This window comes from Fundulus heteroclitus, chromosome 6 (genome assembly GCF_011125445.2).
Source record: "Fundulus heteroclitus isolate FHET01 chromosome 6, MU-UCD_Fhet_4.1, whole genome shotgun sequence".
NCBI classification, from domain to species: domain Eukaryota; kingdom Metazoa; phylum Chordata; class Actinopteri; order Cyprinodontiformes; family Fundulidae; genus Fundulus; species Fundulus heteroclitus.
The window spans coordinates 11867783-11939632 of NC_046366.1; the positions used below are offsets into that span (position 1 = coordinate 11867783).

General features: G+C 42.3%; 4 protein-coding genes across 4 annotated transcripts in view; 1 reads left to right on the forward strand and 3 right to left on the reverse strand.

The window, feature by feature from the left end:
• Positions 1–2961: 2961 nt before the first annotated feature.
• On the reverse strand, positions 2962–12230 carry LOC118563332 (G-protein coupled receptor 35-like). Its single transcript, XM_036137742.1, has 2 exons — positions 12216–12230; positions 2962–4376 (listed from the first exon to the last, which is right to left on the reverse strand). Exon 2 carries the CDS (start codon positions 4361–4363, stop codon positions 3467–3469), a length of 897 nt encoding a protein of 298 aa, XP_035993635.1. The 5' UTR covers positions 4364–4376; positions 12216–12230; the 3' UTR covers positions 2962–3466.
• A 4753-nt stretch (positions 12231–16983) lies between these two features.
• Positions 16984–20577, reverse strand: LOC118563425 (G-protein coupled receptor 35-like). The gene is made up of 2 exons (XM_036138050.1): positions 20563–20577; positions 16984–17872 (listed from the first exon to the last, which is right to left on the reverse strand). The coding sequence occupies exon 2, from the start codon at positions 17857–17859 to the stop codon at positions 17008–17010; it is 852 nt and encodes a 283-aa protein (XP_035993943.1). The 5' UTR covers positions 17860–17872; positions 20563–20577; the 3' UTR covers positions 16984–17007.
• Positions 20578–27863: 7286 nt separating this feature from the next.
• LOC118563356 (G-protein coupled receptor 35-like) lies at positions 27864–31564 on the reverse strand. The gene is made up of 3 exons (XM_036137764.1): positions 31557–31564; positions 29653–29782; positions 27864–29468 (listed from the first exon to the last, which is right to left on the reverse strand). Exons 1-3 carry the CDS (start codon positions 31562–31564, stop codon positions 28557–28559), a joined length of 1050 nt encoding a protein of 349 aa, XP_035993657.1. The 3' UTR covers positions 27864–28556.
• Positions 31565–52705: 21141 nt separating this feature from the next.
• The window catches only part of LOC105934568 (nuclear receptor ROR-beta), a 19748-nt gene continuing 603 nt past the window's right edge, over positions 52706–71850 (forward strand). The window contains exons 1-9 of the mRNA XM_036138053.1: positions 52706–53227; positions 65357–65442; positions 65548–65689; positions 65772–66278; positions 67582–67703; positions 68309–68441; positions 68985–69092; positions 69980–70090; positions 70597–70709. Of these exons, the coding sequence (XP_035993946.1) occupies positions 53221–53227; positions 65357–65442; positions 65548–65689; positions 65772–66278; positions 67582–67703; positions 68309–68441; positions 68985–69092; positions 69980–70090; positions 70597–70709 (1329 nt within the window). The 5' untranslated portion in view covers positions 52706–53220. The remainder of the gene's footprint in view (positions 53228–65356; positions 65443–65547; positions 65690–65771; positions 66279–67581; positions 67704–68308; positions 68442–68984; positions 69093–69979; positions 70091–70596; positions 70710–71850) is intronic.

Here is a 71850-nt window from a genome sequence, read left to right on the forward strand (position 1 = left end):
CAGATAAAGTAAAAATAAAAGAAATATGTCAAATTAATGTATTTTCAAAATGATTGCCAGAGGTACCAATATTTTTCTCTCTGGTGGTTTTAATAAAAACAGTTATTTTCTCCCACCGAATTAATGGTTGCGGTTTCTCAACATTTTGCTTGATATCACTCTACTTGCATAAAAGATTAATTCATTTAAATGCTTTAAACACATTTTTAGAGGTGCCAACAAAGGCTGGGAGCACTGTATGAAAAATGTGAGACTTGATGTTAAATAACATAATTTATGACTTACAAGAAGGCCTGATTCATCAGTCTCAGTCTGTTAATCGAACAATGAATGAAGGTTTGTGGGCAGCAATATATACTTTAAATGTAAATATGAAACTCCAGCTTAGGTTAAGTGATAACATAAGACTGTAGCTCATATATATATATATATATATATATATATATATATATATATATATATATATATATATATATATATATATATATATATATATATATATATATATATATATAAATGCAGGCGTTAAGCTTGCAGACAGAACAGTTTTCATGCCATTAATGCTTTTATATTCAAAGGTTTCATACCAACGGACTCTAAGATGGATCTCACCGAGTCACAAGTGTGTCTTTTTCACATTGCTGTGCCAAACCCAGCTGATGGAAGACTTACTGATGCCTGATTTTACAGAAGCAAAAAAAAACAAAAAACAAAAAAAAGCTGAAAGAAACATGTCTTTAAGTGCCATGATGAAGATCATTTCAGTCAGCAGTGCACCTTTCTCATGTACTGTGGTTTTGAAAGACCCTCTAATTGCAGTATACTTGTGATATGTATGCCTTTGACCTTACATGCTGAATGTTTTCTTCCTTTTATTTTTAGATTTCGGCTTGTACTGTTGAGATCATTTGTTCAGCTACCCTCCTTGTCGCTGAATGCTACTTTAACTCCTCATGCCATGCACTGTAAATATGTAAGATTGATTATGGACTACTCGTCATGCCCGCTACGGTTGCAGTGTTGCTGTGCTCTCCTAGGCCATGACTTGAACTGTGTGTTTGGCTCACCTTTTTCTATGACGATAGTTCCTGAATACATAAACAAGCCTTCAAATGGACTGAGATTTGTTGGGAGAACACTGTGTGACTCGTTTGTGAGGTTTTTGTTTGCAGTCTAGTGATTGTCTTTCTTTGCCGACCAAACTGCCATACTGAGGGATCTCCAGCCTGATTATCGAATGTGCTCATCCTGTTTTTGTTCGTGGTCATCATCCTGTGCGGTAATTACGAAAAGCACAAATTTGTCTTTGTTTTTTTTTTTTATGTTTTTTTTTTTTTTGAAGGAGCTGTTCTGTATCATTGTGAATAGTGTAAATAATAATCCTGAATGTATCGTGTATTGGGTATTTTGGGGGAGTTGGGAAGGGATTCTCCCTGTACTCTTTCTCTTTTAAGACAGGACTGTACGGGCTTTTCTTTTATTCTTTTTTTTTTTTTCTCGGTGATGATGCTGTGAATAAAACGTATGTAAAGTTACCTGATGGGACTTTCGCTGGACGCAGAGTTTAGCCGTCTCCTTACTGTTCTTAGATTAGGATCGAAGGCCTGACCTCATTTGACTGATGCCTGTAATGTCTTTTTTTGCAGTCACTATGCTGCAGCTGATAATAATCAGTACTGCTATTAAATGGCATTATGTAATTGACTGAATGTGTCATCCTGCGTGGTTCTGAATGAAATAACTGAAACGAATGCATATAGTTACATACACACAAGTACCTAACCTCATAAGTGTCGCTTAACTGCATTTAAAGGGAATCCTCTGAACAGATTGAGTCTGTGCCTTTGACGCACTCAGCTTTCATACCACTAGAGGGCGCTGGATGCTGAATGAAGTGAACGCTGTTGCTAGTCATGACACAGGCTGCTGCTTTGCTCAGAGGCAATGTCCAGAATAGCTCAATAGCTTTCCAATCATCAATGAAAGGCTACAAAAGAATATTATCACATTTCGAACCATATACACATTTCATATACACTGTACAAAAAGAGATCTGTTTTTCTGATTTTCTTTTCAATTTAAAGTATTTCCCTTATTGTAGTTGCACTACCTTTAAACTGTATGACTTGGACAAAACTTTTTGGGTGTCGTTCCACAAGTGCCTTGAGTGGTCAGTATGACTGGAAAAGCGGTGTATAAGTTCAATCCATTTACCATTTAAGTGTCTCACAGGATGACGTAACTAAGTTTGTCCTCTGTCCAGTTCACGCCTTCTCAGTTATGATCACAAATTTTCCAGAGCACTGAGATCAGGGCTTTGCGATGGCCACTCTAAAACATGGACCTTGTTGTCCGTAGCCACATTGTAACTAATTTAGAGGAACGGTTAGAGTAGTTATCTATTTTGGAAAATCTATGTGTGCCCAAGCTTCCTGGCTGATGTCACCGCTTAAATGTTTCCACAGAATGCTGTTTTTTCATGACTTAAACCACTCTCATCTGCAGCAGAGCAACCACAACAAGACGCTACCAACCACCCATGTACCGTATGGTTTGCAGTTTGTTTTTTTCCTCCGAATTTTGATGACAATCATCTTGGTTTCAGTTTTGTCAAACCACAGGACAGGTCTTCAAAAGTTGAGGTGTTTTCCCCCGATTACATCTGCAAACTCTATTCTGTCTCTTTTATGTTGAGCTTGCTGAAATGGCTTTCTCCTCTGAGGGGCTATTCAACACCCTGTCAGTCCAGGACCAGCTTCAATGTGGATAAAGATCATCTCAAGGTCGTTTGGTCTGGGGTTGGTAGGCACGTTTCACAGAACCTGTTTCCCTCACCAGCATGGGATGGTGTTTTTTTTATGTTTATATCACTCTTTGAACAAATGAACATGGCAACTTGGAAATTGTATCCAAGGATAAACCAGACTCTAGGAGGTCCACGATTCTCTTAATGATCTCTTAATGATCTCTTAATCTTGTTTAATTTTGCTTGAGTTTTCCATTATGCCAGACAAAGCAGCCACAAGTTTGCCCTAATATACATACATACATACATGATACATGAAATTTACTTAAACTTATCTTGCCAAAACATACAAGGAGCAGGATGGTAAAGCTCTAAAGAAAGAACAATAACAAAGAGTAGCATTTTGGGCTCACCAGGTCCCCGTAACAACCAACATACCAGTTACTTGTTTGGGATGAATGCCAGGAAAAAAAAACCTTTCCGTTTGACCATCCTGTGGTATACTTGCGACCTGACTAGTGTGGGCCTCCCATTATTCCTGAAGATGGGCACCAGCCCAATGATAGAAGTGGAAACTATCTTGCAGCAACTACACGAGACATCTAATTTATGCCTGAAAATATGCTGTTGAAATAGAAGATGAGTTTATGTTAAGCAAAGCTATGCATCAACACAGGGATACCAGCAGGTAGCCAGGGTGCTGTGCAGGATCGGAAAGTTTCAGTCAACCGTACATGCTGTTGTGACAGTATTTTTTGTACTGTCACTGTCTTGTGTGTAAAACCTTTTTAATAAAAAATAGTAGCTGATGGCATCAAAGCAACAGTTTGTGGAGGCGATCCACTCCGACACTTGTAAAAACACATGACTGGGTAAATGTACGGAATCACAGCTGGAGAAGAAACTGTCCAAAATTGCAATGTGGAATGGTGTGTAGCAGATAAGAAAGACGATCATGTTTGCTTTCACTATACCAACAATACTTTTCCTTTCCTCAGACTGGTTCTGCTCTTTCACCATAATACAAATGATCCCACTGGAACAGAACACAATTATCAACAGAGGAGCCAGGTAGCCAAGAGACAACACTAACACGCCAAGCTGTGGATGGAGACGACGATGGGCTTTGTGTCTTTCATAGCATGCCCAGAGGTTTTTGGGATAATAATCCTCACGAAAAGCAACAACGACTGACACCAGGAACAACCAGATGAGCAAGCAGACGGCGACCGCTGCCTCCTTCCTCCTCCTCCACGATCTGGCTTGCAGAGGGAACCTGATGCTCAGGTAGCGGTGGACGCTGATGGCTGTCATGGTCAGGATGCTGGCGTACATGTTGATGAAGTGAATAAAAATGAGGAAAGTGCAGAAGAAAGTTATAGGCAGGCAGAAGAAGGCGTCATAAACTCTGAAGGGAAGGAAAAGGACGAGGGCAAAGTCAGCCAGAACCAAGTTCAGCATGTAGATGTGGGAGTCGGTCCAGGAGGCCCGCTTTGCGATGAAGGCCCACAGAGCAGCACCACAGATGAGGAGGCCAAGGACAAACACAAGACTGTAACCCAAACCCTCAAGGTATCTGTAGGTTTCAAGGGTGTCATTGGTGGTATTTCGGCACATTCTTTACTTTTTTCTGTAAGCATAAAAAAAATCATACAAACAGCAGTTAGCAAGATGTGGGCCTATCATCACGATACAATATGTGTGGTAATCTGTCCAGTCTGTCTTAAACCTCAGTTAGCAGGCGAACTAGATATTTAGACACCCAGGCATAACCTGTTTTCTCACATTAAATCAGTCTAGATGTTTTATTTTTGCGAGATATCACAGAAAATTAGAAATAGATCAAGAAGTTTGCAATGCAAATTGTAATTGACAAATAAAATTTGATTGATTGATTGATTGATTGATTGATTGATTGATTGATTGATTGATTGATTGATTGATTGATTGATTGATTGATTGATTGATTGATTGAAGTCAAGAAAGGAAATTGAATCAAAGCCTGGGTTATACTTCGGTGCAAGCTGAAGATTTTTGAAGGGGTAACTTTTGTATCTTTTCAGACAGCTATGGGAATATCCAGCCATCAGGCCATCAAACTAAGGATTTTACGAAGATGTTGGCTGAAGTACGGACACACAGAGCAGTGAACATCTAGGGAACTGATATTGAGATAATGGACTCTTATGGGGTGTTAACCTGAACAATAAACTAGACTGGAGTCACAATACTGATTATCCTTATGGGAAGGGTCAGAGCTCTTTTGGAGGGCAAGGGGCGAACCTGAAGATCTTTGTTTTAAGACCGTGTCTAGCCATCTTCCATGGTGTAGTTAGTTGGAGCAGTGACTTATCAACAGCTAAGAGGAAACATTATGATAAGCTCATAAAGAAGATGCCCCCTGGACCCAGTGCACAAAGGAGCGTTATCACAGGACTTCATTACCATCACTGCTCTAAACAAACTGAGTGAGTTTTCATTATCTCTGCTGTTTTTGCCCAGCCTTTTTTTTATTCTTGTAAATAATCTGTTGGTGTTTTTCTGGCATAAATATGCCTACATTTTATCCACAGTACTTAAAATCCCCTACTTAGCTGCACATTTTTGCTTTGATTACGCAATTTTAACAACTAATTTCATATTCTATCCTATTCTACTCTCATTATTATTCTTTGTTCGACATTGTTACACACTTCCGTTTACGTTTAACCTTGTTGCTGGGCCATGTAAAATTCCCCTCACTGAGTGACTATAAAGGTCGTGTCTATTCTGATTTAAACTGCTGAGAGTACCAGTAACCACAGTGAAGCAAGTTCTGCAACCATACGGCCTGAAAAGCGAGAAAAATGCCATTGCTCTAAGAGCAACCTGGAAACTCAGATCAGAGTTTACAAATTCACTCAGTGACGTCCTGCATTCAAAGAAAAGTAAATCTGAAGTAATTGAGCTTGAATACCATCTTTACATGTGAACGAAAGGGGGGTTGCAAGCCTAAGAGCAACACCCCTTCTGCAAAGTAGGAAGGGATAGTATCATGTTTAGGTTATATAGCACAGTTAATTTGATGGTATCTTTCCTATCAGCCAGGAAGCTAATGCCTGGGTATTTTTTATTCTATTTTTTTTTTTCATTCAGGGCCAGCCTGGGCTTCTCTAGGCCCGTTGAAGAGCAGGGTCAAACCAAGCAGACTCGAGAGGAGTTTTGACTGAACTCACTGCTTTTCAGTGATTGGCAGAGGGGTGTGGAGAAATGAGAAAGTTTTTTCCAAAGATGTCCAGAAAAACTGAATAGCGACAACATTAATATCAAGGACCACCATGAACAGAGTGGGTCCAACCGAAATCAAATTTTATTATTCGCAAACCACGAACCACGCCTGAAGGGGAAAACAAGCTTTCTATACCCAGATGCGGCGTATCAGCTCTGTGGATTTATCAAGTCTTTATCTCATTTTACACTGAACGCTGCTAAGTTTTCTCTCTAAAGTGTCTATCTGTCCACCTCATGTGGTAGAAGGCAGCGGCTTTTTGACTTTCATATTATGAACTATGTCAGTGCGAGATCAAATCTATAAAATTAATTTCACTGCGCATAAAAATCTTTTAAGCTATTATCATGTTCTTCTTGCTCCCGCCATGCCTGAGGCAAAAGATCTCATATGACCAGCTGATAGCCGCTCCTTTGCTAGCGCGGAGCCGCATAGAGTAACTTCACATAGCGAACCTAAAGCAGTAGCACCTGACCAGCCGGGTAACCAGGCTGTCTGGGTGACGATTCGTAGGAAGCATAGCTCTAGATTACAGACCCCAGACCACCAATTTTTTCCCTCTCAGCAACAGTCTCGCTGAGGAGCCGACCTTAATTATTGGTAGCTCCATAATAAGAAATGTGGCACTAAAGAAACCAGGGACCATAGTTAAATGCCTACCAGGGGCCAGAATGGGCGACATAGAATCCTACCTAAAACTACTGGCTAAGGATAAACGTAAATACCGCAAAATTGTTATTCACGCTGGCGGTAATGACACCCAGTCACACCGATCAGAGGTCACCAAAGCTGGTGTTGCTTCGGTGTGTAAGTTTGCTAAAACTATGTCGGACTCTGTAATTTTCTCTGGTCCCCTGCCTGATCTGACCAGTTATGACATGTTTAGCCGCATGTCATCATTCAACCGCTGGTTGTCTAGGTGGTGTCCAGAAAACGACGTGGGCTATATTGATAACAAGCAAACTTTCTGGGGAAAACCTGGTCTGATCCGAAGAGACGGCATCCATCCCACTTTGGATGGTGCAGCTCTTCTTTCTAGGAATCTGGCCGGATTTATTAGTTCTCCTAAATGCTGACAACCCAGGGTCCAGAGCAGGAAGCAGAGCCGTAGTTTAACACACCTCTCTGCAGCTTCTGTACTGTTACCCACCCATTACCCTATTGAGACGGTGTCTTTCCCACGGCCAAAACTTAACAGATCAAAAACTGATCTAAAAGGAACAAATCATAAAAATCTAATACAAATCCATACGGATCACTTTGAACCAAAAAATAAAATAATTAAATGTGGTCTATTAAATATAAGGTCTCTCCCTCCAAGGACTTTATTAGTTAATGAATTGATTTGTGATAATCAGTGTCATGGTTTGGTTTTGATTCAGCTTTTGTTGCCATTGGTTTTCGGTTTTTCCACCTTGTTTTAGCTTTTAGTCAGGGTTTGACTTTATTTATTGTTTTTAGTTTCTCCTTCCCCTCACTTCAGCCTTCCCTTCCACTGCAGTTAGTCACACCTGCCAGCCACTAATTAGCCAGACTCACTTCACCTGCCAGCCTCCCTACTTAAGCCTCACTCTGCTGTCACTCCTTTGCCGGTCCGTCATCGTTCTACACCCTCTCCATGTCAGTCCTCGTTTTTTGCTTTGGAAGCTTTGATTTGCTTTCTCATTTAAGGTCAGTCCTGCCAGTCTCTCTGAAAGACTTTGTTTATGCTGCTAGTTCCTGGTGAAGCTCTGCCTTTTGTCCTGGTGTCTCCTGAGAACTGCTAACCTGACTAGCCACTCTGAGAAAGCTCTGCCCAGTGCCAAGCCTCTCAGCTTCGTTTGGACTCTCTCTCTCCAGGCTGTCAGCTCCTGCCTTCATCTGCACCCCTGTACCTGTGTATTCCTGGATTACTGGTTACATCACCCACCAACCCATCAAACCTGTCAATAAAACTCCTCAACTTTAGTCCTGTGTGTGTGGTTCTGGGTTCATCAAAGACAAATCCAGACAATCAGATTGATTTGTTAGAAACCTGGCTACAAGAGGACTACGTTAGTATAAATGAGTCAACCCCCTCCAGTTATTCAAATTTCCACATTCCCAGATCTGTGGGAAGAGGAGGAGAAGTGGCAACTATCTTTCAGTCTGATTTATTAATTAGTCCCAGGCCAACTAATAATTACAGTTCTTTTGAACATTTAACCCTCAGTTTCCCTCATCCAAACTGCAAAGCAATAAAACCTCTTCTGTTTGTTGTTTTGTATCGTCCACCAGGCCCTTACACTCAGTTTTTGGATCAGTTGTAAGATTTCTTATCTGATTTGGTGTTAAATACTGATAAGGCTATTATAGTGGGTGATTTTAACATCCATGTTGACACAGAATGTGATAACCTTAGTGTAGCCTTTAAAACTATCCTAGATTCAATTGGTTTTGCTCAAAATTTGCATAAACCGACGCACTCTCGTCTCCATACTTTAGACCTTGTTCTGACATATGGCATTGATTGTGAAGAATTAACAGTATTATCTCACAACCCTGTCCTGTCTGATCATTTTTTAATAACATTTGAGTTTAATCTAACTCAGTTCTCCACCCCCAAAAGAGGGTTCCATTATAGTAGATCTTTATCGGCTAATGCTGTATCAAAACTTAAAGAGTCTGTCCCCTTTTTAATATCCTCAGTTTTGCAGAAATGCCCTGTAGATGGCAGCAATGCTGTTTCTTCCCATTCACAAATCGATACCTTTGCTAACAATGTGACTTCCTCATTGCGTTCTGCATTAGACAATGTAGCTCCCTTGAAAAAGAAGGTGATTATTCACAGGAAGCTGGCTCCCTGGTTTAATTCAGAGCTGCGTTCCTTGAAGCACAATGTTAGGAAATTGGAGAGAAAATGGCACTCTACACAACAAGAGGAATCCTACCTAATCTGGAGGGACAGTCTATTGTTGTATAACAAGACCCTTCGCAGAGTTAGAGCAGCATATTTTTCATCATTAATTGAAGAGAATAAAAATAATCCTAGATTTCTCTTTAGTACAGTTGCCAAATTTACCCAGAGCCACAGCTCTGTTGATCCATCCATTCCCTTAGCTCTTAGCAGTAATGATTTTATGGGATTATTCATATATAAAACTGATGCCATTAAAAATAAAATAATTGGCATCCTCCCAAACATGATTACCTCGTCCTCAGTAAGTGAGGCAGCATTGGAGGAATCTTAAGAACCTGTGCAGTGGTTGAACTGTTTAGAAGCAGTAGAACTGTCTGAGCTATCTAAAATTTTAGCTTCATCTAAACCTTCTACCTGTATGTTAGACCCAATCCCAACCAAGTTGTTTAAGGACATATTCCCTTTGATCAGTGGCACTATTTTAGACATGATTAATCTATCCTTAGTAAATGGATATGTACCACAGGTTTTTAAAGTAGCTGTTATTAAACCTTTACTTTAGAAACCTTCTCTTGATCAAGATGAGTTAGTAAACTACAGACCTATATCTAATCTTCTTTTCTTATCTAAAATTCTTGAGAAAGTAGTTGCTAATCAACTTTGTGAACATTTACAAAGCAAGGCTTCAGAGCTCATCATAGCACTGAAACAGCTCTGGTGAAGGTCACTAATGATATTCTCATGGCCTCAGATAATGGACTTGTGTTTGTACTTGTACTGTTAGATCTCAGTGCTGCATTTGATACAGTTGATCACAATATTCTGCTACAAAGACTTGAACATACTGTTGGGATTAAGGGGAAAGCATTAGGCTGGTTTAAATCTTATCTGTCGGACATATTCCAGTTTGTTCATGTTAATAATAAATCTTCCTCAAACTCTAGGGTCACCTGTGGAGTACCACAGGGTTCAGTCCTTGGACCAATTCTATTTACTATATATATGCTTGCTATCGGCAAAATTATCAGACAGCATGGGATTAATTTCCACTGTTATGCTGATGATACTCAGCTATATTTATCCTTAAATCCTGATGAATCCAATCAATTACTTCGACTGCAGTCATGTCTTGATGGCATCAAAAGCTGGATGACTTTAAATTTCCTGCATCTAAATTCTGACAAGACTGAAGATGTAATCTTTGGGCCACAGTCCTCAAACAATAAACTACTTAACCAATCACTTAATCTGGGTGGCATTAACTTGGCCTCTGGTTATAAAGTAAAAAATCTTGGTGTTATTTTTGACCAAGACATGTCATTTAAATCCCATATTAAAAAGGTTTCCAGAGTTTCCTTTTTTCACCTCCGGAATATCACCAAAATTAGAAACATTTTGTCCAGGGGTGATGTGGAAAAACTAGTCAATGCATTTGTTACTTCAAGGCTGGGCTATTGTAATTCTTTACTATCAGGAAGTCCACAAAATGCAGTTCAAAACCTTCAGCTGATCCAAAATGCTGCAGCAACAGTTCTGATGAAAATCAACAAGCGAGATCATGTTTCTCCAATTTTAGCTTCCCTTCATTGGCTTCCTGTTAAATCAAGAATAGAATTTAAAATTCTTGTTCTAACGTATAAAGCCCTTAATAATCAAGCTCCATCATATATCAGAGCTCTGATTACCCCGTATGTTCCTAACAGAGCACTTCGCTCTCAGACTGCAGGTCTGCTGGTGGTTCCTAGAGTCTCTGAAAGTAGAATGGGAGGCAGATCCTTTAGCTATCAGGCTCCTCTCCTGTGGAACCAACTCCCAGTTTTGGTCCGTGAGACAGACACCCTGTCTACTTTTAAGACTAATCTTAAAACTTTCCTTTTTGACAAAACTTATAACTAGAGTGGCTCATGTTACCCTGAGCTACCGCTATAGTTATGCTGCTATAGGCTTAGGCTGCTGGAGGATATCAGGATCTAATTTTCTCACTTTATAGAGTTCTACTGTTCTTCAATTATGCATTAAGTGTTGTCATTTCTGCTTTAACTTTCTGTTCTCTCTCTTTTATCTTCATAGTAGGTACACCTGGTCTGGCATTCTGTTAACTGTGACATCATCCAGAGAAGACGGCTCACCCGCTACTACCATCTAATGTAGAACAGATTACTGGATCAGTGTGTGCTTCTGTGATATTTTGTCTCTCTTGTTGTGTCTCTGCTCTGTCTTCTGTAACCCCCAGTCGGTCGAGGCAGATGACCGTACTGAGCCCGGTTCTGCCGGAGGTTTTCCTTCCCGTTAATGGGGAGTTTTTCTTCCCACTGTCGCTTCATGCTTGCTCAGTATGAGGGATTGCAGCAAAGCCATGTACAATGCAGACGACTCTCCCTGTGGCTCTACGCTTCCCCAGGAGTGAATGCTGCTTGTCGGGACTTTGATGCAATTAACTGGTTTCCTTATATAGGAAATTTTTGACCAATCTGTATAATCTGACCCAATCTGTATAATATGATTGAACTTGACTTTGTAAAGTGCCTTGAGATGACATGTTTCATGATTTGGCGCTATATAAATAAAATTGAATTGATGTGAATATGAGGCTGTAAATTTTATCTCCATGACTGAAAACAGCCGAGCGAAGGTGGTGGCCGCTATAGAGAGCATGAGTAGAAGCTTGTTGAAAGATACCAAACATGTTTGACACAAAGTTCAACAAACAGCTCTGTTAAATATTAAGAAATGTGTGTACATTTCTGAATTTGAGGAAAGTTTTTAGAAATTCTCTCTTTGACGTCTGGCATATGATAAATAGAAATCATTTTTCTTATCCTAACTGACTCAAAAAAAGGAATGGTTTATTGTGATTTATATCAAATGGTGAGAAAAAAATTATCACATTTTAGTTTATAGTAAATATCTAGCATCAACTAAGTTAAAACACAGTACTGCATTTTGATCTTCCTTTTAGAAGGCCAACAAATTCAGTTCTGTTTAATTCAAGTTGTTTGTATAACACCAATTCACAATAAACAGCATCTTATGTAATGAAAGTTACAAGATTCAGGTCCCATTCAATCACAAGTATACAGAAATACACATTAAATCAAATTGATAAAGAAAAACCCACTCATATGGACCAATTTAACTGTAGTCAGTTGTGTGCTTCATTTAATCAACTTCTCCACAATCATCAAATCCAACTAACCCAGATTAGTTAACAAAAGTCACTTTTCATTGTAAACACCTGTTCAGCTGAAAATAAAGAGGTTACGGATATGAGCACTAACGTTTATCTTCAGAATGATCCAAATCAAACACTAAAATCGACTTACCAAGTGAGATGCACTCTGAGTTATGAAAGTTTCATTTCATTTGGTATCCGTCCACAATGTAGCAGATCTGCAACATGTCATCTGGGGTTGTTTAGTCTGTTCTTTTTAAATGTATGTGGTTTTTGGTTTCCTGAATGCGCGACATGTCACGTGTACCATTTCCAAAAGCACATATGCTTATTTAAAATATTTCTTCTACAACTGAACCTTTTGAAGAAATGTATAGCACATTCTGTTTATTGCTCTGGTTGCTTAAAAGAATAGCAAGTGGATTTAAAAGTGCAATAAACTTACTTATTTTTACTAATGGTAATTCATTTTCAGTGTTACTGACGATTGCATCTGACCCGAGACAAATATGCAGATGCCTTACTGAAAACGCTCGACACAGAAGGATCTCAGTACATGTAATGTCATCAAAAAGTTAATTTATTCTGTGAAATTAATAAAAATTTTGAAATGAAATATTATAGAGATTTATTATCAAAGGGTGGTGTTAAATAATATACCTATTTGCAGTCACCCCAGGTTCTTTTATCTGGTAATGTGGTGTTTCTATTGTCGACTTCTGCAGTAAAAAACAGACTCTTGAAACTGTAACTATATTTTCCAGCCATCCATTTTCTGACTCACTTATCCCTCATGGGGTTGTGAGGGGTGCTGGTGCCGATCTCCAGGCATTCACTGGGCGGTACACCCTGGACAGGTCGCCAGTCTGTCGCAGGGCAACACAGAGACAGACAGGACAAACAACCATTCACACCAGTGACGTGCTGTCAGGGGAGGCAAGTGAGGCCAGGCCTCACTTGTCATTCTGGAAAGAAAGATAATATATAATGATGATAACATAATATAAATTGTGATTCACTCAGTCATTTGTAATAAAAGCTATTTTTTTCATCTAATTCCCTCATTTTTATCAGATTCCCTTTAAAATCGCAGACTTTTCGCTATTTTTCATATAAATCCTTGGTGGCCTCATTTCAAGAGAGATGCGAATAACAAAAGGCAATTAAAAGCTGCAACTTGACTGAAATTTGTTTGGGAACTTTTTAAAAAACATGCATGCTGTCAAGGGCAGTCCTGATTAGATGACACATGCCTGTGTCTCTTGTATTACTTGTATTACCTATTCTTTTCACTTCCTGTTTTATTTTTGTACTCATTTCCTCACTCGTTTTAGGCAGCTTCACTTCCTGAGTTCCTCCCTGCAATCAGGATCTGCCACAGCCTGATGCCCTTCTCCTGGTGTTTGTGCTCCTCTTTTGTTTGTTAGACTATTTAGTTCTCACTCATGCAGCTTCCCTTTGCCAGTTCATCTTTGTTCTCAGAGCCTAGCGTTCCAGCCTTCTTTCCCTGTAATACTTAGCTTTCTAGTGTTGTTGACCCCAGCCTGAATTTGGACCTGTCTTTGCCTCCGTATTTGATACCTCTGCTTCCGCTGGATTTTTGGTGTTCGACCCTGAACTTAGTGATGGTGAGATGAAGCCTCATGAGGCATTGAACCATTTGAGCCAACTGGTTCGAGAAAGGGTTCATTTCTTGATGCTTCATGTGCACACGACACCACCTACTGGCCAGGTGTAAAATCACAGCCAGCTGTATCTTAACACGTGTGATGCATTGAATTTTTGTCTAGTATGGCTCTTGGGAATGACTTCACAAAAGGTGTAGGACGAAATCATTTGTCTACATGAATTTTGTATACACATGTGTATAATAAAATATTGTTTGAATGTATTCTCTGTGTGTAATTATTCCCAAAATAGTAGTGACATGTGATATGGCATGTTGTGTAATAATGTTTTTCTGTGACTCTAGAAAAATGGCATGGGCTTAATCAGGCAGAGGACAATGAAAGTGCTTGTGGAACAAGGGAAGGGGTAGTGAATAGGCTAATGCTTGTGTAACTTGGATGATTTCATGCATTTTTATTAAGAAACAACAATTTCACCACGGGTTTTGGTTTCAAATGATTTCTCTTTTTTGATAATACTTCTCCAGCCTTTGAAAAGACACGCTCACATGGCACAGATGATGCCGGGGTGCATAAATAAATAAGTGCAAGTATGTACAGATTGGGTTACTGTGACCAATGAAAAATGGCATGGGCCCAGTACTATACGGTCCCACATTTTACCCTCAGCAGCAACACTGAAGCACACAGAGGATCCCGCTGCGTCTTTACGCACGATCCAGCTGCTGATGTGTCCTCTCTTTTCAGGTCAATGCAATTCTAGACAGTAACAGTTTATAACCTATATCACCTTTCACAGCAACAGGTTTCTCATCTCAGTCGACCAGACAAATCTCTATTGCTCTCCTCAGTGCGCTCTGGGCGGTGAGGTGGGAGGATTTTACCCGATGGTCCGCTGCGTGCGAGGGATAAACAGGGTGGAAATGCATAAATAAAAACTGTAAAGGGCTCCTATACAGTGATCATAGGAGCTGACCGGTCTGAGATCAACCTCCTGATGTTACAAGTTCTTTAAAATGACTCTTAAAAGTGCGCACCCAAATTACAAGTAACGTAATTTTGCGCACCTGAATTAAAGCACAAGGCAGCAGCGCACTGAAGCGCCACGGTTCTGTTTTGTTTAAAACAAAAGATCATGAAACACAGCCATAAGTCTCCTAGTGACTTTAATTGGCACACTTTGCTACGGGCGTGAGAACATTAAACGTGGTGATTCACGTTTTGAATGGTGAACGGTGATAAAAGCCCCTGGGTTCGAGGGAAAGGAGGGGGAGAGGAGCAAGCGCTGAGGCACAGAAATACGGTGGATGTAGTAAAAAAATGCATAATTAATAAAAACAACTTATAAACAGAAGTAGCGTTTTAAACTGAATCTGGTGAGCAGAACTGTTTTATGATCCAGTGTGCAGCCATGACTGGTTCTGAATGAACCGGTCATCTGGCAAAATCATGAGCCACTTCCCGAAGCGTGGTACAGCCGGGCAGCGAGGCTTCGGACGTCATCGTTTTCGGCTCCTCCCCTAAATGAAGCAAGCCTCGATACGCGCATTGCGGAAACGCCCCCTCCATTATTCGACACACGCCTCGAAGCCTCGGCACATCACATAACATCACTACCCTGAACGATTAAAGGAACTTTGAATTTGAATCCTCTGTTCCAGAGCCATACGACACATGCAAGGTAAAAATAAACTTGCAGTTTATAAAAGCCCATCTAGGGACAGGTGCTGCGCATTATCTCACATTATAAGTGCCACCATGCACGCACGGTGGTGCTGCTTGCTCCGTGTGTCTGTTTTGTGAATCTGTCCCTGTTACAGTTTTTCTTGTTCGCTTTGACATGCTTAAAGAAACTGGGGCCCGCTCAGTTTTACTCATCACTATCTCAGAAGACACCACTTTCAATTGTGTTAAAACCCTCTTGCTTTGCATTGACACATCCGCCCCTTGTATGTACAAAACAGTTAACACAGATTTCGTTCAAGCAGTCAAACTCCATTGCTTTAGCTAAGGTAACCAAACAGAAATCACCTAATCCTAACTCTTAGAAGCTATATAGATCAGCATGAAATCACTGTTTGAGACTCCTTCACACAAATCGTCAATTAGCATCATCAGTCTGCAGAGAATAATGGATCTTGAAGTTTAAGGGGGCACATCAGGTCTTCATTTATGTTTATGAAGCCGGCTTCAGTCTCTGTAAAATGAGGAGGAACCTCATTGGGTACAATGTCATAGACCCAGGGACGGAGGGGTGCCAGCATAACCCTAATAGATACCAACAGAGCTGCTCTCACAAATCATCCTTACTGACTATATTTAACCATCATTTGCAATCTCCTCATCATGCCTTCAATATAAGGGCTTAACCATTTATGCAGTGGCTGTGGTCTAGGGTTTCCTGTGTGAAATGGTTTTATTAATTTATTTAGTTTCCTGAAAAGAATTGTAAAAATGAAGAAAACGAAGTTATGTTAGTGGAAAAATATATATATTCACAATTCCTGGCATCTGACCTCACAGCTAGCTCAAAGCCCTCAACAGCATCTTGAGAGGTTGGATTATGATTTAAAAGTACATTTACTTTTAAATTTCTGAATTTGAAACAATACTATACAGACTTTCCCATATAGATACATAAACAACTTTTATTTAAGCAAAATTATTGTGCAAGAACAGGATTTCTAAGGGGTAAGGTGCCCCAATATTATATATGCTATCCGTCTAAAAACTACTATAGAATATTAGGAATGGCAAAAATTACATTCATTACAATTACATATGACTATGACACGCTGGAGGGACTATGTCTCCCGGCTGGCCTGGGAACGCCTTGGGGTTCCACCTGAGGAGCTGGCCCAAGTGGCTGGGGAGAGGGACGTCTGGGCCTCCCTACTGAAGCTGCTACCCCCGCGACCCGACCCCGGATAAGCGGAAGACAACGGACGGACGGACGGACGGACAATTACATATTTAGAAGTATTTACAGAAATATATATGACTGCTTGGGATAGCATGGCCTCACAAACTTATTGAAAAAGTAGAACATTTAAATTAGAATCCAGAACCCCTTATCAGTAAACTGAAAATGGGTCGTCAACAGGATAACGATACAAAACACCAACCACAGACCCAAATAACTTTGTAAGAATAAAAGTTCTTACAAAGTTATTTCTGAACATAAGAACGTTTCCAGAACATAATAAATGTGGGTTGGATTTCTACGTCTTTCTCAGTGCTGCCACATTTTAAGCTCTTATACACATCGTATGCAGACAAAATTAAAAAAAATATACAATCCATATAGTCATTAATTTATGTGTAAAACCTTTTTAATAAGAAATAGTAGCTGATGGAATCAAAGCAACAGTTTGTGGAAGCGATCCACTCCGATGCTTGTAAGAAGGCATGACTGGGTAAATATTCAAACATCCAGTTTTGTGGCACAGGGAAGAACAAGCTCCACGCAATTGCAACGTGGTAAGGTGTGTAGCAGACAAGAAACACGATCATGTTTGCTGTTATTATACCAACAATGCTTTTTCTTTCCCCTGACTGGTTCTGGTCCTTCACCAAAATACAGATGATCCGACTTGAACAGAACACAATCACCAGCAGAAGAGCCAGGTAGCCGAGAGACAACAGCACGATGAAATGTTGACGGAGACGCCGGTTTTTGCATCTTTCATAGCATGTCCAGAGGTTTTCAGGATAGTTATCCTTTTGAAAAACAACAACGACTGAAATCAGGGACAACCAGATGAGCAAGCAGACGGCGACCGCTGCCTCCTTCCTCCTCCTCCACGATCTGGCCTGCAGAGGGAACCTGATGCTCAGGTAGCGGTGGACACTGATGGCTGTCATGGTCAGGATGCTGGCATACATGTTGATGAAGTGCATAAAAATGAGGAAAGTGCAGAGGAACGTTTTAGGCAGGCAGAAGAAGGCGTCATAAACTCTGAAGGGAAGGAAAAGGACGAGGGCAAAGTCAGCCAGAACCAAGTTCAGCATGTAGATGTGGGAGTCGGTCCAGGAGGCCCGCTTTGCGACAAAGGCCCACAGAGCAGCACCACAGATGAGGAGGCCAAGGACAAACACAAGACTGTAACCCAAACCCTCAAGGTATCTGTAGGTTTCAAGGGTGTCATTGGTGGTATTTCGGCACATTCTTTACTTTTTTCTGTAAGCATAAAAAAAACATACAAACAGCAGTTAGCAAGAGGTGAGCCTATCATCACGATACAATATCTGTTGTAATCTGTCCAGTCTGTCTTAAACCTCAGTTAGCAGGGGAAGTAGATATTTAGACACCCAGGCATAACCTGTTTTCTCACATTAAATCAGACTAGATGTTTTAATATTGCGAGATATCGCAGAAAATTAGAAATAGATCAAGATGTCAAGAAAGGAAATTGTATCCAACCCTGGTGTATCCTCCGGTCCAAGCTCAAGATTGTTGAAGGAGTAACTTTTGTATCTTTTCAGACAGTTATAGGAATATCCAGCCATCAGGCCATTAAACTAAAGATTTTGCGAAGATGTCGGCTGAAGTACGGACACACAGAGCAGTGAACATCTAGGGAACTGACATTAAGATAATGGACTCTTATGGGGTGTTAACCTGAACAATAAACTAGTCTGGATTATATGATTATCTTTACGGGAAGGGTCAGAGCAGACTCTACCTGCTGAGAAGACAGAGATCTTTTGGAGGGCAAGGGGCGATCCTGAAGATCTTCTTTTTTAAGACCGTGTCTAGCCATGGTGTAGTTAGTTGGAGCAGCGGCTTATCAACAGCTAAGAGGAAACATTATGATAAGCTCATAAAGAAGGCCAGCGGTGTCCTAGGATGCCCCCTGGACCCAGTGCACAAAGGAGCGTTATCACAGGACTTCATTACCATCATTGCTCTCAACAAACTGAATGAGTTTTCATGATCTCTGCTGTTTTTGCCCAGCCTTTTTTTATTCTTGTAAATAATATTTTGGTGTTTTTCTGACATAAATATGTCTATACTTTATGCACAGCACTTAAATTGCCCTACTTAGCTGCACATTTTTGTTTTAATTACGCAATTTTAACAACTAATTTCATATTCTATCCTATTCTACTCTCATTCTTATTCTTTGTTCGACATTGTTACACACCTTCGTTTACATTTAACCTTGTTGCTGGGCCATGTAAAATTCCCCTCACTGAGTGACTACAAAGGTCGTGTCTATTCTGATTTAAACTGCTGAGAGTACCAGTAACCACAGTGAAGCAAGTTCTGCAACCATACGGCCTGAAAAGACACTGAGCGAGAAAAAGGCCATTGCTCTAAGTGCAACCTGGAAACTCAGATCAGAGTTTACAAATTCACTCAGTGACGTCCTGCATTCAAAGAAAAGTAAATCTGAAGTAATTGAGCTTGAATACCATCTTTACATGTGAACGAAAGGGGGGTTGCAAGCCTTAGAGCAACACCCCTTCTGCAAAGTGGGAAGGGATAGTATCATGTTTAGGTTATATAGCACAGTTAATTTGATGGTATCTTTCCTATCAGCCAGGAAGCTAATGCCTGGGTATTTTTTATTCTATTTTTTTTTTTTCATTCAGGGCCAGCCTGGGCATCTCTAGGCCCGTTGAAGAGCAGGGTCAAACCAAGCAGACTCGAGAGGAGTTCTGACTGAACGCACTGCTTTTCAGTGATTGGCAGAGGGGTGTGGAGAAATGAGAAAGTTTTTTTTCCAAGGACGTCCAGAAAAACTGAAGAGCGACAACATTAATTTTAAGGACCACCATGAACAGAGTGGGTCCAACCAAAATCAAATTTTATTATTTGCAAACCACGAACCACGCCTGAAGGGGAAAACAAACTTTCTATACCCAGATGCGGCGTATCAGCTCTGTGGATTTATCGAGGCTTTGTCTCATTTTACATTGAAAGCTGCTAAGTTTTCTCTCTAAAGTGTCCATCTGTCCACCTCATGTGGTAAAAGGCAGCAGCTGTTTGCCTTTCAGACTATGAACGATGTCAGTGCGAGATTAAATCTATAAAATTAATTTCACTACGCATAAAAATCTTTTAAGCTATTACCATGTTCTTCTCGCTCCCGCCATGCCTGAGGCAAAAGATCTCATATGAGGCTGTAAATTGTATCTCCATGACTGAAAACAGCCAAGCGAAGGTGGTGGCCGCTTTGGGGAGCACGGGTTGAAACTTGTTGAAAAATACCAAACGTGTTTGACTTAAAGTTCAACAAACAGCTCTGTTAAATATTAAGAAATGTGTGTACATTTCTAAATTTGAGGAACTTTTTTTTAGAAAATTTCTCTTTGAAGTCCGACATATGATAAATAGAAATCATTTTTGCTATCCTAGCTGACTCAAAAAAAGGAAATGTTTATTGTGATTTATATCAAATGGTGAGAAAAAGTTATCACATTTTATTTTATGGTAAATATCTAGCGTCAACTAAGTTAAAACACAGTACTGCATTTTTATCTTCCGTACTTTCCTTTTAGAGGGCCAGCAAATTCAGTTCTGTTTAATTCAAGTTGTTTGTATAACACCAATTCACATTAAACAGCATCTTACGTAATGAACATTACAAGATTCAGGTCCGATTCAATCACAAGTATACAGAAATACACATTAAATCAAATTGATACAGAAAAACCCAGTCATGTGGACCAATTTATCTGTAGTCAGTTGTGTGCTTCATTTAATCAACTTCTCCACAATCATCAAATCCAACTAACCCAATCAATTAACAAAAGTCACTTTTTATTGTAAACACCAATTCAGCTAAAATTAAAGGGGTTAAGGTTATTAGCACTAACGTTTATCTTCAGAATGATCCAAATAAAACATTAAAATCGACTTACCAAGTGAGATGCACTCTGAGTTATGAAAGTTCCATTTCATTTGGTATCCGTCCACAATGTAGCAGTTCTGCAACATGTCATCAGTGGTTGTTAAGTCTGTTCTTTTTAAACGTATGTGGTTTTTGGTTTCCTGAAGATGTCAGGTGTACCATTTCCAAAAGCACAAATGCTTATTTAAAATATTTCTTCTACAACTGAACCTTTTGAAGAAATGTATAGCACAATCTGTTTATTGCTCTGGTTGCTTAAAAGAATAGGAAGTGAGTTTAAAAGTGCAATAAAGTTACTTATTTTTACTAATGGTAATTCATTTTCACCGTTACTGACGATTGCATCTGACCCGAGACAACTATGCAGATGCCTTACTGAAAACGCTCGACACAGTAAGATCTCAGTACATGTAATGTCATCAAAAAGTTCATTTATTCCGTCAAATTATTAAAAAAAAATTAAATGAAACATTATAGAGATTTATTACACGCACAGTGGTGTAAAAATAATATACCTATTTGCAATCACCCCAGGTTCTTTTATCTGGTAATGTGGTGTTTCTTTTGCAAACTTCTGTAGTAATAAAAAGACTCTTGAAACTGTAACTATATTTTCCATCCATCCATTTTCTGACTTACTTATCCCCAGTGTTGGGCACGTTACTTTGAAAAAGTAATTAGTTGTAATTACTAGTTACTTCTCCAAAAAAGTAACTGAGTTACTAACTGAGTTACTCCACTTTAAAAGTAACTAGTTACCAGTAAAAGTAACTATTGCGTTACTTTCTCGTTTCTCTCCCGTCATGAAGCGTTTCGACACATTGCCATACTGTGCTGATACTGTGTCACTGAATACTGACACCTGGTGTACCTTAAATATCCCTACAGGCAACCAAGTTGACAGTTAACTGACACTGATTTGATGACCTAGTATACACAATATTTACAATTTAAGTCATTGTGTGTTGCATTGTATTATTTTATATTTCCAGTTGAATTTAAAACATATTTAGATTTTGTTTTTAGATACAGTCAATAAAAATAATGTCAACTTGTATCATAACGTAATAACCTCTAAGTAAACATGTTGTGAATGAGGATGCTTGTGGACTGGCTTTTTTATTTATTTACAAATGTTTTGCTGCCATGTCCTTTCAATGCCCCCCCCCCCCCCCCCCAACACACACACACACACACACACACACTCCCCCTTTTGTGTTGAACAGTGAAGTGTGGTGAAAACAGCTTTAATTCTCCATCACATAACTTTCATGTCGCCCATGCATTGACTTTTTCAACAATTTTCTCTTGCGGTTTTCAGCAGCAACGGCATTGTTTCTTATGGGTCAATATTGTCCACATAACTTCTTTAAAGATTTCTAATTCTACCCACAGGACATGCGCACTTCAAAGCTTATTTCCTGTCATTGGCATGGTGAATCCCGTTATTTGCGTTCCAGTAATCGGGCTTTTTTTCATGCTTATGCTCACGTTCAATGGTTAATCGGGCGCCGTGTTTAGTTACCTGACTAATATCATCTGTTCTGAAATTGGACATGCTGAGTATGACAAAGGGAGGAAGAACTACTCAGAGTAGCAGCTTTCTACTCAGTGTAGATCGGCCATTTTTTTATGAAACGACGCTCAGAACAAAGACGCGTCTGCCCAACCCATCAATCAGTGGTGTGCTCCGATCAGCAGCTGGCACTCACTGAGCCGGGCCGTGGTACACCATCACCACGAACCTGAGTCTTTTAACTGACGGAGACGTAGGGTGCAGAAGCTGGCCGGCAGGAGGCGTGCAGAGAGACTGACCGGGAGGAACTCTGGAGCCGAAGACTAGAGACCAGGACGGAGCATCTGAGCTGAGGACTTGAGACCGGAACATCAGAGCTGAGGACTTGAGACCGGAACATCAGAGCCGAGGACTTGAGACCGGAACATCAGAGCCGAGGACTTGAGACCGGAACATCAGAGCCGAGGACTTGAGACCGGAACATCAGAGCCGAGGACTTGAGACCGGAACATCAGAGCCGAGGACTTGAGACCGGAACATCAGAGCCGAGGACTTGAGACTGGAACATCAGAGCCGAGGACTTAAGACCAGAACATCTGAGCCGAGGACTTGAGACCGGAACAGCTCTCCAGGAGTTGAGAACATGAGTGGGAACAGAGCTGAGCTGGATCTATGCAGTGACTGGAACAAAAACAAGCTGAAGGAAAGTCTATAGGCTGACTGGAACAAAAAAACAAAGTTGAAGGAAGTCTTCTGGCTGACTGTAACCAAAAACTGAGCTGACAAATGATTCTGGCAGAGACTGAGCGGGAGTGAACACTATGGACCGGTGACGAGAACAGAATGAGGTGAGTCTTATAAAGAGGTGAACACAGGTGGCAACAGATCAGGGGTAATTGCAGCCTGACAGGTGACGGGAATAAAGACTAATTAGTGTCCAGAGGTGTGACTAAAGCTAAGCGAGGGAGAGCTGAGTGAACTACAAACCAACAAGAAAGTGTAACGTTCCTGGCACTGGGGCTGTTAATTGCTGTCACCTGTTCCGGCTCCACCTCACCAGTATAAAGGCTCCGTGCCTTTCAGCCTCCAGGGCCAGAACGTCTCGAGCCATCTCGGTGAGAACTTCCAGCCATTCTGATTAACCTGTCTGTCCGTCTGAAGCCCGACCTGTTTTTGCCCTGTTTTTGAGCCAGCTCTGCCCTTCTCGGATTCTTTCTGCCCGCCCTGAGTTCTGCCTGTCAGCCTCTGGATTTGGATGGCCCACCCGTGTTCTGACCAAATCAGCCTGTGAGTACCTGAGATTGCCTGTCCCCTAAACTGTCAGTTCTTCTGGATTCTGACTCGGACCTGGACCTGGAACCTCCTTTCGGATTTGCCCTCGGAAACCTCTGCCTTGTCAATCGACCTCACACTATCGGACCAAGACTGGACTAGGACAAACGACCTTGGATTTTCCTGCACGGACTCTGCCGCTCTCAGGGACCAGAAGTATCCCTGACAAGCCCACTCTCCACCAGGTTAGTGATCTAGCTTCAAGTCCACAGTTCTGTCTGGCTCCGCTGATCACTAACCTGTCGTCTCGCCTCCAGGAGCTGCCAGCCGCTGAGCGTGAGCCGCACGCAGCAAGGGCCGTGCAACCCTTTCCTTTAAATAAAACATCAAAGCGTCACTGACCTGTTTTCGGGTTGTCTTTTGGGTCCATCCAAATTCATAACAGAAAGAAGCCAGACAAAACTTAAACCATGACAAAGTCCAGTTGCCTTTGTTATTCGTTCATATTCTCAACCCCTTCCTTGAATAAATTCTTAATCGTATATATTTGTAGAATCGTCCTTACTATTGAAAAACTGGATGATGAATGTAAAGGGCCCCCTTTGTGCCAAGGGACAGCAATAGAGCTTTAGTGTTAGAATCCTTAGATGTTTGACTTATGATTTCTGTAGATGTCCTACCTTGCTTACATTCTCTTAGTGTTGCCATTTTGTTTAATTTGTTCTTAATTAGGCCGTTGATTCTTAATTTTGTATTATATTTGTGTTATGTTCTATTAAATATTGTTCCTGTGTACCTCTAGCCAGGCCAGCTAGATTCAGTTTTGTTTTGTCTTTGCTATACAGAGAAAGCAAGTCTGGAGCTGCTCCCATAGAGCCCTCCTCCCTGGCCCACAGGCGTGGGCGGGCTTTATGTGTTGAGTAACGTGCAGCACCCGAGAATCCCTCAGTTTGCCTCTCCCTATTGAAGAGAGGCAAACTTTAGTCTGGCTGGCCAGGCTAATGTTCCTCCCCATCTGTCCCTCTTAATTCTTCTTTCTTTCCCTCAGCTCAGTCCTCATGATCGGCTGTTGCTCACCTAATTACTCTCACCTGCTCTGCCTGCCTTTTCTCCCCATTCTTGCTTCTTTAAAAGATGCCCGGTTCTCTTCCCCCATTATTGGTTCCCTCCGTTACCTTGCTCTATTTCAAATGCTCTGTTCTCATGGCTGCTGCCTACTTTCCTGTACAGCACCTTTTGGTTCTCATCGTAACATAATCTGTAAGATTTTCTATTCTTATTAAACTGTCGCAGTGCCCGACACATGCGCCTGTCTGCAGTGTGGTCCAAACCACATCACACTAAACTTAGACTTTAAGAAGAAATAAATGAGAAATTTACTGTAAAAATAACCTAAGTCATTCTCATTTGTCACAGTAACATTCCCTATAAACAATCAGTCCTCTCCATCAAGAATGCCTTAGTTAGGGTGACCAAACGTCCGTATTTCCCGGGACATGTCCGTATTTCACGTCCTGTCCCGGGCGTCCCGGGTTTTTTTTATAAAGTGAGGAAATGTCCTGTTTTTTTAAATTACCTTCATTGGTACGTCACGCTGCGTGTGACGTAATCCCTGAGCCGGTTCAGGTTGGGCAGCCCTGCTATTAATCACAAGATAGAGTCCTCCCTCGCGCTTGTCGGCCGCGCTTGTCTCTTCCCCCCCCCCCCCCCCCCCCCCCCCCCGCGCTCGGCCGCGTTTGCCTTACAACCCCCCCCCCCCCCACTCGGCCGCGTTTGCCGTACAACATCAACCCCCCCCCCCCCCCCCCCCTAACCCACACCCCCCCCCCCCCCCCCCCGCTCCAAGGTGTCCTGGTTTTCCCAAATGAAAATATGGTCACCCTAGCCTTAGTGAAGTTACGTGTGCATCCTCCTGCGTAGCCATTTATTTTAGTTCGGCTGTGGGCTCGGTAGCTATTGCTTTTCGTCACAGCTGTATGTCCAGCCATAATACTGCAACTCGTGTTGGGGCACTCCTCGAACAGTTGAGTGGGGCAAGATGGATACTTGTGAGTTTGTGAACGGACAAATACCGCGAAAATTCTACTTGCAGGCAAGGTTAGAGATGGTGTGACAGGTGGGCTTACCTGCACGTGGATAGATGGCCCACTTTACATTGACGACCCACGAGTACACCAAGCAGAAAAAACACATTGTAAGTCAAACGTTCAAAGGTGATGCAGCTGTTAAAACCATTGGTGTTGTTGGTTGCATTGGTAACACTGATGCACATTCTCTATTTTATCTGTAAGATACCACCCTGTGCAACACTGTCATAAACAGTTAGTGTGTTCTCTGTTGATCGCTGACTGGGCAAACCACAAATACTGTAAAATCGCACACCCATGCATCCATTTCAAGAGAGATGAGAATAACAAAAGGCAATTAAAAGCTGCAACGTGACTGAAATTTGTCTGGGAACTTTTTAAAGAACATCCATGCAAGGTAAAAATAAACTTACAGTTTATAAAAGCCCATCTAGGGACAGGTGCTGCACATTATCTCACATTATAAGTGCCACCATGCACGCACGGTGGTGCTGCTTGCTCCGTGTGTCTGTGTTGTGAATCTGTCCTTGTTACAGCTTTTCTTGATCGCTTTGACCTGCTTAAAGAAACTGGGGCCCGCTCAGTTTGAATCATCACTATCTCAGAAGACACCACTTTCAATTGTGTTAAAACCCTCTCGCTTTGCATTGACCCCCCCCCCCCCCCCCCCCCCTCCTTGTGCAAAACAGTTAACACGGATGTCATTCAAGCAGTCCAAACTCCATTGCTTTAGCTAAGCAGAAATCACCTAATCCTAACTCTTAGAAGCTATATAGATCAGCATGAAATCACTGTTTGAGACTCCTTCACACAAATCGTCAATTAGCATCATCAGTCTGCAGAGAATAATGGAGCTTGAAGTTTAAGGGGGCACATCAGGTCTTCATTTATGTTTATGAAGCCGGCTTCAGTTTGTAAAATTAGGAGGAACCTCATTGGGTACAATGTCACACCAGGGACGGAGGGGTGCCAACATAACCATGTGTGCTGATATCTCCAATGATATTGTGTTCTATGCTTTATCCCCACTATTGGACCATACAACACCGTACCCCTCTTAACATTGCTTTGTGAGAGGCTGATCCCACCTGAGGAAAGAGGGCTGTTGATGCCTGGCATCCCACTCCTCATCACTGTCTGGGTTAATGTGGCATTCCACCACTCTGGTTTGCAGTACACACTTGTATGAAGATGCAGTTCCTCCCTGCATACTATTTTTTTTTTTTTATCCCAGAGAGGAGTTCTCCAGGGCTGAAATGTGGATGGTTTATGACCACAATCCCTATGAACAGATACCCTTGCTGAATGCAGTGACTGCTGCTGCCCAAGAAATGGGTGCAGAGGAATGTCAAGGCTGGGTAAGACATACAAGAAAATTTTCCCTTGGAGCATTGCAAGAGAAGATATTGAATGTGGTGTGGATGAATTCCTGTGACCTCACAAGACAGAGAGACTGAGTATCAGTAGTGGGTATTTCTTATATAGTAATTAAATTATCTTGACATTTTACTTTGGTTTACAATATTTTCTGTAATATTTACAGTATTTCAGTTTTCAGACACTGAAAAAAATGCCCTGAAATCAATACAATTTGACACTGACTATGACTATGACAGCAAGCTTTAGCACAGTTAGAGCCATTGGCAAAAAATAAAAGTGTAATTTTGACTATAAATCCCACTGTTTAGGCCTGTTGGTTAACTGTTTCTAAAAATGTGGAGTTTGAATTGACTGCTGCGTGAAAGCAATCATGATAAACCGCTATTAAACTAAAAAAATATAGATAATAGATACCAACAGAGCTGCACTCTCACAAATCAACCTTACTCACTATATTTAACCACCATTTGCAATCTCCTCATCATGCCTTCAATTTATGTGCTTAACGTCTTTATGCAGTGGCTGTGGTCTAGGGTTTCCTGTGTGACATGGTTTTATTCTTATATATATATTTACAATTCCTGCCATCTGACCTCACAGATAGCTAGCTCAAAGCCCTCGGCAGCATCTTGAGAGGTTGGATTATGATTTAAAAGTACATTTACTTTTAAATTTATTTCTAAATTTGAAACAATACTATACAGACTATGTAGATACATAGTTGCAAAGTTGCAGGATTTTTAAGGGGTAAGGTGTCTGTTACGGGAGTTCTGAACAGATAACTGACTTCCCTGAGTTACTGAAGAAGGAGACGGTCGTGTGGATACAGATCCAGCATTTTTATTGAGAAACAGAGCAGAGATTCACATAGATGGAAAGTAATCGCACCCCACGGTCCCGCTGCAGTCTGCGTCTGCCCCGTCTCTGCCTGCCTCGCTTTTCGGGCTTCCCCTAATACTGCACCGTGGCCTTGGTTTGAGACATAACAAAGACAGTCTATCATAGACAATAATCATTCTACGCAGCATTCAGCCTTACACTCGGCAAACAGTGGAACTTATACACAGACATCATGTCTCCAGGCCTCCTCTGTCCGAGTGGTGTGAGGCCATAGTGACTTCAGAATAATAACTCTTATAACAGTGTCCTAACTGTTTTGGTAGAGTAAGCGGTGATAGAAGCTCTTGATGTAAAGACTAATTTTAAATAAAATCTCATTTTATTTACAGTGCACTTCTCCTACAGTCAGTTGTAACAAAAATTGTTCTACAGACGTTAAACAAGCAAAATAACAGCTGCCATGTTCTATTTAAAGTGTTCCAATATTATATATGCTATCCCTCTAAAAACTACTATAGAATATTAGGAATGGCAAAAATTACATTCATTACAATTACATATTTAGAAGTATTTACAGAAATATATATGACTGCTTGGGATAGCATGGCCTCACAAACTTATTGAAAAAGTAGAACATTTAAATTAGAATCCAGAACCCCTATCGGTAAACTGAAAATGGGTCGTCAACAGGATAACGATACAAAACACCAACCACAGACCCAAATAACTTTGTAAGAATAAAAGTTCTTACAAAGTTATTTCTGAACATAAGAATGTTTCCAGAACATAATAAATGTGGGTTGGATTTCTACGTCTTTCTCAGTGCTGCCACATTTTAAGCTCTTATACACATCGTATGCAGACAAAATTTTAAAAAATATACAATCTGTTTTTTGTACAGTCCCTAATTTATGTGTAAAACCTTTTTAATAAGAAATAGTAGCTGATGGAATCAAAGCAACAGTTTGTGGAAGCGATCCACTCCGATGCTTGTAAGAAGGCATGACTGGGTAAATATACAGACATCCAGTCTGGTGGCAGAGTAAGGAAAAAGCTCAACACAATTGCAACGTGGTATGGTGTGTAGCAGACAAGAAACACGATCATGTTTGCCGTTATTATACCAACAATGCTTTTTTTTTTCCCTGACTGGTTCTGGTCCCTCGACAAAATACAGATGATCTGACTGGAACAGAACACAGTCACCAGCAGAAGAGCCAGGTAGCCGAGAGACAACAGCACGATGAAATGTTGACGGAGACGCCGGTTTTTGCATCTTTCATAGCATGTCCAGAGTTTTTCAGGATAGTTATCCTTTTGAAAAACAACAACGACTGAAATCAGGAACAACCAGATGAGCAAGCAGACGGCGACCGCTGCCTCCTTCCTCCTCCTCCACGATCTGGCCTGCAGAGGGAACCTGATGCTCAGGTAGCGGTGGACGCTGATGGCTGTCATGGTCAGGATGCTGGCGTACATGTTGATGAAGTGCATAAAAATGAGGAAAGTGCAGAGGAAAGTTTTAGGCAGGCAGAAGAAGGCGTCATAAACTCTGAAGGGAAGGAAAAGGACGAGGGCAAAGTCAGCCAGAACCAAGTTCAGCATGTAGATGTGGGAGTCGGTCCAGGAGGCCCGCTTTGCTACGAAGGCCCACAGAGCAGCACCACAGATGAGGAGGCCAAAGACAAACACAAGACTGTAACCCAAACCGTCAAGGGTAGTTTGGTGGCAGCCCGCATCATCACTGGTGGTGCTGTTGGTTGCATTAGTGCAATTTGTGTCCATGCAGCACATTCTGTACTTTATCCCGAAGAAACCATCCTGTATGAAATTTAAAAAAAAAACTGTTAGCAGATGATCAAGTAAGGGAAAATCTCCATCCATCCAAAAAAAAAAAAGCAATAAAAAGGAGCAACTTCATTGATATTCAATACATTTTAAAATACATGAAGCTAAAATCAGCTGGAGGAAAATTTAAACTTACTATACTAAAAAGGTAACTTACCAAGGGAGCTGCTCTCTTGATTATCACAGTTTCTGACGGGATGCTGCATGCCCCAGTGTTATCAGCATGTCTGACGTGAACTATCTTCTCAAATGCATGCAAGCTGTTTTTGTGTGTGGTTTTTGATTTCCTGTGTGATACTGTAAGTCACTCAACAGCTTATACTCTGCATACATGTGGAGCACCACACGTGTTTATTTTAGATGTCTAGAAGACAAAGAAGCAAGCTTAATGCAAAAAGAATTTTGATTGTGCTAAAAAAAAATAAAAAGCTGATTGGCACAACCGATACTAGGAATTTGCTTCTGATCTAAGAAAGACACAGATAGAAATATATTTCTCTAAAAAGGAACATCTTAGCAAATTAGATCATGACTGAAAAGTAAATTTATTTTACCAGTTTATTCTCACAATTAAAATTGTATGAGGTTGAGTTTGATGATTATGGCTTACAACCTTTATCCCATCAAGAAAGCTTTGTGGTCGTAACGGGCCCCCCTGCTGGTGGAGGGCATCAAGAAAGGTTCAAGCAGGAAAGGTTAAAAAAAAAACACCAGTTGTTCAGATTGGAACACTTTGAGATTTTCAGAATATATGTTAGCAGATGTTAGCAATTTAAAGATGATTTTATGCAGCTCAGACTTCCCCATGTCTGGGTCTGCATTTACAAACAATAAAACAAGTTGTGTCAATGCAGAATTGAAAAAGTAAGTTGAAAACAAGCGACATCAGCGGGAGGTCAGTTGTACTGTAGTGGCCTGTGAGCTTTCCTGGACTCGGGTCCCCAAATGACATTCTGCTCATGGCCTCATACAGCCTTCGGCCCCAGAAGCATTAGAAAGGGCAACGTATGAGGAACTGATCAGAAAAACAGAAAGTATCTTTCAGTCGCTCCCTGAACAGGTTTCTATTGCTTTTAGGCATGTGCTGTTAATGGGCAGTTGGCACCCACTTGTGGAGAATCTGATTTTCTCATTTTAATTGTTTGGGAGGCGACAGAAGGAGGGGCTGACTACGACATTGGCCGCCACTAAGACACTGCTGTGTCCCAACTGGTTCTGCAGAGTTTGGTTAAGGGAGAAGGCTGTTTTCTTTTTTTTTAAAGGGACAACTGTGCTTAAAGCCACTCACAAATGCCAGCATATTATGCTCGATATCACTGTTGAGTACTGTAAATGTTTACACACGGATTGAAGACAACTTTTAATCCAGTGACATATGTGACACTAAACAGCGCTTTAGATGTGCAGTTGTGAAACCCACTGCATTCGTGACTAAGATTCTCACCACCAACCTGCTGCTTCTGCTGTAAAAAAAAAAAAAGCGTGTTACTAGAACTCAACTAGCAACGTATTAGCACTGTGCAAAATGGTAGAAATTAAATAAAAAAAGCAAATACAGCTTTACAGCACAATTTAGGACACCAAGTACAACAATATACTTTAACAATCAAAGACACAACTACGCTGCAGCAGAAATCCTCCCCATCTGATCAGCTCTTTACCACAACAGGGCTCCAACCTGCTTATGGTTAAGTTATCAAGGCCAACCCAAAAAGCTCCAGACTCTGTTGATCAGCACATAGCAGACGCTGAAGGTAGAGGTTTCCTCTCTGGACTTCCTCCTTCACACCAAAGAGACAGAGACGGAGGAAACAGTCAAGATCTGATCGTATGATGGCCACAAACAACAAAGGACTGACTGAGAACGACGCCGTCAGCTCTTGTGGGATTGAAGTCAAAGATGTGTGGGTGTTAAGTACTCGTTCCAAATTTCCAGCTTATTCAGCTGAGAATCAACACTAAAGTCCGAAGGTACACCATGAGTGCCACCACGTAAATCAGACAGGTCTCTATGAAGAGCCTGGAGGGTAAAGACTAAGACGGTGATGCCCTGTGTCTCACCAGTTCATGGGTTAAGTCAGCAGATGAGTTCCTCAAAGTGGAGTTCTGTAGGGCTGACCCCAGCTGCCAGGTTTCTGCACCATCTAGCAGATCACTGAGCAGATGATCTATGTCACCTACACTTCTCTGGACGTCATCCTTCACACCGACACTCTCCTGCAGACAGAGGAGAAGATGGCATCTGCAAAGCCCGATGCTCTGATGTCACCTATAGACTCCAAGGTTGAGGATTTGAAGATATGCAGGATGTCTGTCTACTCGTTGTTGATGCAAGGACGTCAGACTCACATCTCGGCCTGCCTGCCTACAAGACGTTATCAACCTGGACGTTGATTCTAAAAGCATCTACAGCTTTACTTTGCTGTCAGAGTCCAAGGCCTGGTTGGACTCTGATTTAAAGAAACCTGAATATCAGGAGGAACCTTTTACTTAGACTTAGACAAGAAAAAAAAAGACTTAGACTTAGACAACTTTATTGTCATTTTGCATGTGTACAGAGTGCATACAGAACGAAATTTCGTTGCATACAGCTTACGACAGTGTAATGGGATTGCAAGTGGAATAAGGCAGCATTACAATATAAAGTGCAGCAGTGATCAAAATGTAACACTACAGGAGAAAAACAGTGTGCAAGAAGAGTATACACAAGAATGTTCAGCCATTGTTTATGTGCAAAAGATAATGGTGCAAAAAGACAAATGGATAATGAAAGTTCAGCAACATTTGTAGTGCCAAATAAAGATGCAAATGTGATGGAGTCCAGTTCAGAGTTCAACAGTTCAACAGTCTGATGGCGACAGGGAAAAAGCTTTTGCAGAACCTGGTGGACCTGCACCGGATGCTGCGGAACCTCTTCCCAGAGGGCAGCAGGGAGAACAGTCCATGGTGGGGGTGTCAGGGGTCTCTGATGATGTAACAGGCTCGGGACACACAGTGCTGGGATGAAATGTCCTTAATGGAGGGAAGAGGAGCCCCGATGATCCTCTCTGCTGTCCTCACCACTCTCCTCACGTTCTTCCAGTCGGAGGCGCTGCAGCCTCCACACCACACAGACAAACAGCTGGTCAGAATGTTCTCTATGGTGCTTCTGTAGAAGGTCGTGAGGATGGGTGGGGGTAAGTGGTTTCTCCTCATCCTCTGCAGTAAGTACAAGCGCTTCTGTACCCTCTTCACCAGTGATATAGTGTTCACAGACCAGGTGAGGTTGTCCGTGATGTGCACCCCCAGGAACTTGGTGCTGCTGACCATCTCCAAAGCTGAGTTGTCGATGAGCGGTGGAGCGTGGTGAGGCCGGTTCTTCCTGAAGTCGACGATGATCTCCTTCGTCTTCTCCACGTTCAGGATCAGGCTGTTGTCTCTGCACCAGCCAACCAGCTGCTCCACCTCCTCTCTGTAGTCCTGGTCGTTGTCGTCTCTGATCAGGCCCACCACCTTTGTGTGGTCTGCAAACTTCACGATGTGATTGGTGGTGAACCTGGGGATGCAGTCGTGTGTCATCAGGGTGAACAGCAGGGGGCTCAGGAAGCAGCCCTGAGGGGAGCCCGTGCTGAGGGTGTTGACATCAGAGGTGTTCTGTCCGACCCGGACTGACTGAGGTCTGTTGGTGAGGAAGTCTAGCAGCCAGTTGCGAAGGGGTGTGCTGAAGCCCAGATGTTCCAGTTTTCCCAACAGATGCTGTGGGATGACGGTGTTGAATGCTGAACTGAAGTCCAGGAACAGCATCCGCACATTGGTGTTCTTCTCCTCCAGGTGTGCCAGGGTCAGGTGAAGAGCGGAGAAGATGGCATCCTCAGTGGAGCGGTTCCGCCTTGCCACATGCTCCTGGTGTTGCTGGCGTCGTGGAAAAGCCTCCATGGCCCCTTCAGTCCACGACCTCACCTCCCTTACTGTAGGTTTAGCTCTGATCAGCAGGGACCTGTATGCTTGAATTAGCATTACAGATAGGTGGTCTGAAGAGCCGAGGTGGGGGCGGGGGGCTGCTCTGAATGCGTCTTTTATATTTGTGTAAACTATCTCACAGCCTCTTTAGTATTAGCGCTGGGAGGCACATAAACAGCAGTGATGCTAGCAACAGTAAACTCTCTGGGTAGGTAGAAAGGTCAGCAGTTAACAGTCAAAAGCTCTATGTCCAGAGAGCAGCGGCTGGCGACTGTTCTTACACCAGTTGTTGTTGATGTAAACACACAGCCTGCCCCCTCGAGACTTACCGCTAAGACAGCTGTTTCTATCGGTGCGGAAAGTAGCGAGCCCCTCCAGGCTAACAGCGTTGCCCGGGAGCGATGAGGTAAGCCATGTCTCCGTCAGGATGAGAGCGCAGCAGTTTCCAAGCTCCCTCTTTGAAGAGAGTTTGAGTTGTAGATGATGTATTTTGTTATCCAGTGAGCTTTTCCGTCGGCGGTCGCATCACCTACGCTTGCTCCTCCTCCGGCTTGTGCTGCTCGGCGAGTCCGCTGCATTGTGGGCCTCTGGGACTTGTGCCCGAAGCACTCCGAAGCCACGTAAACAATCGAACGTAGTTGTAGTTACAACTATACCAGTCCAAAAATACCAGATGACCGTAACTCCAGCAGGCGCTGGCGGTCAAGAACTGGTCTACCAGGTCGATGGATAGTTTGTAGGGAGTTTGGCGGCATATTTTGTAGAAAATGCCGCAAGTTGTCAGGAGCTGTATGCAGCCACAGCCTCTCAGGGCCTCTCAGTTGCTGGGTAGAAGAACTTGAACGCTGTGGAGGTCGATGGAACCCTATAGCCCATGAATTTGGAGCCCATTGAGGACTACCAGAGAGTCATGCTGCTGATCGTGACAGAGAACCTGAGAGAAATTAGTGGACTGGATCCCACAACCTTTTGCGGTCCATCACTAAGATGGCCAATATTGACTGGGGGGTCCCACTGAGATGGCTTCAGTTTGAAGTAATGCTGGTGTTGATCCTGTCTATCAGGATTTTTTTTCCATAAGCAAACCAGTTTGAAAACAAAATGTACCCCTATCCCATCCGTCTTCCACTTATCCAGCACTGGGTGCCGACCCAGCACTCGGGGGAAGCCCAAAACGTTCTGGGTTGAGTCAGTCGAGCCACGGTTCTCAACCAGAAAAAGACACCTTTTTCACCTTGAGAAAAATGACCTTGGACTTAGAGGAGCTGATCTTCATCAATTTCAAAACAACCAAATAACAACTCTTGAAATTATGGAGTTATCGATTATCTGTTATTTTAATTGGAGCTTGTAAGAAATCATTTCAACCGGGCTTTTGGAACATAGCAGAAGCCATTAAAGAGGAGCCAATGGTGGAATAATCTGATTTCCTCCTCTTCTTATTAAATAACCCTTGGCATGCATAGTTTCAAATCAATTGAAAACAAGTGAGATCATTTACAGTTTGGGGGTAATAATGACAGATTTCAGTATCAGCCTCTTGGGTCTCATCAGAGTTTACAACAATGATGCACACATTTCAATGAGTTATTGAGAGTAGAAAATAGAAGGTAAAATAGTTTGTGAAACTTCTCATTATATAAACCTGTTTTTTTTATTATCTTTCAGCAATAGAACTTTTAATACGTTAAGAGAATTTTACTTTTGCATGCCTCTGTGTGGTTTTCAGCTGAATGTTTGCAGTTTGGATCAGCCCCAGGCTTATCCTGAAGGACTGGAGCTGAAACCTCATCCAGCCAGTGGGAGCGACTGACGACAGAAAGTGAGAATGAACAACCAAAAGCTTTGTAAAAACACACACACACACACACACACATACACACAAAAAGGGCTGTCTGAAAATGCAATCTGGAGAAGCCTTTTGGATGGGCTAAATGGAATCAGTGAGAAAAAACCATGACAGAAAAACAGATGGCAGAGCTGAAAGGTTTGGAGAATCAAGTCACCCTTTTATTAGTTCAAATGCAGGCGGTATGGCTTTGGGGAAGTTTCACAGTGCACGCTAAAGCAAGCAGAAATCTGCTGCACAACTTCGATGCTTTCAAGAATTTAACGCGTAACTGTGAAGTGGAAGGGAAATGATGCACTTTGAAAATCTTTGAAAAAAGTGTGACATGCATTTGTATTCAGCTCCCCTGAGTCTGAACTTTGCAGAACCAAGTTTCACCGCAGTTATTTGGGCTGCCTATACCCGCTTTTCCCCTCCAGAGTCTGACTTTTTTGCCCAATTTGTCTGTGGAAAATAGTTAAAGTTCTGCAGCCCTGAAAGAAAATTTTATAATAGTAGAGCATTATCAGACAATTCTGTAACAACAATTAAAGAATGTGTTTTTTTATTACTATTATGATTTCCTGAGCATCACAGAACAACTCATCAGAGGGCAGCAGTTTTATTTGTTCTGTTTCATAAATGGAAGCTCTTGTTGATAGTATTATGTCCTCATTACAGTTAAATTAGATAATGTACCCCTTTGAAAATAGGTAATTATTCATTGGAGGCTTACTCTTGTTTAATTCAGAGCTAACCTTCAACTTGTATGTCAGACCCAGTCTGAACCAGATTATTTAAAGAAGTGTACTCCCAGTTTAGATAGGATTAATCTATCCCTAGTAAACTAATTAAACCTTTACTTAAGAAGCCTATAACTATGAAACTAAACATGAGCTTCCTATACATGCGCTGTGATCACAGGGACACACACCAAACACACAAACAACCATGCATGCACACATACACACCTAACTGCAAATTTAGGGGTAGGATTCCTTTGATTTGCCTCCAAAATATTGCCAAAATTAGAAATACGTTGTCAAGGACTGGCACTGAAAAACTAGTCCATGCATCGGTTACTTCCAGGCTGAACTATTGTAATTCTTCACTACGAGTCAGTCCACAAAATAAATTAAGTCTTCAACTGATCCAAAACACTGCAGCTAGAGTTCTGCTGAAAATTAGAAAGAGAGATCATATTTCTTTTATTTTAGCTTCCCTTCATTGGCTTCCTGTTAAATCCAGGATAGAATTTAAACTTCTCCTTCTCACATTTAAAGCCATTAACAATCAAGCTCCATCATACGTCAGAGATCTGATTGCCCCATATATTCCCAACAGAGCACTTAGCTCTGTTGGGAATATACGGTTGTAAAGGGAGTGTGATCTTTTAGTTAATAGGCTCCTCTCCTGTGGTAACCTGGGCAGCCAGATTGATAAAGTGTAGCACTCTAGTTCTGCACATTATCAGTCTGGGAGCTGCTCCATTTGAATCTGTTTTGAATGGAGGGAATTTCAGCAGAACTCTCTGAGCTGATTGGGCAAAGCGACACCTAGTGCCCGCCTACCTTAGGTTGATTTTACTGTTCGAACCACTAGGCCAGCACTCCCCTAGATGAAGCCATCAAAGGAGCTGCTGCTGCCATTACGTTTTCACTTCTTCAGATGGAAAGATCTCTTGATCTTCGGAGCTATTTGTGTGTGTATGCCCTGTCTTTCAGAACCCTGAGTCGGTCGTGGCAGATGACCTTTTACACAGTCTGGTTCTGCTGGTGGTTTCTTCCTGTTAAAGGGGAATTTTCCTCTCCACTGTAGCTTGCATGTATGGCCGGTATGAGGGATTGCAGCAAAGCCAATGACACAATGCAAACAACACTCCTCTCTCGCCACACACCCATCCAGGAACAATAAGTGCTACAAATGAGGTGACTACCGCAGGAAACTTAGTTCTCCACAACAGACATGAAATCTTTTGCAAGGCTACGTAGCTGGAAATGGAAACAAGTTTGTCTCCTGCAGATGCAGAGCAGTTGTGATCAAGCTGGCGTATTTACTCGTTCAGCCGGTATTGCTGCAACACAGCGTTGGAAAACGCAGATTTGCAGGAAAAAAAGCCCGGGAGGCGTTAGATTAAATCCTGTTTATTAGTCTGCGTTTGGCAGTTATTACATTCCAATGTTATTAAAAGCCAGCTTATGCCTCACAGATATTGCTCTGCGCAAATAAAGGCAAAAACAACCTAATATTGCACGGGACATGAAGCCGCTCTGTATTTCTGACGCAGTGTTTTGTTTTAATTAATTTGTCTGAAATCCGTTTAGGCCATCTGGATTTCCCTGAGATATTTCCCAGTCCTGGCACAATTAGTTTCACAGGGTTTTTGTCTCCGTCTTCCACACTGTCGTCATGCATTTACTTTTATCTGCCTGATACTGTTTGAAAGTGCCCTTTACACGTCAGTGACAAGGCCAGGAGGAGGAGGAGTTGAGGGGGGGGGGGGGGGGGTCCATTTAGCTCTAACTAGGTCAGTGAGGACCACTGAGCTATATAATACACTGGAGTGCTGATTTTGCCGAAAAACTGAAGTCACTGGCCGCCATCTTGCTACTCCCTACTCTCACAGAATCCCATAGGATTGGCTTGCAACAACAAGTAGTTTTCTGGCAGAGTGAAAACGTTTCACAGGTAATTCTACAGTCAGTGGATGTACTAACACTATAAACTACTAGGAAATTAGGTGCTGAAATATTTTACATGTTATTCATATTAAATATATACATATGTATATATAAGTATGTGTATATGTATTTATGTATATATATGTATACACATATGTAAATATATGTTTTTGTATATTGTTATTTATATATTTATAAATGTTAAACATATATATTTAAATGAATAAAATGCAAAATATTTCAGCACATGACTTTCTCAGTACTTGATATTTTTAGAACATAACATAAAAGTATATGGCATTTGACATTTTAAAAGTCTTAAGCCCCCCCCTGAACATGATAAAATCCTCGTTATTCGATGCTGTAGCGCACATATTCCCTAGTTACTGGGGGGAAATAGGGAGTACCAATATGGCGGCTGGTGGCTTCAAAGCGACTCGTTCTAACAGACGGTGATTAGCACTCCAGTGTATTATATAGCTCAGTGGTGAGGACACACCCCTCTCTGTCTTCCCTCCTGGCTGGTTGCACTGCTGCTTCCCGGCCCATCCCGTCTCTATTCCTTTTTTTTGTTTTTTATCCGCTCCCTGCTGTGACGCAATGCAGGTTTTATTGCACACCTTCTGAATCAGACAACCACGGCACAGTCACCCATGTCACTGAGAGCCTGAGATGGGAGCCCTCCAAATGAGCACAGAAAACAACTTGCAGTGTTACAGATGTCAACTCGGATGAGTCAGCAGCACCATGTTGGATCTATTTATCTGCCTCAGCTCCAGTCATTAGCTCCTGCTCTTTGTTGTGATTGCATAACGCCAGCATATTACATAATGTTTGTGGGGGTCGTCAATCTGTGGTGAAGGTTCTTTTTTTTTTTTTTCAGCGTTTGGAGAAGCCGTGCTGTTCACAGCCTCCGTAAAGTGTGTGAACGTGTTTGTTTCAGGGGTTTTTCTCCAAAGGGAACTTCTTTCGGATACTGCTGTTTAACCGTGTCTGACATTTCATGGAACAATCTCCACATTCATCCGCTGTTTGAATAATCTCATCGTTTTAACTTGTGACTTATCATGTGTCCGGGCAGCTCTATAAGAACACGGGCTGAGAATCGTGGAATATGGGCCTAAAGTGCAAATTCCAAGCATTACATAAGCTTAGGGTGTCGTACTGGGAATCCAACACTGGATGTCTCTGTTTCTGCCTGCCGATCCAGGATGAGTGAGTCATCCGGGAGGTTACGTATGAACTGAGCTGCCAGATTTCACGCATCCCCGCTTCTGATTCTCCACTGGGCTGCTTATCGCTGCAAACAACAATCTGGGCTGACATGCCGGCTGCTGTTGTGTTGAAACGCTCTCAAAGTGGGGCAACAAATAATTAATCCATATGAATCATACGGGGGGCTGCACATATAAAGATTCCTCTGATGTTTCAAGAATGACTAGAGCATACAGGTGCATCTGTGTTATCTCCTTCAGAGACTTAATTCAAAAAATGAACGCCATATTACAAAGATTCATTGCAACCGCAGTGATACATGCTGGTCCACTACCTGGTTATGATTTACATTTAATCAAAACCAAAATTCAGGTTCTCATAAAACGTAAATATCACAAAAGATCAAAAAGGGATTTCAAACACCAAAATATTTTGTAACGACCTTCACGATCACGAGGAAGGCTGCTTTGTTGGCGGTTGTCTTGCAGTCACTGACACCTTCCACACGAACATTGGAGCTTTCAAGACATGACACATAAGCTGCTGAAGAAAAGCAACTATTACTATTCACTATTAGTGAATACAAAAGCTAAATATTTAAAGATCAGTTCACAGTACTCAAACCTGTTTGGCGAGAGTTTGAGTCCTGAAGAGGCTCTGTCACCCTCAATTTTCAGCCTGTTCAGAACGTCAGGTTCCTGCCAGGTGTGTTTGTATTTAAAAGTCCTGAGATGTCTGCTGGGGATTTTCCTTTTAAATGCTCTACGAAGAGGGTTCTCAAAATACACTTTTAAGGAGCTGGAGTAGGCGGCTTAGGGGGTGAATAATGAGTTGATTCAGCCTTTCAATAAGTCTTAGGTCGTAAATACAGGATGGGCATGGAGTAACATCAGCCTGTGATTAAAGTCCCCCAAGGTCCGGGGGGCGTCTGGTCGGGGGCCGGGGCCGGGGGTCGGGCACAAGCAGTCGTATAGTCGATTTGGGGTGTCCCCCCCCCCCTTTGGTCAGTGTTGGATGTGAGTGTTATGTGGGAATGTGTGTACAGCGTCTTTTTTTTTTTTTTTTTTTTTTTTTTTGTGTGTGGCGAGTGGGGCACAAGGGAGGGATGGGGTGAATGAGTTTTTTTTTTTTTTTTTTTTTTTTCAGGTATGGGTGTGGTCCGCTCCCTCTCCCAAGAACATCTCAAGTCTCCGATAGGTGCGGAGCCTATCCCCCCACGTCCTGCCCTCCTCCACTTCGTTGGCGGGCGCCTTGGCCCCCTGGCGCATTAGTTGGCTTCGGGTTTGGGGCGGGTTCCCGGGCGTGCGCCGGCCCGCTCCTGGCGGCCTCTTCGCGGGGCCTGGCCCCCCCGGGGGGCGGCCGGGGCCCTCGTCGCGGGGGCGGGGCGCCCCTGGGGCCTCTGGCCCTCAGGGCCCATGGCCGGGACCACTTCAGCGGGGCTGGCTGCCGGCGGAGCCCACGGGCTCGTCTCACATTGCGGTGGCTGGGGGATTTCCTCGGGGTCGTCTCTGCTCCTTCCTTGGGGGGGGGGTTGCAGATATCCTGTGTCGGCCCCTCCTGGGCGACCTGCTTTAGGGACCCCTTTGGGAGTCCGGGGTTACGGGTCCCCTGACGCCTGCCTCTGTGCTCGGGGAAGGTGGGTCTTTGGTTCTCCACAATCACTATCAAGCTATTTCTGGATAATCTTCACCTAAACTAGTGCACTTTCACATCTCCCACTGGTGCTGGGTCCCAGGTATTAAGTGTTCACTTATATACAGTAATCTTATAATTTATTTATTTATTTATTTATGTTGTGTCACTTTCTTTTTTCAAATATCACATTACACATGTCAGCTTACATAATAATATATATGATTTAGCAATGGCATCTAGGTGTTATTAGAGTGTATCTGTTGCTTTATGTCTGTTGGTTGTGCTGTTCTTTTTGTGTCTCTTTCCAGGTGATGGAGCAGACAGAGGACATTTTATCATTCTCTTCCTTTTATCTCCTCTTTCTTTCACCTCTACTCTTTTTTTTTCTTTTCTTTCACTTTTTGTTCTTCCTTTACTCTCCCATTGTCATGTCCATATAATTTGAAATTCTCCTTGCAGGAATCATAATAAAGCTATTTACAAGCATAAATCAAGTGGAGCACTATGGCGAAAGCTGTTTGCTCCACTTGTAAAAGCAAAATCTGTCGAGCTCCATCTGGCATTGAGATATCAATTCCTATTGCCATAGTGCTAGACAGGACACTGGGAAAAAAAAAAAAAAAAAAAAAAAAAAAAAAAAGTCCCCCAAGGTCCGTAATAGCAGATATAGAATAGAATAGAATAGAATAGAATAGAATAGAATAGAATAGAAATTCCTTAATCATCCCTCAGAGGGAAAATTCAGGTGTACCAGCAGCAAAGTGACAACAATCTGAAAGCATGCTGCTTGACATAAATGTAACAATGTAAAAAATAACTACAACAATAAGAGTTTGTATAGTGAGGGCACATTTTCAACATAATAAATGCTCTACAGTTACACAACATAGCTTTTCTGGATTCAAAGAAATGCTTGACTGTGTAAGATAATAAAAAAATCTCCAACCAGAAATGGGAAAACTGTGCAAATAACAACAGAGATGTAAACATTTATCACGTTTTTTTTATGGCGCTGTCATGGTTATAATGTCTAACAGTTGCTAGGAGGAAGGACCTGCGATAGTGCTCCTTTGTGCACCGAGGTTGAAGCAGTCTGTCACTGAAGGAGGTCTACAGTTCTACAGCTCCATCCATGGAAGTTGTCCAACAGTGATGTTATTTTCTGTCTTTCTCCACCTGCACTGGGTCCAGGGGGCATCCCAGGGCACCATTGGCCTTCCTGATCAGCCTCCTCGCAACTCGAGATACGCTGCAGCTCCAACATAGTACAGCATAAAAGATGGCTGATGCCACCACAGAGTCAAAAAGGTAAACCAATTTATCAGGAAAAAAGCTAGAGTTTCAATTATTGTATCCAAATTACAAGAATTGCTAAAGAAAGTGGATGTTCACGAAATGCATATGAATGGAAAGTTGAGTGGAAGTGGAAAATGTGGTGAAAAAAGAACCCCACATAACAGGGAAGACCTGAGTCTTGAAGATGGGCTAGAATCGCTACATTCATTGAGGTAAACTACTCCTGAACCAGAGATTATGTCAGAAGCATCTAAACCAATAGGAGTAATCATTTTGGGAGCATTGCCCTCTAATGGTGGTTGTTCACAGTGTTTTATTAAGTCCCAACCTAAAAGTGTTTATGCACTATCTCTCTGCTGCCAAGCTTTATGGGGATGCAGATTTCGTTTTCCAGGAGGACTTGGCACCTGCTCATGCCGTCTCCTTATTTAGTAACCCAGGGAAGTCAGTTATTATTGTTTAGAATTTCATCCACATGTTGCCAAAAGTAATGTAATACCTGGTTTAATGACAATTGTATCTCTGCTTGATTGACCTGCAAACTTGCCTGACAAAAAAAAAAAAAACTAAACCTAAAGAATGTCTTGGGTATTGTTAAAATGAGAGACACCTGAGCCAACTGTGAAAACTAGCTGAAGGCTGATGTTAAAGTACTACAGAGTAATAGTTTGACTGATCATCTGTCAAAATATAACTTTTGGAGGAGCTGCATTTTGGGTTTTCATTAGTGTAATGAATCCAAATGACCCTTGAAATATAACACTGTTTGGGAAGTGAACTATGTATACTATATATAACTATATATTCATACAGTCATATGAAAAAGTTTGGGCAGCCCAATAATCTTAATTATTTTTATTTCTAAATATGTGGATATGTGCAACAGCTATTTCAGTTTGATATATCTAATAACTGATGGACACAGTAATATTTCAGTACTGAATTGAGGTTTGGACAAACAGAAAATGTGCGATATGCACATAATTTGACAGGTGCAAAAATATGGGTACCCTAATCATTTTATTGATTTGAAAACCATTAACTATTTTTCAGTGACTTACTGAAACACAACATTGGTTTGGTAAATTCATTAAGATTTGAACTTCATAGCCAGGTGTATCCAATCATGAGAAAATATATTTAAGGTGGCCAGTTGAAAGTTGTTCTCCTGTTTGAATCTCCCCTGAAGATTCATCATGGACACCTCAAAACAACTCTCAAATGATCTGAAAACAAAGATTGTTCAACATAGTCGTTCAGGGGAAGGATACAAAAAGTTGTCTCAGAGATTTAAACTGTCAGTTTCCACTGTGAGAAACATAGTAAGGAAATGGAAGACCACAGGGACAGTTCTTGTTAAGCCCAGAAGTGGCAGGCCAAGAAAAATATCAGAGAGGCAGAGAAGAAGAATGTTGAGAACGGTCAAGGACAACCCACAGACCACCTCCAAAGACCTGCAGCATCATCTTGCTGCAGATGGTGTCACTGTGCATCGTTCAACAATTCAGCGCACTTTGCACCAGGAGAAGCTGTATGGGAGAGTGATGCAACAGAAGCCTTTTCTACGAGGACGCCACAAACAGAGTCGCTTGAGGTATGCGAAAGCACATTTGGACAAGCCAGCTTCATTTCGGAATAAGGTCCTGTGGACTGATGAAACAAAGATTGAGTTGTTTGGTCATAAAAAAAAAACGCGTAATGCGTGGCGGCAAAAAAACACAGCGTTCCAAGAAAAACACTTGCCACTGTAAAATTTGGTGGCGGTCCCATCATGCTTTGGGGCTGCGTTGCCAATGCTGGCACTGATAATCTTGTTAAAGTTGAGGGTCGCATGGATTCTACTCAACATCAGCAGATTTTTGAGAATAATGTTCAAGAATCAGTTAGGAAGTTGAAGTTACGATGGGGATGGATATTTCAGCAAGACAATGATCCAAAACAACCGCTCCAAATCTACTCAGGCATTCATGCAGAGGAACAATTACAATGTTCTGCAATGGCCATCCCAATCCCCAGACCTGAATATCATTGAACATCTGAGGGGTGATTTGAAGCAGGCTGTCCATGCACGGCGACCATCAAACCTGACTGAACAGGAATTGTTTTGCAAAGAAGAATGGTCAAAAATCCTTCTTACAGGATCCAGGAACTCATTAAAAGCTACAGGAAGCGACTAGAGGCTGTTGTTTTTGCAAAAGGAGGATCTACTAACTATTAATGTCTCCTTTTTTGCTGAGGTGTCCATATTTTTGCACCTGTCAAATTTTGTTTTAATGAATATTGCACATTTTCTGTTAGTCCAATAAACCTCAAATCAAAACTGCAATATTAGTGAGTCCATCAGTTATTAGATATATCAAACTGAAATAGCTGTTGCAAACACCCAAATATTTAGAAATAAAAATAATTAAGATTATTAGGGCTGCCCAAACCTTTTCATATGGTTGTATATATATATATATATATATATATATATATATATATATATATATATATATATATATATATATATATATATATATATATATATAGATATATATGAATTTCACTTTTTGAAAAAGATGAATGAAATAAATCCACTTTTCCATTATATTCTTATCTAATGAGCGGCTCTTCTAGAAGCAGGATTGGGAGGTGACCAGATCTGAGGAAGTCATTTATTAGAACCAAGCAGGAATGCAGGATGTGTATGGGTGGCTGGAAAATAAAACATGAAACTGAGACGAAGAGCAAAATGGGTGTCCATGAAAGCACCGCCGATGTCCCAGCAGCACATTTAGGTCACCGGGTCAGTGATGAAAGAAGCAAAAACCACACGATGCAGGACTAGTCGTGTATGACTAAACAACAACAACAAAAACAGCAGAAAGCCGGAATAACTCGTCTCCGTTCACGGGAGATCATTTCGGCTCGGGGGACAAACATGGAGTCAGCGGCCATGTGTTTTTCCATGTGCGGCTCCATGTGAGCGCGGCGCCAGCGTGCGCGCTCACGCTCCCCTGGGCGTTCATTTTTATATCTAGGTCAGGCTCACATGGCGAAGCACGTTGAGTCACACCGGAGATAAACACAGCCCAGTCGCCATGGAGACCTGCCTCCCATCACGTCACAACCTTTGCATGGCATACATTTGGATTTGCATCGACTGCTTGTGCTCGGAGCTGCCGGACAGCAGAGCATGCACTGATTTGCCCCCTCCGGCAAACAGGCACTGACATATTAATTATGAGCTTAACCAATCACGACAATCTTTTGTTAGCTCAAATCAGCGTGTGCGTCAGCAGCAGCAGCAGCACTAAATCCTCCCTCTATCAAAGCAAAACCGGGCGTGGATATTGAGCCTGCTCCGTCAGGAACGAAGAGCAGAGGTGTCGAAAAAATGGGTGAGCGAGACGTTTGCCGCCTATTGTGCTCTTCAAGACAAGTCCAGGCATCCTGGGGGACAATTACCCTCTGCTGCATCCCTCAGCGTGTGTGTGGGTTAGCCGACTGTTGACGTAACCAAATAACCAAAAGAAGTTTTCCATGAATGCCTGTCTGGATGTGGCAGCACAGAGTGATTTTCAGCTATAAAGCTGGGAGAGTTTTCTCCTTTGAGTAAGGTAAACCATTATAAACTCTGTGTCCCTGCAAGGGTTTCTTCCTACTGTCCCCTGAATGCTTGTTAGAATACCTGGTAGGAATTAACTGGTAGTGAATTAAAGCTCTTGCTCACACAACTCTGACAACTCCACCAATACTCAGCGACAGGACGAAGCTTCCCCCCCGAAAAATGGTTAAATTAAACATGTGTGACTGGAGACAAGAGGAATGCATTAAAATTGAATCTTCAGGTTTTATTTATAGAGCTCTGCGCCCATGCAAAGATCCTCTGTAAAGCCTGTGCCGTCTGTGTCTTTTTGATTTTTTTTCTTTCCATAAAGCCAAAGCTCAGCACAAAATATCACACACAGCGGTTATCTGAAGATGTCTCTTGGAGAAGAGACAGGATGTTTCAACAAAGAAGAACCCGTCCAGACGACCTGCTAGTTAGTTTTTTGTTTTGTTTTTGTTCTACCTGGATTATTAAGATGCATCGGGACGCAGTAATTAGACTCTCTGTATAGAAATGTATGATGCCTTGCAAAACTATTGATGCCTGTTAAATTATTTGCCAAATGTCATTATTTTACCAACCACAACAATGGTTTTTAATTTTATAGCTTTACAGACAGTTAGTAGCACGCCGTTGTGGAGCGGAGGAAACATGATATGTGGTTCTCAAAATTACTCCAAATAAAGAAAAATCTTCATAAACATTTGGACTCACCTTCTCATTCAGTGGTTTGTCTTTTGTGATGTTTTTTTTTGTTTTGTTTATGTTTTTGGACTATTTGCCTCATTCTTCTACTCCCTGCTAGAACGTCTTGTCTATTCTCGTGTCTGCATGGCTTTTCCCCAGAGTTTATGTCGCTTTCCCCGCTTTATCCCTTGGACCTGCCCTCGCTAGTACACTTTACTAGTGCTTGTGTGCACCGTCTGCTTCAGTGTATTCCTCTGGGATTCTGTGTAAAACCAGCCGCGGGAGGGAGCATACAGGCTTCTTTTCCTACCCCTTCCTCGCTGGCTGCACTATTCGGACAGCACTTATCATGGCGACCGCTGACGCGCCTCCGCTTTAGCTAAAGAGTCCTCGCTCCATAAGGGTATTCGGATGGAGGCCCTTGACTTCTTCACCACTCCCGCCTTTATCACCTGGCCTTCTCCTGCCATCTACATTCAGCAGCCGTTGCGTTGTAACCGGTCGTGTCAGTCACCACCTTCACTTCTGCCGACCAGCTTTTAAGTACATTCATCCTCGTGTCAGGCTTGAATATTGGGTTGTCAGCGAACATTCATCACGGTGTTTATTTTCATTACTACCTCTGGGAACTCCTTCAAGACAGCTGGAAAACCCTTTCAGGTGATCTCATGAGCTCACGAAGCTTACAGAGGGGAGCCCGAGAGCGAACAACAATTAAGACAAAGGAGGGCTATTTTGAAAAAGTTCAACTGTACAAGATCTTTTGAGTTATTTCACAACTTTGTGTTCGAAACATGATTCTATATACTTTTGAGTCGTGGTTTCGATGTCTTCACTATGTATCTAGCAGTGTAGAAAAATCATAAAAAGCTATGACAAAGTTTTGACCGACGGTGTATATTTGCATTCATGCCCCTTTACTCTGAAAACCCTGAATGAAATCTGGTGCAATCAGTTGCGTTCATCAGGCATGAGCTCAGTTAACTGATTCCACCTGTGTGTGTAATTTAACCTCATCTCCAGTCCAGCTATACTGTGAAGACCTCAGAGGTTAGTTAGAAATCAACGAACAAAGAGCACCATAAAGACGACGAAACGCGTCAGAAAGGTCAAGGATAACGTTGCGGTGAAGTTTAGAGGAGAGTTGGGTCATAAAACAATAACCCAAGCGTTGAATAACTCACAGAGAGCTGTTTATTCAGGAAAGTGGGAAAACTATGGCACCTACAGCTGCAAACCTACCAAGCCACGGCTGTCCCCCTAATCTGAAAGGCTGGCAAGACAGGTCAAGGGTTCTGCGGTTGGTCTGGAGGAGCTGCAGAGAGCAACAGCTCAGGTGAGAGATTCTCCTCACAGATCAACTATTAGTCACACACTCAGTCACAAATCTTGGCTTTATGGAAGAGGAGGGATTTATAAGATGTCCCATTTAAAGTTTGTCACAAACCATTTAAGGGGCTTTTAGTCTAGTCAAATGATATTAAAATGTAACTTTTTAAGCTTCATGCAAAATGCACTGTGTGGCAGAGAGCAGCACTGCTGGTCATGCTGAACACTCAATCTCCATTGCAAATCCTTTTTCATGGATGCATCGTGCTTCGGGGATGCTTTTTCTTCAGCAGGGAATGGGAAGACCGGTGTGAGGTGATGGAACGGTGGCGCTAATTTCCCTGTGACCCTGGCAGAAAACCTGTTTCGAAGCTGCAAAAGGCTGCGGCGGAGGTTTACCTTCGCAGGGCAGGACAACAAAACCGAACACACAGCCAGAGCTACTATGGGATGGAAAATGTGTCCGTGTGCTAGAACGGCCCAGTCCAAGTGTCGCTCCAAAGCCAACAGAATCTGTGGAAAGAAGGAAACATTTTTCCTCGACTCTTTCCTTTCAGCGCGACTGAGCTAGTTGGCAAAAAGAAATGGGCAGAATTTTCTGTTTCTAAATGTGAGAGGCTGGTAGAAAAACACCCCACATCACAATGAAAAGCGTTGACTCAAGGAGGCTGACTTCTATTTTTATTATTTTTTATCCAAACACTTGTGGCAATTCCTTCCACTTTCTAGGCTGTACTTTGTGCCGCTTTATCACGTAAAAACCCAGTAAAACACCTCGACGGTGCAAAGGATCAAGAGGTGTGAACACTGATTAGCCACAACGTATACGCTTACAAAATGTTCTTCTCGGCTTTTAGTTTCCCCGTTCTTCCTTTGTCCGGTGTCACATTCTAGTTATCAGAGCGGGCAATAGCCATGCTTTTCTCCGGTTTTCGCCTGGCAGTCGTTCAAGTCCGCAATCTTACAGAACAACAGGCCCCTCAAGCACATACTTAAACTCCTTACGTGATGGCTAAAAACTCGGGTGAGTGTGGGTGCTCAGCTTCATACCTCCTGACCCACGATTGAACCCTTACGTTTATATTTATTCTGCCTTCAGCCTTTATCACAATCTACACTGCAAGGTCTATAAAAAAATAAAAAAATGAAACCGATAAGAAGGAGAAGAGGCAGATGTGCAGGAGTGCAGAGAGGTAACAGAAGCCGGGGGTAGCAGGCATTAAGAAAGACACAGGAAAAGAGGGGAGGATGAGCAGATTGCTGCAGGAGAGACCGGTGTTTGTGCTCTCTCTGACACACTGACCCAGTGATGCGGCCAAGCTTCCAGCTCCAGATTACAAAGCCGTGGCCCTATGGATGGGAAGGAGAGGGTGAGGGGGGGATTAATTATGCCTCTAGAGGGTGGAGAAGAGGAAGATTAACTGATTGGGGGGGGGGGGGGGAAGTATTGAGGGATTACGGCTCTATGGTTGGAGGGAGCCTGAAATAATCTCTGCGAGTCAACTGGCACACGCTAGTACATGCGTGATCGCTTGTGCTTCGGGCTCGTTGGGGGAGTAAACAACACACGTCGGCACAAACTGGGGGGGTGGGGTGGGGGAAGAGGTCGTAAACGTGCGAAAAGACATAATAATAAATAAATAAATGAAGGTTAAGTTACAGCGAGAGACCTGGCTTGAATCTGAGGAGCTGATGGTGCATGGATCGGCCTCTGCTGGAGCCATGTGCAGCCAATCAGTTACAGTCGGTTCCTCGTCCCTACAAAGACTCTTTGATGTGAGCGAGCCCTTTAAATCCAACCCTAGGGAGTCACAAGACTAACCCGGGCTTTGATCTGACTAAAGGGGAACCTGATGCTCCTCCTAACAACAGAACGGCAGAGCAACAAGATGTCTGCTCGCCTGATGTCCAAATTGTTGCCAGAAAGCATGGTTAGGTGCGCTGACCACGGGTACTTCGTATTGGACTTCTCAGCATCGTGGTGATTGCACAGCGCCGGTCCCAAAGCAAAGTCGGCTGTGGTTCCCGTTTCAGATCGTACTAAACACGCACCAGTGGAGATTTTGACGTAGGTGACAGTGCTGACAGCCCAGAGCACCAATGAGTCAGGGAAGGCAGCACACATGCTCAGAGGGAAAAAAGACATCTTTATCTTTTAGTTGTGCCCTAAGTAAGTTTGTTTATTTATTTATTTATTTAGCTTATTGTTGTCAATTCTGTACAGTGTGGAGCCTGTGTTGTGCAAAGTGCAGCCAGTATTAAAAAAAATACGCCCATGCACTGCAGCTGGATTAGGAAGTTGGTATCTCATTCGAGAATCACAGTTCACTCTATCTCAAAGGAATCTGGACCTCGTTCTACCAATCTGAAATACTTTGAATAATGTGACCTGAACTGAATGCTTCTGTGCTCTATGGACACTTTAAAAATGAAATCTTCTCATCACATCTCTCCTGATCTCTTCTCATTTCTATAGGTGCCCCATGTAACACACTGTATGTCGAGCACAGAAAGACGGGGCTTACCCAGGGCGACATTCCACCATAAAAGATTTAAACTCTCTGTTTAATCTCAGAAATTCAGCTCTGCTGCTTTTTTTTTTCTTTTTGCTTCCCTATCACAAACAGTCCATCTATTTATGTTACATTTCTGCCAGCTGACCCCCCCCCCCCCCCCTCCTTCCCCCATCAACTTCCTCATCCTGTTTTGCCGTCGCTGGCAGCCTTCCAAAACGTCCCGCAGCTTCTCTCCCCCTCAGAGTCTCGTCATCTGCCCCGCTGTCCCCCGCTTTTCCCGTCGGGCAACAAAATGTCTGCCTCGCTCAAGTCCACGCCGAGGCCCTCCCCTCCCATGCGCTCCCTCTCGCTCTCAACCTCCTCAGAGGAGCCGCGCAGCGGTTACATAAGAGCCGAGGTCAAAGTGTCACCGCCTTTGTCGAGGCAGACGCAGGAGGACGGGGTAAGGAGGGGGATGCAAGGGCGAAAGACGAGGAAAAGGACCCAGACAGACGTCGGAGAGCAGGGTTTTGCAGACGTTTTTTAACTTAACACATAAATGAAAACACTGTGGGTATTTGAATACATTCAAATGTGTCAAACTGAGACGGGGAAGCGAATAATTAAAAACAGATAGCGTGTGCAACAGAGGGAAGTGGCGGGAGACAGAGGCCTGCAGGTATGCACGCCTGTGTCCCACTGGTCGAGTGTGTGTGTTTGTGCTCGTGTGTGTGTGTGTGATTCTGTGACGGTCCTGTTGGCGTCCTGCGCTCTGCTGCTCCACTAACCTAGTTCGGGTAATCTTTGCCTTCACACTGTTTCATAACAGCGCTGCCAGATCATTGCATCATAAAGCCGCTTGCCGCTGCTGCAACATCATCCTTCCAGTTCCCAGAAAAAAAAAAAGTTATTCCAAGAGCAGGGATGTACAGGATTCTCAGCTGCATTCGTTTGTTTTAGCGCAAATCTGAAGCGATGAGCAGGAGCTTTTCCCCGCCACAAATCAGTCAACAAAGCTAAAAATAAAACAAGCAAAAGAATAACAAAACAGTAAATCTGCTGTACAGATTCTGGGGGAAGACAGAAAAATAAGTCTGGATGGTTTGGAAAGTGTGCGATGCTAATGGGTTTAATGAATGGGATGCAGATGTTAAGAGTCGGTACATGCTCCTTCATGTTCGGTCCAGAATTACAGATGCAAAAACGCTATCCCTACTTGTGGGAGTCCAAATCCCCATGGCCGAAACCCAACACTTGTCCTACGGATAATTAAACAGAAGCTGTTGAACAAACGCTGGGATGATGTTCAGAGAACATATACGACCCAATATTTCCAATTCAAATTGACGTAGGAGGAAACATACATCCTGAGCAGCAAAATACAAATCAGCTTCGTGAAATCTTTTGATCTTCGTGGTCACAGAATCTAGAGAACCCTTCCGTCTTTACACTCAGGGCCCTTTAGGCTGATAATATCAAATTATAATCTCGTGGGAACAACTGAGCTGCGGGGACGAACGGCACAGACACGCATCACTCCGAACACACCATCGCTAGGGTGAAACGGTGGCGGCTGCATCATGCTGTGGGCATGCTTCGCTTTGTTCCAGTTCCGGCTGATTGGGGAAAAAAGGGGACGGAGCTGAAAACAGGGCTGTTCTAGAAGTAAACTACAAGAGGTTGCAAAAAATCTGAGACGTGGGTGGAGCAGTGGGATATTCCATTGTAGCCAGAGCTACGAGTTCATGCCATCACGTCCTGGAGTTCTTTCATTTGAGTCAGGGTTCTTAAATCCAACTGAGGCTCTAGATCGTGCCGAGCTTTTTTGGTGAAAAGACTTTCCGCCCGCTCCACAGCTGTGTTCTCACTTTGCGTTGATGTACGCGTCACTTAAACTATGAAGAAAATGCACGTTGAATGTTTGTGCAGAAACAGGTTTAGGGCCCCGGGTTCTGCAACCATTGGCGGCGAGCAGAGCAATCCACCTGAGCCACAGAGGGTCCTGCTCAGCTTATCTCTCCGTACAGATAACGTCTTCTCAGTCCAAAGTTTCATGATAACACCCTTGCTTCATTACACCAAAACTGTCAAACGTTGTCTAAAATTAAAAGCGGCAGGGGGGGAGGGAGGATGTAAAGACAAGATCGCTGAGTCAATATGGCGTAAAAGAAACAGCTCTTTGTCTGACACAGGACCAGTCTGATAGCTTTTTTTTTTTTTTTTTTTTTTTTTTGCCTGTTGGGTTTTTTTTTTTTTTTACATTGGCACCACGACATAAGAAAGGTATGGCATTCTGTTGCGCAATTAAAGTTGTTTCGGGCAACATAATAGCAGGGAAGTATCAAAGCAGAACTGAATGCGTGTGGCTCCTCTTGCTCAGAGGAGTTGGAGCTTATCTCTCTCATGTTACTCTTCAGGAGGGGGGGAGAGAGAGAGAGAGAGCTGTAGGCTACACCTTATTAATCATTTGCCAGGCCACCTTAAGCGCGCTCCCGAAGGCGCGCCCCCCGCGCCTGTCGCGGGAGGAGCTGTCGGCGTTGAGATCATGTGAGAGTCCACGCTTTGGAGAAAGTAGGTTAGCAGGGTAGACTGAGAGGAAAGCAGGAGGAGAGTCAGGGCGCAGAGAGGGGGGGTCCAAACCAGCGCTCCTTCATCGTGAGGATCCGGTCTGTCAACAAAACGGGGGCGGAAAAAAAAACAACAAAGTTAAGGAGAAGCTTTTTGCAGACAGCTACGATGAGATCCGAAGCGATTTCCTTCACTCTTTTATTTTGCTCGAACTTGATCGAGCGATAAATAGAAGGAGTTGGGTTGTTGTTGTTGTTTTTTTGCCACTTTCAGTTTTTCTTTTTCGGCTTTTTTTTTTGGTGGGTTATTACGGCCGATCGCGCTCGGCACTGAGTTAATATTTATAGAGCCAACTCAGTCTGGCTCCAGCGCTTCCTTCGCCTCTCCTCTATTTCCCAACGCTGAATTCATGTAGCCGATCTTCACCGCCCTGCCCAGAAATAAAGAAAACATCAAAATGAGAGGTAAGGTTTTTATTATTATTATTCATACTAATATGTGAAAACAAATCAGTGATTGTTTAGCCATGCTGGATCACAGTCGTTGTTTGTTTCGGGTTGGATTTGCAGCCACATGTGTGTGCACCCTCTAGAGCTGCCTGCTTTCAGTGCGCACTAATCCCTCCTGACTGGATTATGGCCGCGCAGAGCCACAGGAGGCGCTCTGCTGCTGAAACGCCAAAACTCACATCCAGTGCGACGGTCAGGAGCTGGATGAATGAGGAGAATAAATGTTGGTACAAAAAAAAAAAAAAAAAAAAAAAAAACCCAGCACGTTTTGGTTTCCGTGAGATCCAGAACAAAGCTTCAGATGTGGTTCCTTCACGCGTAACGGGGGATTTTCCAATTCACGGCGGTGTCACGCTTGCCATGTTTTTGTTTTGTTTATTTTTTTATATAAATAAAATCTGAGACCTGAGATTTTGGTGGATTTCTTTTAGGGGGATCCATGTTAGAAGTTATGCAATGAGGCGAGGGGAGGGGCTGGGGGGAGAGGTGTTGTTAACCAAAACTACAATTATGTAATCGACCTCATCAGGATTCTCTTACCAATGTGAATCAAATATTCTTTAATGCCTTTAAATCTGCACCCATTTGTGTAGAGCAATGACACCTCAGAAAGTACTTTTACCAAGGAGACTATGTTTATTATGCACTTATGAACTTGAATCGTATTTGCAAAGTGCGTCTGTGCGCAATTGAGGTTACGAGATCAAACTGATGGTGTTGTGATGTGATGGCTGTGGCAGCATGGCCGACAGTGTGAGTTACGGGGGGGGGAGAGAAACCCGGCTGTTCCACTGACCTAGTTATGTCACGCAGCATTATACAGCATCCACAGCGGAGGGAGGGGAGGAGGGCTGCTGGAAGCGTCGTGATAGCAGAAACGCGCAGCGCCATGCGCAAATGTTGCTCAGTGCATTCCCAAGAAGGAGCCAGACTGCAGTTTATTGCAATAAGTTGCAATATAATGTTGTGGCGTTGCTTTGAGCAGGGCAGCTTCTCTTTCAGCACCAGCAGTTACCAGAGGCGGTCCAAGGCGGCGTAGGGCCCTGGGGCTGTTAGTAGACGTTTAGACACATTTAGACGTAGAAATGCAAATGGCATACGAAACTGGTGGAGCGTCAAAGTAAAAGTAAAACAAATGTGTAAAATATATGATAGAAACTAGAAATCCCCAAAGCTGGGGTCAGTTTCCCACTTGGGGCTGGAAACCAGCAGATGGGGTCTTGAGAAACCAAAGTAAATAACCAAAATGGTAGTAATAAACACATAGCTATGTTGAATATCACACAAAATAAGAAAGAAACAGAATAACCTATGGATAAAAAAAAGTATTTGTTGTGGATGTCGATTGTCTATTATATATATTACTGTTTAATTGGCTTACCAGTAATACTTGTTTACTGAACTGATAATGACCTGTACCCCACCTGTCACCCAAAGGCTGCTGGAGATAGGCACCAGATGACCCCACCGCCCACCCCGTGACCCTGCACAGATTGGCAGGTGTAGATAATGGATGAATGCAAAATAGATGGGGATTTTTTTGTTTTTGTTTATTATTTTTTTTTGGGGGGGGGGGGGCACTGATCTACATCATAGGCTTCTATACTACTACACTGCAAGATGATGCTTTTGTACAACCACAATTCCATTTAGTGCTAAATACGACCAAAAAAACAGCCTAAGCTCCCAGCGTAAGACATGTGAATAAAGTTGAAATAGACATTTTGACTAGCTTAAGGCTTTCAAGTTTGGTAATGTAATGCAACGTTTATAAAGTAGTTTACTGGCTTCAAAATGCAATCTAATGTGTAAACACTGTACTGCGCATTATTCATTAGCAGTTCCTTGCCCCTTTATGTTTTTGCTGCAACCAGTCGGACTTTCTTGTAATCTTTCAAAGTGTTGTGTGGTGGTGCCAACCTTTTGGTGGGATTTTGGAAATTTACTGGGGCAACGAAGATTCGCTCTGGGGCAGGAACCCCAGCAAGAAAAGCCAATGCTGCGGGCTGAAACAGAACTTGATTGAGGGGGGGATTTTTAAATACGATCAAACACAACAGTTCAACGAAGTCTAATGTTTAAATGTTCAATTCAATCAGTCTTTATAAATATATATATATATATATATATATATCACTATTTCACACAAACAAAATGACCAATGTGCTTTACAGGTAAAATAAGCAGCAGCAACAACAACAAAAAAGAGTAAAAGCAAGAGCAAAGAAAAACACAACATCACAGGATAAAATAAAGCAATAAAAGCAAAAACAAAGATAAAAACATTACTGGCCTAATGCCCCATCTCCTTAGAGTTAAACGGCAAAGAAAATAAATGAGTCTTTAAAAGAGATTTAAAATCACCCCAGCTTCTGGCGGACCATATGGGTAGCGGGAGACTGTTCCACTACTTTGGAGCCACAGCTGAAAAAGCTCGGTCTCCTTTAGTCGCCGGGTCTGCCGTCGGAACAACGAGGAGCATCTGGATTTCAGATCTCAGCGTCCTACGAGGGCCGTGTTTTAGGGAAAGTTCAGTTAGGTAAGACGGTGCCAGACCATTTGATGATTTAAAAGCCAAAAGTAAAGTCTTGAAAGTGATTCTGAAGGAAACAGGCAGCCTGTGTAGAGAGGATAAATATACTCAGGTCATCTCTTCCCACTCAAAAGGCGTGCAGCAGCACTTTGGACAAGCTGAAGATGACGGAGAAGAGTCTGCCTGATCCCACTATGTAGGGAGTAGCAGTAGTCCAGTCTATTAGCAATACATTGCATGGTTGACACTTTATATTTCTAACATGTTTTTTTTTTTTTGGTAAGGAAGTGATATTAGCTACAGAGCAAATCACAATAACTGACTTTACAGCCAAATGGGTATTCCTTGAATGCAGGGCCTTATTTAGTGGAATATTGGGCCCATTTAGTCAGGTACACATAATGTTTTAATGTTTTTCATACAAAATACTTGTTTTATAACTGATGCTGACATAGTTTTAAGTAGTTCGTCCTCACCTCTGCAGTTTATATAGAAGAATGAGCAGTTCAATGGCAAGGATCTGTCGAAATATTAACATTTTGAGATCACAGGTTCAGTTTGTTGCCGCTGATGTATCACTCATACAAATAGCTTCACTGGTAAACCAGACTTTTGTGGCAACTCTAGTAAACATGTTGTTTGGGAGGTCCTTAACTTGCTAAGTTTGCTCACATATTGGGCCGACCTTTTGTCAAAACTACACCTGCAGCACTTGGCTTCAGCTGCCTTTTCAATGAACCCCGTCCACAGAGTTTAACTAATGTTTCAAGCTGCTGCATTTCTTCCTGCTTCCTTGCACCAGCCAGACTAAAGTTAACTAACAAAGAATTGTCTTATCTCTGTCGGGGAGGAAATAGATTTTTTGCTCAAGAAAAAAAAGAGGGCCATCAGAGAAACATTGGGGCCCCTGACGGAGGGAGGTTCCCTCTCTGGCCGGATATCCAAATGTAAACAAACGGCAGTCCTTTCTTAGCAGGCAGGACCAAAAAAATTTTGTTTTCTTTCTTTTCTTCAAACAACCTGTTGTTTGCTCTCTGACAATACACGTCAGCATTTTTGGTAGACTGGTCTGAGCACTTAGCTTGAATCAGAAACATTTCTATAGACTTCTCTCTCGCGCTTTTGGCATGCCGACGAACTGTAGAGGCCTGCTTTGAGGTCTGGTCCAACACTTCCTCCCCTCTGCTGTACCAGGTAGCTAGATGTCTGAGAGCTTCCACAAAATGTTTTACAGCCCCGATGAAAGACCATAAGGCTCGTGTCGCACAAGGACAGACACCATGCGTGAGAGGTCAGTGAAATGCTCGGCACTGTTCCAGTTCCCCTTCTGTGGGCCCCTGCTCGGCCTCCAGTGGCATTTGCATCTTTTAAAATAGAAAGAGTCCACTGAATGCACCGGGAGCGAAACAGCCAGACTGTATTCTGGACGTTTAGCATCCTTCTCGGCACAGCACTCGCCCTGTAGTTCATGTCAAAGCTGAAACATCCTCTCACTGTACCTATGACGTGCTTAAGGTGTAAGATGCCCCAAAAAAAAAGGCATTAGTGAAGAAAATAACAAAATCAATTCCCCACACTTTTAACACCGAACGGGTTGTTTATGTTGTATTATACAGAGCTCCAGATCATGATACTCCCACCTCTCGTTGAATGCGCTTTCTTCTCATTCTGTCTCATCAAGAGGTGGCAAGGTGAAAAGGAAAAATCAGCCACATGAAATTATGAGAGCAACTGTTTGTCCTTCATGTTGTTTCTCACGCGTATATCCCTTTATATTGTGAAAGAAAGACTATTTCCGTTTGCTTCCACAGGTTCTGTGGATTATAGAGATGAGCTGGCACCGTCACGTCTGTGCAGGTTGTCAGGCGTGACGCTGCTAGGTGTGTGGCTTCCTTCTCCTTTGACATACTGACACACTGACTGCAGGGCACAGCGGCCACGGGGCGTTTCGGACACTTATCGTCAGCTCGTTCCTAGTTGGACTGAAAGAGAAGCGAATTTCTGGAAGCTCGAGAGTCAGTGATTTTCCTTCTGCCTTAAGACCGGCCCAGCCCTCTGGTGAATTACTTCTTTGTAGAGATAACGACGTTGCACGTTTAGCTGGCTGATAAATGCTCAGAGGCCAACGTGTTTGTCCCGTCCGGCAAAGCCGTCCCTTGCTCTGTTTGTTTTGCATAGAGGTTTGCAGCCCTGGGGCTCAAAACACCGGCGATAGTCAAAAACATCCGTTGTTGTTTTACATTTCGTTTTTTCTGCTGTTCGGGAATGATATTTTTTTTTTTTTTTACTGTTGTCTTTTGATATTTTGTGACAAACGAAAACCACTCCAGACTTTGTGCATTATGGTAGAAACAAAACGCCGTGCTGTTATTGATCAGCCTGGAATGTCTGGTGTCTCAAGAGAGCGAAAGGTTGAAAGCGCTCAGCGCACCTTAGCAGGGATATGCAGGGTTAAAGGTACTCGCTCTTCTTGTTTCTGTCATTATTGACAACCAGCTAAATTGGTCTGATGTGTTAAGTCCCCGCTACTCATACTCCTTTGAGATTATCCGGCTAATTGATACAGCGGTACATATTTTGATTAGCAATCAGCTTCTAATGTCCCTGTTTAGGGAAAAAAATGCTGATAAAAGGCTGTTCAGTTTTCCCCCTTCTGGTTTCACAATAGTAAACACAAATTTCTCTTTCTAAGTTATTGATAGAAGGTCCAAAGTTTGAAAGCGTCAACACAGAGGTTTTTTTTTAGAGCAAGCAAAAAAAAAAGTTGCATAAAAATAATTATTAACTTATTTAGCTGCTTACTGCACACCTGCCTCTTCTTTAATTCTTCCCTCTTTGACGCCTATCTGTTTATTTCCTGTTTTTTAGTCCCTAGCATGTACGCAATGCGCGTGCGGTTTAATTGCGTTGGTCTTCGTTCATTTGCCAGCTTATGGTCAAGTGACTCACATCAAACATAAATCAGTGATTTGCCAATAGAAAAACAAACCGAACACTTTGACAGGAGAGTTTCGAGTCAGGGCTTTACCATCAAACTGACTCAATCTGACCGAAACATGCCTCAGCCTGGCAGCCCTAGCCGGACTTTAGCAAGGGCCTACCGGGGCAACGGGAATGAAATATCATTACAAACCCTGTACTTTTTCAGGTTCAAATAAGAAGAAAAAAAAAAACTATTACCTCATGACACTATGGTGTCTAGATGTGTCGGATTTTCACATAAAATACCCCACACATAACTGTTTTTGATTGGATGATGTCATAGCTCGATCTCTAACAATATCCATGTTTCGGTTTCTCTTAGGACTTTGTCACATAAAGCTTTATTGACTAACAGTAGTTAGCATCACAGCAATTAGCAAACCCCACTGGTTACCCACCTTTCTCCTAGAATGCCCCCTCAACTCGTTCTCAGATCTGAGCTCCAGCTTCCAAAACTAATTGAATGTGCCTTGTGCACATGCTCCATTCCTTCCTCTCTGTTTTCGGTGTGTTACAGTAACTACATTACCTCACCCTAATCAACTCCGGCATTGTTACTGCAAATTCTTACGTATGGGTGAAAATATTTCCAGAGGCGATGCTGTGTTCACGACAATCTCTTCAGGCCTAATAAGCTTAGAGTTGCATTGTATCAGTGTATTGTGATTTGTGTGCATAAAATAAACATGTAAGAGTGAGACACCAAAACTATCTCTATCCCAAACTCCCACATCCTACTGAATCTGTCCGTGCTGGCAGTGGGTGAGCTGGTGCCTTTGGGACGACTCAAACGGAGCAGCTTTCTAATGAAAGTGGGTGCAAACATACCTGACCAAAGTAACATTTTGGTTTTTTTGGAAGACCTTTTGAGGTTGTAGTTGTAAAACTGCTAACGATGCAATATATCGGTGTATTTTCTTCACTAGCAAATGAATGCTGGCTGTAAAAGCAAAGTTTGGCAACATGGATTCGCACTAAAATATGTCAAGTTTTTAAAAAGAGTGCTGAAGAAGAAAACGGCTAAATCTGCTATTTGTGTTGACGACGTCACAAAATCAGCTGATATTAGTAAATGTTATCTAGTGAATGAGCCACTTTTGACAGAGTGCAGCGTAGCTGTGGCTCAAAATAATCGCGGAAGATCTTCGACCGAGAAATCTGGCCGTACTGGTCTGTCCGGTCCTCTTCACAAACCGCTTCCACCGGCGTCATTGTTGCCTCATCTTTATGAAACCCATGCACCGTCCTTATACAATGCTCAGTGGTTGGCGCAAGAACACATACAAGTAAAAGAGGAGAAAGAGAAGGAAAACGCCTTTTGCCTCGAGTGATGTCACTACGGGCAGGCGCTTGTGGAAGCTTGTTCGTGGGAGAGAAGACATCCTCACTGTTAGATAATCATTTACAACAAAACAGCTGAACAGATGGAGAAGTAATGACCGTTAGATGTTCTAAAACTGACATTTAAACATTTTTCGTTTTATTATTTTACAGAAAGGTCTGACCGGCAGCTTTTAAAGACTACATCTCTGACTGGGCTTGTACATCAGAAGTACATTAGGTTTTGCGCGGCGGGATACGTTTGCGCGCTGTTTGCGTGTTGTAGCTGGTTGGAATAGTTGGCTGGGCATCTGTTGTGTTTCTGCCTCTTAGCGCGCCACAAGAATAGAATAAGCAGAAGCTCAATGTCAAAGGAGAAGGGTGCGAAGCCGACGGTCAAGTTCAAGGTTTGAGCAGCTTGGAGCGCGCTGCACAGCAGTCGTACCACACGTGGGTGTCGTGTTACTGCCGACGCCCCACAGGGAAGAGGGGGCGGCGAAGGTGTGTGGTCTGCAATAACGCGCATCTTCTTAAAACCTGCCGTTATGTAACGCTGCAAATTCTGTAGCCGTGGAGATGTTTTGCAGCAAAGTTTTAGCCCTGTGCGGCTCCACCTTAAAATTGGTTTTGGACAGAGCCTCCCTCCTCCCAGCCTGCCTGCCTGCAGTGGGAAAGTGTGTCAGTGGGACAGAACGTCCACATGGGCTGACAGGCTCCGGGCCCGGAGTGACGGACGGCTCGGCCAGTGCCGAGGCAGCGGCCTGCGCGGCGCAGCCAGTGGGGAGCAGGCGGGGCGCGCGAGGAGGGCGGGGTGACGGCGCTGCTGGAGCGAGCCCGCTCAATGAGCGTTGGCAAGGAATGCTCACCGACAGGAGTTATATAATCAGGAGGCGCGGGAGGGGCGGAGAGCCGAGGGGAGGAGGGGGGATTGTTTTTCCATTGCATGCCTGCAGCTGCCTTCATCAGTTGGAGTATTTTAGTCAACAGTTTTAGAAGAGAGGCCGGCGAGCGTTTGCGGAACAGAGGAGAAAGTGGAAAGTTGTGTTTTCCAGGCCCCCAGAGCCCAAACGAGGACCTGTGAATTCCTGAGCAGTTTGCCGCGCACAAGCCGATCGCCCCTGGACGGCAAGGCCAGGCGCTGGCTGGTCCTTGAAGTGATCGTGGCTGTAGCGAGGAAGAAGGCCCCCTTTGTGTTTGCGTGTCATATGTGCAACTGTCATGTGGTTCTCTATCTGCCTGAAGGGCCGTGAAGGGTGTGCACCGACACACTCCAAGCGGCGTTATCTGAGCTTTTGCTGTGTGCAGGTTTTGTTGTCGGGGGTTGTTGTTTTGTTTTTTTGTCTTGAAAGAAGAAAACAGCACACAGTATGTTGAGCAGATGACATTTGTATTTTAATCTTTCCACACACACACCCCCAACCCCCTATCAAAATAAGCAATAGGAAGGTTAGTAAAAACAGAAATAAATAATTACACTACTGCACGTCTGCCTTTCATTTGAACTGGGTCGGAAGACGCAATACCGTGAGAACTGATCTTACTAGATAAGCTTGGCTGTTTATCCCACATGTGTCCCTCTGCCAATAACAGGATGGAACTGTGACTCAAATATCGCCCACATGTGACCCAGTTATAACAGTGGCTGATCTCACTCTACACTGTACCAATGTGTCATTCTCCTCGTTATGCAGGATGTATTAAACTAAAACTGAAAGTGATGATGCAAACTGTTCCTTTTGTTTTTAATTAGGAGTAAAGGCACATCGTGTTAGGAACCGGCGTTGATTTTACAGCAAACATCGCATCACATCCGTGTCACAGATAAAGATGGACGAATATTAATGCCACTGATGGCGGAGAAACACGGCATGTAGTCCTGTAACATTTATGTGAACTACTTTTTGATTAACGCATCTAATACTTAGCTGCTCGTTTAGAGCATTAATATTTCATTGCTAGACGATCAATTGATCGTTAAATAAATAAATAAAATAACATTATGAATTCCAGACAGCAGCAGGGTACAACACTGGCAGGTCGCCAGTCCACCACAGCGTATCAAAATCCTAACATTAATAACTGTACTGTTAATGCGATGGTGTTAGCATTAGAAAGAGTTCTTGTTTTTATATCTATATATAAAATCTATAGGATCATGTTATACATCTTGGTTTTACTCCCGTTTGTCATATAATGAGAATGTCTTATGAGCTCCAATGATCCGTCATTTCTTTCTCTCTCCATTCAGTGTGAAATGCTGTGGTGATAAAATGAAAAGGGCACAAATAAAACAGCAAAGTTTCCAACATGTGGGCTTAAAATAAGGCTTATGTCATGGTCTGCCTCTATGAAGTAGGTGCTAATTGTCATCAGCATGGGATTTACAAAAAGGTTGTCTTAAACATGCAGTCACCTCTAGTAATGAGGCATGTTTAGGGCTCCCAGACTCATAAAGTGGAAGTCTAAACCTTTTAATGCTCTCAGCGGGGTTCCTGGAGAGGAGCGGCGAGGGCTTATATAACAGCTCACACAACGAAACCTGAAGCCTCTATAGCTGTCAGCCATAATGTTACAATCACACGCCTAATATTTGGTAGATCGTATTGCTCTATGGGTTTCAGACTGCGTTGTGGGGGTGGGGGGAGTAATTCTTAATCGTGTTGTTTGAACGCTGTAAGCAGTCTTAACAGGATCAGCTGATATGAAGGGCTGCTACTGCAGGAGAGTGTTCCACCCGTGTCTTGGTTCGCGAGCACATTTAGGTTGGAGAGATTTAACGTAGCATTCATCCAGCAAACCTTTGAGTTGTTGCCTATGGAATTGAGTTATTTTACGTTAAATATACAGAGATACATTTAGTTCCTATGCCCCACTTATCTGGAACAAACTTCCAGAAAACTGTAAAAATGCTGAAAGCCTAAGTTACTTTAAATCAAGACTAAAAACACATTTGTTTAGGACTGCATTCGACTGCACTAGTTAAACAGTCGAATGCAAATTTTTTTATATATATAATCCAACTGCTTTTTCCTACTTGCTTTGTTTCTGCTTTATTTCCTGTATTTTAATCATGTAAAGCACTTTGCATTGTCTGTATACTGAATTGTGCTATATAAATAAATTTGCCTTGCCATGTCTTGCCTTGCCTTGCCTTGCCTTGTCTAGATAAAACAGCCATAGATCAGAATCTGCCCATTGTTGCCCATTGCTTGATTGGCTTTAATTGGTGATTAGCAGGTCAAATGTTGAAAAATCTTTTTTTTCTTCTTTAGTAAATGTATCAAAATTAAGACCTCTCACCATTTTCTGCCCATAGAGGTTTTTTTTAGATATTTGAAAAACAGATCAATGTTTTCAGACTTATTCTTCAACCCATAGTCTTGTAATAACTTAATTTTTGTTGGATTCAAAGCTGCATCCTCTGCTGCACACTTTTTCCAAAGGAGGAAAAAAGAAATAATCAGTCAAAGTGGGAGTGCACCAGATTAGACCTCAACGAGAATCGGCATTAACTAAGTAAAACCTTATCGGTGCGTCTCATATCTTTTACCTGCCAGGGGGTCGTAATGTTACGGCTGGTTGCTGAATACCGGCAGAGGCTATAAGACGACTTTTTAACAGCTAGACTTATTCTGAAGTTCTGTGAGCAAATCTTCTGGAGAGTTTCTTCCAAGTGGAGCACGTTGGCATGCCAGTATAAGTTTACGCTTCTTTATTTCTGCTGACCTGTTTGTTGCTCCCCACATGCTTTAGACTTTTATGGAAACATCCAGATGCATCTGGTATCACTCTAAAAGGAAAAAAAAGCTCTATCAAGAAGATTTTTTTTTCCACTGTTTTCAGCGTGCCGCGATGGAAACAATCATTTTCATAACATACCCTTAGCCCGCCTTGCCTCTTCAGCGCTCTTTCCTCTCACATCTCGGCTTGTCGGAGATTCTACTCGGCTGTAAATCTTCGCTGTGGAGTTTATGAGGGAACAGACCCTGTAGGACACGTCGAGAACAAGCTGTCCTCACATTTTCCTGAACATTCTTGCTGTCCGTCTGTCAAAGTAGCTAAGGTCTACAGAAAGTAACAAAACCTCGGTGGAGAAAATGTTATAGAATGACACAAGTGCAAAAGAGGGTCAAAATAGACAGAAAATAAAGCATGACTAACCCAGAATATGTTAACATTTTATTGCAGTGAGGTAATATCATCAGACTCCTTTGTTAAAATTAAAATTTACTGACTTTTTGACACACTAAAGACACTGGATATGCCACATTAGTCATAAAGTTGTTGTTTTTCTATGTTCAGCTATCAACATTCAGGCTTTTTGATTTGGATGAGGTTCAGTTGTTTGCAGTCTGCATCTTAACCACTAGGCCTAGAGGTAAATGTGTTTGCTTTCAGAACCCTTTAAAAACAAAATAATAATTACTGACACCATAGAGCCAAAATAGCCACCGGTCGCTCTTCCTTTGATTGAGGACTGTTTCGTTAGGGTAAGCGTTTCACAGGCGTCTTTAGGCGGTGAGTGTCACCAAACAGCAACACAAAAATGCTCAAACACATTTCAAACTGAACAGCGTGAAACGTCACACAAAGGCCATATAGAAGAACGTTCTTATGTTTGTTTTATTTGTTCTGCACTAGATCGTAACGTATATATCGTCAGCTCATTGTACTTTTTGAGAAACCTGTCAAAACAGCTCTGAGCACCGCTGGACACAAACTGTGGGGGGAAATTTACGTTTACAGAGGAAGTCTGCTCAGGCAGAGGCAGACTAGGGGTGGGCGGGTTTTCTGTCCCGCCGGGTGGAAAATCAAGTCGAACACTGCATCGTATGAGATTCTTTGTTTTCTCTAAATGAGAAAAGCACCAATCAGGCTGTTCTTGGATGACATTGATTTGCATTTTATATTAGGGGTCTAACCTGCATATTCCATTTTTTTCCTAAATACTATAGAGCATTTTAACACACAAATGAGAAAGAAATGCGCTGCAGGGCAAGAGTAACCTCATTTCTGTATCAAAGTTTCATTAAATAAAAAAAAAACATGAAAGTTTTTGTTGTTATTATTATTTAGGATTCTAACAGATTCTTCAGGCAATCTCTGCCCGATTGACTGGCACAGCTGAAAATAGTCTGAATAATGCAGAATGCTGTTTTATCCATACCCACTTTTCACTGCTCTGCTAAACTCATCAGTGTGCAAGTTTTCTGAACTGTTTTCTTTCTGTCTTTGTTTTGGTCCTGCAGCTCAAATAGAGATCATCCCCTGTAAGATCTGCGGGGACAAGTCCTCAGGAATCCACTACGGAGTCATTACCTGTGAGGGCTGCAAGGTGAGGGAAACTTTAGCCTACTTCCATCATGACTAGCGCCCGTGCAATGTGCAGGTATCATATTGGTTTGTGGTTGTTGTTGTTTTTTTTTTTTTGTGCGTCTAGGGTTTCTTCCGTCGCAGCCAGCAGAACAATGCCATGTACTCTTGTTCCCGCCAGAGGAACTGTCTGATCGACCGAACGAACCGCAATCGTTGCCAGCACTGCCGCCTGCAGAAGTGTCTGGCTCTGGGCATGAGCCGAGATGGTGCGCCTTCGTTGAACAGTTCTGCATTAAATAAGGAATCGTTTGCGTCGCCGCTGTAGTGAAACGTGTTCTCTCCCTGCAGCCGTCAAGTTTGGTCGCATGTCAAAGAAGCAGCGCGACAGCCTCTACGCCGAGGTCCAAAAGCATCAGAAGTCTCAAGAATGCGTGGGCTCCAACGTCCCCACCGCTCTGTCTCTGCCCAGGGAGGATGGAGGCTGCGGCAGTGGCGCGGACGACGGCGAGGAGGGCCTGAGCCAGGCCTACAGCAGCGGGGGGTCCACCTCCACCCTCAGCGACCTGGACGACATCGCTGCGCTGCCCGACCTGTTCGACCTGCCGCTGACGCCCGAGGAGGCCAGCGAGTACTGCAGCCTGGAGCTGCTGGGAGGGGGAGGAGCCAGCGCAGGCAACACGTCCAACTCTTCCTCCTCGTCTTCTCCCTCCTCGTCCAATCAGAACTCCCCGCAGCAGACAGCGATGGACTCGACAGACAGCTGCGGGAGCCAGCTCCTTCTCACACACTCGCTGCTGGGACGCAGGCAGTCACTCTTGGACCATCTGCCCGACGACTGCTCAATAACAGACCTTGGTAAGACTGAAAATTAAAAAAAAAAAATCTCCATTTGTCAGTTCAATCAAATGGACATTACTTATCCCACAAGGGCCAATTAGTTAAGATCAGCATGTTGGCAACAGTAAATAACATACATCACACACATCATTCACAACATACAAGCAGTCAGTATGTGCACATGTAAATATGTCTGTCGATATATATATATATATATATATATATATATATATATATATATATATATATATATATATATATATATATATGTATTGATCGACAGACGTGTATCGATGATAGAAAAAAAGGGTCAATAAAAAGTTCAATCGAATAGTTTTCCTTCCTTTTGCATTCTAGCCTATCACGTAGGTTAATATTACAATAATAACATCCTCCCAACCAATCACAAACGCAGACCCAAGAACGCGCAGTCACCGAGCAATGCTCCCTTTTAAAGAGTTCAGAGATCAGACGTTCTTTTTTCTTTGTTAAAAACTTGCAGTTTTGGTAAAAAGTTGGATGAATAAAGGATTGAGTTTGGATTCAATGTGTGTTCTCTATCCAAAAACAGGTCGCTAAGCAACAGCATAAAATGACCAGGACTGCACTTAAAATATATGTCCTTAATTTGTTCATAATTATCGATATCGATCAATATGATTTCTATTTTATCAATATGTTTTTTTTTCAGCCCTACCTCTTACTACGCAGTGAAAATCACAAACTTTATCTCAATTTCTAACCAGGTGGTTGGGTCTTGGTTCTATATGTCAAAGAAAAGCAATTATTTGATAAATGTTTGCCAGGCTTGTATTCCCCATGATAATTGGTTCCTTCAGATTATTTTTTCAGCTTCATAATATTATGTTATAATGTTTAATAAAAAAAAGTTGATATGGCAGTTCATGACGCAAGCAGGTAATTCATCCGAAGAAACACAGAACAGATCAGTCATAGTAAATACGTCTGCCCCTTTTCACAATTTGATTTCTTGGAACGTTGGTTGATCCTTAGCCATGCCTCTATGCAAAGGCAAACTGGATCAGTTTTCAGTGAGGCTCTGTGGACTTTTAATGGAAGAAATTAAGATGTGTTATTACTGGTGGAGGAGGTGGAAAGCAAAAAAAGTAAAAGCTCTAGATATATAAGTGAAAATTAACTGTTAGAGCCACTCAGTGGTGCAAATTATCTAACAGCAGCGCAGATTTTTGGACGTTACAAGAGAGCCCTCGCTATCTTTCCAAAGCATAAACTTGCCCAAGAAATACTCAGACCGAGGGCAGCAGCGAATTTTCATATGTTTGTTTTTTTTCCTCTACAGAGCACATCACCCAGAGTATTGTAAAGTCTCACCTGGAAACGTGTCAGTACAGCGCCGATGACATGAAGAGATTCACCTGGGTACACTACACACCCGAAGAAACACGAGCTTTTCAAAACAAGGTACGCAAAGCAATGCAACGCTGTAGCCTCCAAGAACACTGGGTTTTCTAAATTTAAACACTTCTTTTAGCCAAGGGCTTACAACAGAGTTAGTGTCAAGATTCAGATGCATGTAGTTATGAGTATCGCCCGTATATAGGCGTTTTATAAGTCAAGGGTTTTCCAGGTTTCGCCCCTTGCAGCTGGAAAACTGTAAAATTGGATGTGATCTCATTCCAGAGCTGAGTTCCAGCTACTAAGGACAGTGGAAAAATAATAGCATAATGGCAGCCACTGTAAGTGTAGACAGCACAGTACAGTTTAAGCACAGAACCTTGAGACAATTAAAAAGTGCTTGTGAGAGCAAACACTCGTTTTTACCACTTATCTGTTGAAGACGGAAATTAAGAATATCATGACACACCACATTAAACACAGCTCTGCAGATAGGTTGAGTCATTCATCCCAAAATCTGGGTTCCAACTTTGAAGATACTTTCGGGTTTATTTATAGACAATACAGCAGATCGGACAGATACCAGTCTTTAAATCTACTCATCATACTATAAGTCCTAAACAAGGGCACCCTAAACATGATTTAATACTCTTTCTGTGATCTCCGTTCAGTCGGCTGAGTGGATGTGGCAGCAGTGCGCACACCACATCACCAATGCCATCCAGTACGTGGTGGAGTTTGCCAAGCGCATAGCGGGCTTTATGGACCTGTGCCAGAACGATCAGATTATATTACTCAAAGCAGGTCAGTGTACATTCCAAAATATCCGCTCATTTTAAATTTTTTTTTTGTCACAAAGTTAAATTCTTTCAAAGTCAACAAAGTTTTAATCTTGCTAACGGAAGTTCCTTCCTTCTTGTTTTGTTTTTGTCTCCAACCTTCTACCTCTGCCTGTTATTTTATATTGTGTTTTTGAATATATTGTATTATTCATATGACCCTGCTCTAAACACTGGGGAGAAATACACAATTCTGAAAAACAAATTTATTCCTTCATAATCTCCTGCACATTATTGACATTGTTTGAACCTTCTTTCAATGTTTTGGGTTAAAATCAAAATAAACCTTGTTGGATATTTGTATGATCCTTTGCATTATTGGGCGGTTCAATTTTGTCTTGTATATGCTGTGCACTAATCTGACTCAAAATTGACAATTTGTTGTATGTTTTTGCATGTTTGGAGTATTTTTTGGCGCCTTTCCTTGTCCTCCCTCTTCCTCTTTGTCCTCTTCCCCTCTCTCCATGTCTCGGTGTCTATTCCTCTGTTTCTGGCTACCTTTTTGTAGGCTGTCTGGAGGTCCTACTCATACGCATGTGCCGCGCCTTTAACAGCAACAACAGCACCATCTTCTTCAATGGAAAATTTGCCTCGGCTCCGTTCTTCAAAGCACTCGGTGAGGATCAGTTTGGGGAAGTTGTTGTGTAAGCATTGAAACACTCGCATAGTTAAGGCACATTCAGGACTCTGAAGTTGTACGTGTATTAGGTAAGCTGAGGGATTGCTTTTTTTTAAAATGCTAAAGAATACTATATATATATATATATATATATATATATATATATATATATATCACTATTTGCCTGACTTTTTTGAAGATTGAAGATTTACAGGACAAAAAATGTTTTTTTAGTTAATAAAACTATTTTTTTTTTTCTGTTGCAAGTCTGTTTAAATTTTTCAACACAATTTTCTTAACAAAAAAAAACTTGTTTTAGTTGCATTAGGTCAAACCTGGAAGAGACCAAATGTTTAGCTCGCGGTTCTCCCTTCAGTATCACCCTACATTATGCTACATTGCCATCTAGTGGGAGACATAAAATAAATATAGATTATGTGTTTTGGTCATGCAAGCACAGAGTGCTTTGCAAAAAGCATTCCTACACCTTGAGCACTTTTTTTTAAAATTTTAAGATACAACCATAGAATTGATTTAGTTGGGATTTTTATGTGATGCCATAAAAAAGCCTTTCACGTACCTGTAAAGCAGAAGGAAAAATGTTCAGACTTGCAGAAAGTCTCAATAAGATACCATGAGGTTCATAGTTATGTATGATAAAATAGTAAATGGTATAAATGCTTTTGGAAGGTCAGATTAAAAAAAGGAATCAATTAACATAAAATAAGTTTTGATTAGTTTTTCCACTGTTTGCAGACACAAATGACTCATTTATTCCCTTTTACACTGGAAATCTAGCAGATTATATTTTAGTTCAGTTGTTACATTAAAAGGGCCTGGTGGAGATTCTAATTCTTATAAAGTGCACTGTGTTGTGCGTGCAGGGTGCGACGATCTGGTGAGCGCCGTGTTTGAGCTGGGAAAGGGACTCTGTCGTCTGCAGCTCTCAGATGAGGAGATGGCCCTGTTTAGCGCTGCTGTTCTTCTATCCCCTGGTAACCTTTTTATTCATGTTTTATTTACTTTTTTTGCTACTGTTTCTCTGCCATGCAATCATTCATGGAAATGTTGAATAATTTTTTTTTATCCATTATATGAATTTCAAAGCAAACCATCACTGCATCTTTTATTTAGACATCTCTAATGTTGATTTTTATTTATTTTTAAAGATTGTACAGCTTAATCTTATATTTGTCTGATTGTTCCTATTTGTCAGCCTTTCACTTATTCTGTGTTGAATTGTATTTAAAAAAAAAAACTTAGTACACACTATAATCACCTCAATAATGGTTTTGGAGTAACTACTCAAAAATTATTGGTTTGAACTCATAGTAGTTAATCGCCTTTTAGAGAGAGATTTCAGCATTTCAGTCATACAATAACCTTTTGGTTAAGCGCATAAAGCAGCTGTCAAAGACATGAAATACACACTTAGCTTAATTTACAGTTGTGAATGTAAAATCAACAAGCTGAAGTGTATTTTTAATCTTTGCTTTAATAGATCGACACTGGCTGACAGAAGGTCAGAAGGTTCAGAAACTCCAAGAGAAAGTCTACCTGGCTCTGCAGCACAGTCTACAGAAGAACGGTGCTTCTGAGGAGAAACTGGACAAGGTAAACACACTCAATCAAACCAGCTTCCTTGACCTTTTCACACATAAAACACATTTATTGGATCTGAATTTTTGAAGGTTTGGTATATTGAAAAGTCACCAAAATGATCCCTGTGACTCTTCTTAAACAAATGTAAATCTATTTTGCCATACAGGCAATATACGGTCATATTTAATGAATTAGAATATTATTGAAAAGCTTTTTTATTGTAGTAACACAATTCACTAAGTGAATTAATTAAGTAAACGGACAGATAATTTCTATTAAAGGAACTATACCTGAATTTATTAATGTCTGGTTAAGAAAAATGCATTTTACACAATGCATTATGGGTTAAAAGACATCATTTGATAATAACAGTTAACTAAGTGAATTAGAGGTCAGGCTTTTTTGGTAGGAATAAGCAGAAAATGGCAGACAACCCGGGACGACTTTTCTCTCCCAATGGCCCAACAAGGTGCAAAGCCCTTGCTAAGCAGCTCCTCCAGCATGTAAACAACAGGGTATATAAACAGAACAGCATGGCATGCATGTACGTGCTGACCATTCACATGAGAAAATGTATTTACCCAGGATGTCGCCATTTATGTCAAAGAAAATGAAGAAAAGTCCCTCGACGAAGCCTTGCTTCCTCCAGAGGATTGCGCACAAGCTTGGGAGGCGTGTTTAAGACCAGGAGAAGGAAGGAGGGTTTGTCATTGGGAGAAAACTGTTGGGGGGCGGGGCTTACGGTTCAAACTTATCTGTTCTCCTCACTCAAGATTCAAATGTGTGCCTCATCACGTATAGTTCCTTTAATTATGATGATTTTGCAGTGACTTGCTGTGGTGATCCCTAAATAAGGAAGCAGCTGAAAGGACCCTCTCTCATGATCATTTTCCCCTTACAGTTAATGAAAAGACAGCATTGAAGATTAGAATATTACATTAGACCAATAGAAGAACATTTTTAATGTAGGCTTAATGAAAAGTATATTTAATACTTGTTATATGACAAACGAGCCTGTTCGGAATGCATATGCTATTTCATTGAATATGACTATTGTTAGAAAAGTAGTGCAATCTCGTGGTAATTTTCTTATTCATGTGTTATTAGCCATGTTTTAACATACTAACATTGACTTTTTCTGCAGAGTTAATAA

Excerpts from the sequence above, each read along its gene's own strand:
- LOC118563332 (XM_036137742.1), bottom strand. The coding sequence starts at position 4,363 with ATGTGCCGAAATACCACCAATGACACCCTTGAAACCTACAGATACCTT.
- LOC118563356 (XM_036137764.1), bottom strand. Across the intron at positions 29,469-29,652 it reads TCAAGAGAGCAGCTCCCTTG|GATGGTTTCTTCGGGATAAA; the intron begins GTAAGTTACCTT and ends AATTTCATACAG.
- LOC118563425 (XM_036138050.1), bottom strand. The coding sequence starts at position 17,859 with ATGTGCCGAAATACCACCAATGACACCCTTGAAACCTACAGATACCTT.